Source organism: Pezoporus wallicus, unplaced genomic scaffold (genome assembly GCF_028554395.1).
Source record: "Pezoporus wallicus isolate ANWC-B61680 ecotype Strahan unplaced genomic scaffold, APGP_CSIRO_Pwel_v1 contig_642, whole genome shotgun sequence".
In the NCBI taxonomy this organism is placed as follows: domain Eukaryota; kingdom Metazoa; phylum Chordata; class Aves; order Psittaciformes; family Psittacidae; genus Pezoporus; species Pezoporus wallicus.
Genome location: NW_026637470.1, coordinates 981,398 through 1,048,201, shown reverse-complemented (window position 1 = coordinate 1,048,201; position 66,804 = coordinate 981,398). Strand labels below are relative to the sequence as shown.

General features: G+C 39.2%; 3 protein-coding genes across 6 annotated transcripts; all 3 read left to right on the top strand.

Annotated features, from left to right (window-relative positions):
• Positions 1 to 9,393: 9,393 nt before the first annotated feature.
• Positions 9,394 to 32,541, top strand: PI4K2B (phosphatidylinositol 4-kinase type 2 beta). Of its 2 annotated transcripts, XM_057405613.1 has the most exons (11): positions 9,394 to 9,696; positions 12,700 to 12,848; positions 19,182 to 19,382; positions 19,861 to 19,992; positions 22,125 to 22,278; positions 23,848 to 23,915; positions 24,416 to 24,515; positions 25,947 to 26,080; positions 27,148 to 27,207; positions 30,259 to 30,453; positions 32,424 to 32,541. In XM_057405613.1, the coding sequence occupies exons 1-10, from the start codon at positions 9,420 to 9,422 to the stop codon at positions 30,430 to 30,432; spliced, it is 1,449 nt and encodes a 482-aa protein (XP_057261596.1). In that variant the 5' UTR covers positions 9,394 to 9,419; the 3' UTR covers positions 30,433 to 30,453; positions 32,424 to 32,541. The 2 variants fall into 2 exon arrangements, with proteins under 2 accessions (XP_057261596.1, XP_057261595.1); XM_057405612.1 differs by lacking the exon at positions 32,424 to 32,541 and having other exon boundaries at positions 30,259 to 30,618.
• On the top strand, positions 32,098 to 42,632 carry ZCCHC4 (zinc finger CCHC-type containing 4). Its single transcript, XM_057405651.1, has 13 exons — positions 32,098 to 32,200; positions 32,424 to 32,542; positions 33,709 to 33,791; positions 34,450 to 34,725; positions 35,236 to 35,313; positions 35,622 to 35,694; positions 37,264 to 37,414; positions 37,933 to 38,033; positions 39,266 to 39,387; positions 39,939 to 40,014; positions 40,529 to 40,580; positions 41,299 to 41,443; positions 42,494 to 42,632. The coding sequence occupies exons 1-13, from the start codon at positions 32,098 to 32,100 to the stop codon at positions 42,630 to 42,632; spliced, it is 1,518 nt and encodes a 505-aa protein (XP_057261634.1).
• Positions 42,633 to 43,334: 702 nt separating this feature from the next.
• Positions 43,335 to 65,410, top strand: ANAPC4 (anaphase promoting complex subunit 4). Of its 3 annotated transcripts, none has more exons than XM_057405604.1 (28): positions 43,341 to 43,469; positions 44,037 to 44,142; positions 45,607 to 45,739; positions 46,897 to 46,971; positions 47,112 to 47,138; positions 47,240 to 47,284; positions 48,312 to 48,396; positions 48,778 to 48,888; positions 49,448 to 49,531; positions 49,779 to 49,865; positions 50,140 to 50,204; positions 50,298 to 50,340; positions 50,448 to 50,524; positions 53,676 to 53,776; positions 53,857 to 53,908; positions 54,207 to 54,262; positions 55,856 to 55,905; positions 56,760 to 56,816; positions 56,968 to 57,024; positions 57,582 to 57,675; positions 59,106 to 59,203; positions 60,338 to 60,399; positions 60,483 to 60,521; positions 60,609 to 60,710; positions 61,828 to 61,905; positions 62,704 to 62,874; positions 64,082 to 64,205; positions 64,653 to 65,410. In XM_057405604.1, exons 1-28 carry the CDS (start codon positions 43,362 to 43,364, stop codon positions 64,866 to 64,868), a joined length of 2,403 nt encoding a protein of 800 aa, XP_057261587.1. In that variant the 5' UTR covers positions 43,341 to 43,361; the 3' UTR covers positions 64,869 to 65,410. The 3 variants fall into 3 exon arrangements, with proteins under 3 accessions (XP_057261589.1, XP_057261587.1, XP_057261588.1); XM_057405605.1 differs by having other exon boundaries at positions 55,856 to 55,902; positions 64,653 to 65,409; XM_057405606.1 differs by lacking the exon at positions 44,037 to 44,142 and having other exon boundaries at positions 43,335 to 43,469; positions 64,653 to 65,409.
• Positions 65,411 to 66,804: the final 1,394 nt, after the last annotated feature.

The following is a 66,804-nucleotide window of genomic DNA, read 5'->3' as shown; positions in this document are numbered from 1 at the left end:
CAGCCTCGGCCGCCAGGTGGAGCGCCAGGCCGCCTCCTGCTGCAGGGGTAGGGGCTGCGCCAGCACGCGGCGGCCTTGCCAGGAGGCGCGGCTGGGTGCCTTCATTTCCAGCTTTCGGAGCTGGGCATCCACAGGCAGCACGGGCTCCTGTGTCCGTGAGGGGACAGCAGTGGGTACAGCCAGCAGAAACCGGAGTTCCTGGTTGTGAAGAGCCTGCTCGTGGGTTGGTTTTCTCTCCACTCCCCTGCAAAGTTTAGTATTAGGCTGTTGAGGACAGCCACATTTGTTCCCTGAAGGTTCCTGTCAGAGCCTTTTCTGCTCCTCACAGCGTTTCTGGCGGCAAAGGTGGTTTTGTGGGATTGTCCTCGTCAAGCAATGGCAGTCTGCACCCGAGCCTGACTGCCAGGACTGAAAACTGCATTACAGGGAGAAAAGCATGGTACTGTGGGAGAACTAATTTGCTTACTTTTTTTAGGCCCATATACCCCCCCTTAGCTTTTCTTGGGAAAAGACACGCCATCAGGACATCAGGGACAGTCATTGCACCTTTATAAGGAATCCCCAGTGAAGCCTCATCAGGTGGAGCCTTACCTGGGGCGCTGGAGTGGTTGCCTCTCGTGGGTTTTGCACTCCGGCAGCAGTGGGGGCTAGCAGGTTGCCGTTTGCCTTCCTAAAATAACCAGTAGCAAACTGTCGTGGTTTAAACCTAGTCAGGCAACTTGCTCACTCACTCCCAGTAATGTAAAAAGCTGCGTTAAGTACACAGTATGCTTGTTCCAATGATTGGTTTCAACCAGCCTGCACCTGGTCAACTGAATTTGTTTATGAAGGCTTATCTGATTCTTCTGTTTTACAGTTTCAAGCTCAGGTGGCTAATTAGCATAAGAAAAGCACATAGTGATGGTCCTGTTTTTGTAAATTTAATTAGCCTGATTAGGATCTTTCAGGCTTTCTGACAGAGTAATTTTACACACCTGTTAGAACTGTTGGTTCAGATTATAATTAACACGGTTTCTTATCCTGAATGGGGAGGAGTTTTTCAAGTTCAGTTCTCCTCGTTCTTAGTCCTCGTAGTCACGCTGCATCTGGATTGTTAGGACGTGCTGTGTTGCTGTGCCTTTAGAAATACAGAGCAGTTATTCAACTTGTTCTTTACTTTAACTATCACAAGAGGGCGCTCACCTAAAGCTGAAGGTGCGGGGTTGCGCATGGATGTGGTTTTTTTTCTTTTTTTCGCGTTTCCCCACTCCAGTTTCGACATAGTTCTCAGATATACATTATAATCAGATGGCAAAGTATGCCGTGTGGATTAGCAAAATAGAGACAGACGTGTTACCATGAAGAAAACGATTTAACTTATTTGCATGATTTAATTGTAAGTAATTTTAATCCAGGTGGCTAATTGAGAGTATTAGCTACTCAGAATTACAGTTGATAGTTTGTTAATAACTGTGATGGTGATGTGTATTGTGTTTAATTATGAGTTGTCGCAGTGTTTGAATTCGACACTGCTGAAGACTGAGGCAGCATTAAGAATTTGTTAGATCAAGACCTGTGAGCCTGTTAACAGAATTCTCATTGCAGTGGAAGGTGAAAACTAAGTTGACTGTGTTTAGACATGCACTAGCATGTGCAGATGAATCCCTGAACCAGAAGAAATAACTAATGAATTATCTCTTTCTTAGCTTTTTCAAAAGAAAGAGCTTTCAGACTTTTCAGAAACCCATGGGTGGTTTCTAAACCCATGGACAGAATGTTACTGAAACAGCCATGACTCACTGATAAGTAGCTAAAGGGAGATGCAGCCTTCCTTCATGCTCTGCTGGGAAGAACGTCAGGCTGCTCCTACCTTAGTCTGATCTTTTTGTTTGCTTCACGCAGGAATTAATATCAACATAATCTTCTGTGCAGAAAAATTATATCCAGTTGCTATAAACTTTGTACACTTCACACTAGGCATTAAATGACTATTCATCTGGACTCACAGCTGACTGAATACGTTTGCTTTTAATAGAAACGAATGGAAACTGATTCAGAGAAATCTCCAGGAACTCGCCAACAAAGTTTTAAGTTGACAAGCAGGTATTCTGTATTGCGGTGCCGGCAGACATGGGGGATAGCTCCTACAAGCATGTCTCTCCCAAGCATCAACCAGGCTGTGATTATATTGTCCTTAAACATACATATTCATTAGGTTACATACATTACATCATACTTCTTAGAGAATGCCTCCTGTATGCATACAAAAATGTAGTAGTGGGCTTTTGGACCCCTGGTGGTTATTTCTTCATCACTTTGTTTTAGGATCATGGTCATATCAGTCATATCAGTAACCACCAGGTGGTTCTGGCAAAGCTTGTTTTAGTAATTTCCTTTTCTCTGTAGCTGCTAACAAAGCCTGACGTTCTTGAGGTTACTTATTTACAACCCTATTCTTCAATCAACCCTATCCTTCAATCCCCCCTTTTCTTGTCCTATTGCAAATTGTTTTGCAACTGAGTTATTTCATTTTTATTTAAAGTTTCCTGAAGTATTTTCCTGTTTCTGCTTTATGCTTAATTTTGTTTCTCTTCCGTTCATTATAGTTCATCATGGTTTGTTTGCAACACCAAAAGGAGCATTGGACCGTTATACATGTAATCACAACCATTCCTACAATACAGTAAAAAACAACTGTCTCAACCAGGAGAGATTGGGTACCCATAATGTTAATTTTCCCCAAATTTCCTCAAATCCCCATGAGGTGTTGTCCTGCGCCACCTCATGAAATATTTTACCTTGTTTCCACATCTCCTTTAGATCAGTAGTAATTCTTCCACTTTGATCTATATAGGAACAACAGCTAGCATTGATTACAGAACAAACTCCTCCTTGGGATGCTAACAGTGTATCTAATGCCATTCAATTTTAGAGATGGAATAAGCCATCTAGCAAAGCTATAGAAAACAATGTTTCATTCTGCTATGAGATTATATCCTCTTTTGATTCTTTTAATAAAACTCCGAACCCAGGTTCCAGAGGGATGAATGTCAATTACTGTAAAGTTGGGAACCACTACTCCTAGTGTACATGTCCCTTTCCAGTTAGGAGGTAAAGACTTACAGGCATTTTCTCCACATAACCAATACCACCCTTTCCCTTCAGGAACATTCCAGTAACCAGTTAAAGGTTTTCAAAGGTGAAGTTGCATTGCCCGGCTGCAATATGGGTAATTTCCTACTGACATGTTGCCTTGATTAAGAGTTTTGTTAGTGGTTACACATTTAACTTCTGACATATTTAAGGCTTGTATCCTTAAAACCTGTACATTTGTATGGCTCTTGTCGGTATAAACAGGAGCTCTCCATAATCTATTCCAATTTGTCTTAAAGGGGATAGGGGATGCCAATTAAAGGTCTCTCTCCTGATTTAGGTAGCTGAGTACAGATCCAACAATCACTCTTGTTTAAAACACTAGTAACATTTTGTATCAGATTTTGATTCCATGTTTCTACACCTATTATTATACAAGTCCAAATTATGATCGATGTAGTCTCGTATGTGTGGGTCCTGAAGACTCAACGCACCATACTTTTTCTCAGTTCTGATGTGTTTCTGGTTCTGGCTCCTTCTTGACTATTGAGTAATGTATCCAAGCAGGCTGTTCCTTTATCTGCACTGCTGTAAAGGCAGTCAGTAATACCTGGTATAGTCTGCTCCACTTCTCCTGTAGAGGATCTCCTGAAAAATTCCTAACATAAACCCAGTCTCTGGATCTAAAAGGGTGAATCGGATAATCCAAACCTCTCACTTTTGTCCCTAATATTCTCTTATTTATTTCTTCTAATTGTTTTCCCAGATTGATCAGAAACTCTCAGAGATAGCCTTCTCCCACTTCCTGAAGACTTTCTCCTTTAAACTAGGACTGATATGGTCTTCCATATAAAATTTTGCATGGGCCAGCCTCTTCTTTCGACTGAGGTTTAGTTCGAATTCTTAATAGAGACAGTGGTAAGGCTTGGTACCAATATAACCTGACATATTTTATTAATCTGTTGTTTGATCAGATGGTTCATCTTTTCTACTTGCCCACTGGCCTGAGGCCTGTATGGAACATGTAGTTGCCAATCAATTTCTAATTTTTTTCTAATTTCTTGTAACAATTTTGCACTAAAGTGTGAGCCTTGGTCAGAAGAAATTGCCGCTAGTACTCCAAAACAAGGTATTATATCATTTAATAATGTTTTAATTACTTGTCTTGCATTATTTCTTGTACAAGGGAATGTTTCTGGCCACCCTGAAAAAGTATCCGTTAATACCAACAAATATTGATATATTACCTTTTCTCGGTAATTTAGAGAAGTCTGTTTGCCACTGCTGTCCCAGATAATTTCCTCCCCCAGTTGTACAAATTTGATTACTATTTTCAATTTTAGGATTATTCTTGAGACAGAGCTGACATTGTCACTAATTGAACTATGGTACATAGATTCCTTCCTACAATTTGTTTGTCTTAAGTATTTATACAAAGAGTTGCTACCCCAATGAGTTTTATTATGTTCTTCCTGAACTAGCTCCCAGAGTTGATTATAGGGAATTAGATTTGCCCATCAGGTATCTGAACCCAACCTTCCTTGTTTTCCTGTCCTTTGAGATCTTCAATCAATTTTGTACCCTCCTTTTAATATCTAGGTTTAGATTTCTCATTTGTTAGTTTGCTGTCAGGGATTAAGGGAATGATTTTAGATTGTTCAGCTTCTTGTTTGGCTTCAGAATCAGCCAAATTATTTCCAGTTTCCTGATCAGAGTCACCTTGTTGATGCCCTCGACAATACATAATAGCTACTTCCTCAAGTAGCTGAACAGCTTCCAGTAGTCATAGAATTTCTGTAGCATGTTTAATCTGTTTCCCCTGTGTTCAAAAGTCCTCGTTCTTTCCAGATGGCACCATGTGCATGGACCATGCCAAATGCGTATTTAGAATCAGTTCAAATATTTATCCTTTTGTCTTTAGCCGGTTCCAGGGCTCTCATTCAGCATGTTCCAGAGGTTTTTCTTTCAAGTCTGGTGGGCTCAAATACACAGTCTCAGAACACGATAATAATGCATCCAAAGTCTGCATCATCCAGTCATTCCCAGGAACGTCCGGAGCTCCTTGATGGTCGACAGTCATGGAGTTTGACAAATAGCTTCTTTTCTAGCGGTTCCAAGTTCTCTCTGTCCTCCTGTTATTTCATATCCTAGGTAGGAAACTCAGGTTTGAATTAGTTGGGCCTTTTGTTTGGATACCTGATAACCATTCAGTCCCAGAAAATTCAATAATCCCACCATTCACTGGACACATTCTTCCTTTGTTTCTGTGGCAATTAATAGGTCATCCACTTACTGTAACAGAGTCCCTGTGTGAGTGGGTGGTTCCCATGATTCTAGTTCCAGTGCTAACTGATTTCCAAAAATTGTTGGACTGTTTTTAAACCCTTGAGGTAATAGTGTCCAAGTTAATTGGGTTTTCTTTCCTGTGTCAGGATTTTCCCATTCAAAAGCAGATAAATTCTGGTTTTCACTGGCCAATGGTAAGCAAAAGAAAGAGTTCCTTTAAATCCAAGATGTCAAACCATTTCTGATTATTATTCAATTTAGTCAATAAGGTATATGGATTAGCTACTACTGGATGAATATCTTCTGCAAATTTGTTGATTGCTCTGAGATTTTGAACCAATCTGCAACTTTATTTCTTTACTGTCAAGATAGTATTATATTTCAATTCACATTCAATTAATTATATTTTAAAATATATCAATGATTTATTTGATTCCCTTTGATCTTCTAATTTTAAGGGATATTTTTTATTCTAATTGGGCAGGGCCCCCCTTTTATTTCTACTTTAACAGGCAAAGCATTTTTTACCTTACCTGGAACTTCAGATGCCCATACTCCCAGATATACCTGATTAAGGATTTCTTCTATTTCAGGGAGGTCCTCCTGTTTGCTTTTTTGTTGAATTAAAGATAAACTCAAAACTGCAATTAATTGATTTTTTTAACTCTTAATTCGATTTTGACTTCTTTAAATTTTGCTTCTCACCCTAATAAAGATTTTAGAGAATTTGGCATGTATAAAAATTTATGCATTCCTATTTGTTTTCCCAATATGTACTTTAAAAGTTTCAGAAAGAATACCTCTTCCCTCCCCCCCCTTTTTTTTTTATTGGTGACCAGTAGCTCCCACATCTGTAACAAATCCTTTTCCCTCTGATTTAACACCAAATAAGTTGCTCCTGTATCCACTAAAATTCCACTTTATTTCCTAGAGTTCCTAGCTTTAATTTAACCAGTGGATCTTCTGGGGTAGATTCCCCAGGTCTCTGCCAGTCTAGTTCCAATTCAGTCCCTGGAGCCACCCCATGGCACTCCCTCGCCAGGGCAGTCTCACTTCCAATGTCCAAACTCCCCACAGCACGCACACCAATCCGGTCCCACAGGAGAAGAACCCACTCCCCCACCTCCGCCCGACATCCCTCCACCTCTGCTTCCCCAGCACTCATCCCACACTCAAACACAGGAGCTGCCCAAGCTCCCCTCCTTTCCCCCTTGGTTTTCCTTAACTTTAAGCGTCTTTCCCTAGTATCACAGTCTGAACAACATCTCTCCAGGTTAGCTTTCAGTTTTTCCCTGTCCTTTTCCAAAGCCAAAATTAAGGGATCTGGCAGAGCTATATCAATTTTGCAATCCGTGTGTCACTCTGAGTGGTTTCTTAAAGTGAAAAATATATCTGTATACATTATTTCATTCCATTTTCCTTGCCACCTCAAAACCAACATTAATTGTAACAATGTATCATAGTTCAAAGTTCCATTTTTAGGCCATTTTTCCTGATCTTCCAAAGTATACAAAGGCCACCATTGGTTACAATATTTTATCAATGTTTTCTCATTTACCAAGCCCCCAGGAAACCCTCCCAGTTCTTTCCAGTGTGTCAAAATGCACCCTAAAGGACTCTTTTTCAAGATCTCTCCACTTTGCCAATTTCCCATTATCAATCTTGCATTCACACGCACACATGGGATCCCACAGACAGACTCCACACAGTTACAACACTTGAGACAGAGACTGAAATTGTATCGAACAAACAACAATTAACAGTTATAACAGTCTGTCACCAATACCAAAATCACAAGACCAAATCATCACTATAACAAGCCACAAAACAGACATACTCCACACAGTTACAGCACTTGAAACAGAGACAACAATTAATAATGCAGTTATAAGAGTCTTCACCAATACCAAAATCACAGGACCAAAATCGTAACTATAACAAGCCACAACATAAGTCAAATACCAGTAAAATCCAAAACCTTTTCTACAAGACGCCCCCTGTGTCTTGTAGGACCCAAACCACAAGATGCCCCCTGCTTCTTGTGGGTGTATACCAAAACCAGTAAAATCCAAACCCTTTTTTACAAGATGCCCACTGCATCTTTTAGGACCCAAACCACAAGATGCCCCCTGCTTCTTGTGGGTGTATACCAAATGAACACTAGCAGCCGGGTATACGCCTTTGCCCACGAGATTTCCTATCTCGATTTATGGAAGGCTTTCAAACCTTGCATACACTTACCAAACCAATTTACCAAACCAGGATGCCCCATGCATCTTACAGACTATATAAAAGAAAATAATACCTTTTATGAAGATGGTCCTTGTCTGCTGCCACAGTGATCCGAATGAGTTGAGAGGTCCCCCCGGAAAAAAATCCCAAGGGCCCTAGGGAGCCCTGTTCTCAGCAGGTCCTGCAGCCAAGCAGAGAGTGTCCCATTTGGGGTGCCAGATTGGTTTGGAGAAATCTCCAGAAACTCACCAACAAAGTTTTAAGTTGACAAGCAGGTATTCTGTATTGCGGCGCCGGCAGACATGGGGGATAGCTCCTCCAAGCATGTCTCTCCCAAGCATCAACAAGGCTGTGATTATATTGTCCTTAAACATACATATTCAGTAGGTTACATACATTACATCATACTTCTTAGAGAATGCTTCCTGTATGTGTACAAAAATGTGGTAGTGGGCTTTTGGACCCCTGGTGGTTATTTCTTCATCACGTTGTTTTAAGATCATTGTCGTATCAGTAACCTTCTGGCAAAGCTTATTTTAGTAATTTCCTTTTCTCTGTAGCTGCTAAAAAAGCCTGACGTTCTTGAGGTTACTTATTTACAACCCTATTCTTCAATCAACCCCATTCTTCAAACAGAAATGGGAGTGTGAACGGATTTTATCAAATGCTACAGATATTCATAGTTACATAAATAAATGACACTCAACTTAGTTCCAAAGTCCACTGGCTGACAGGTAAACCAAGACAAAACAAAATCAGTTGTCGGTAACCAAGCAAAGCAATTTTCCTCCTGTGATCCAGGTTATGTACAGAATGAATCCTTATATTATGAATAATTATGAGAATAATGAATAATAAATATGTGCAATTACTATTTTAGCTGGGAACTGATTTGTTCCTAGTATAATCCAGAATCACGATTCTACACAAGTGCGTCATGCGTGTCTCTCCCATATTTTACCAGAGTCTCTGAGTACCACACTAAGGAAACACTCTCTCTTGTAGAGAGGGGTGGGAAGAAGGCATCCCTGCGGAAGTCTGGTGCAGTGTGTTGGGGTTGTAGTTGTATTCTCTTTCTTCCCGTTAAAAACAAAAGGATGGTTATGGGAACATGGGACATAATGGAAGTATGTTTGTGTTGGTTTTACTTATGTTGGTTCATTGTGGGAATTGCCGTGATGGTGTAGAATGCCCTTTAAAGCACTGGAAGGGATTGCAGCTGGCTGGCGGAAGTGGTGGCCAGGGGATAAGCATGTTTCGGCTGCAGAAGTAACCCAAGCTTCGCGGGGACAGGGGTGTGTGTGTGGGGGGAAGAGTTCTGTTAAATGACTAGCAGTGACAACAGTGCAAGCATGGAGGCCTGTAGGTGTGATTATTCCCGGAGGACCACTGAGCAGATCTCTTAGGCTGCCCTCAGCTATCCGCGGACTGGTACAACTGGTGCAGCCGGCCGGGACCGGCAACGGGACCTCCACTGCACAAGCTCCCCGTTCCCCGAGAGGCGTGAATTCTTTGCAAAGCTGACGTACCCCGCAGCTAGCCTGGAGGAGGCTCTCAAACCCTCTGGCCCCACCGCAGGACGCTGTAGAGCGCTACCCGCACTCCCAAGCTCGTCCGAACGGCCCCCGAGCGCTGTGACGCCCCGCAGGGGCGCTCGGGACCGCGGCCCCTTTAAGGCAGGTAGCGGCGCCAGGGGCGGGCAGTCGGTGTCCGCGCATGCGCAGGGCTCCGATGGGAGCGGTGGAGCTAGTTGTGTCGGCTGGGCGCACCATGGGCTGCGGCCGAGGCGCCTGAGCCCGCCCGGGGGCACCTCCCACAGCACTCAGCCCATGGCGGAGCTGGGTGCCGGAGAGCCTGATGAGCGGCTGTTGTTCCTCGCGGATCCGGCTCCTCAGGCAGGGCCACCCTGGCGGGGGCCGCAGGTGGTAAAAGCTGCCCCCGGCGCGGCTGTGAGGCTGTGTGGGGAGCTCGGGCTCGAGGAGGAGGGTGAGGAGGACTCGGGGCCCGAGGGCGATGGAGAGGACGAGCCTCTCCTGCGGGCGCCGGGCGCTGGTCGCGGCCGCCGAGCGGGTGCCGCCTGGGATAAGGAGTCCCGTGTCGCCGCAGGTACGGCCCAGGGCCGCCGCCGCCCCGCCGGGCCGGGGTGAACGCGGGGAGAGCTACAGGGGTGCGCATGTGGGAGAGAGCCTGCGCGCTCTCCTGCTGGCCAGGCTGGGAAACTACCTGTAGGACTGAAGTACGCCTGAAGTGCCGCGCCTGGTGTCTGCTTGAGGTGTCCCTGCCTCACAAGAAGCTTGATGGCAGCTTTTGTCTGCAGCCCAGAGGCTCAGCGAGGTGCGGGGTACCTTGCTCAGCTCACGGGCTCGCAGACTAACAGCCTTCGAAGGGAAAGAGTCCTGTGAATGGCTCGAAATTCTAATGGTTTATGCGCAGGGCTGCATGAAATCATTTGCATCTTCATGAGTGTCTCCACTGTTACTCTCCTTGTTCTCTGTCTTCTGTTTCGTTGGGTTTTGCTTTGTTTCTGTCACGGTTTTTTAATCTTAACGGCTTTGCGTGTTTTACAGACTGTGTTCCGTGGTGGCTTCAGTTGTTGCTTTCTGAACGCTTGGCAAACTCTGCCAGGTTTTCTGTTTGTCTCAACTGGCCTACCAATTACTTGCTTGTGACCCGCATCTTCTTATTCTTTGAAAAAATTTTACTTTGCTTTAGTTCTTGCTCCAGCCATTTTTTTCACATATATTAACAGTTTTACATGTGGACTCTTCTGTCATATTTTTGGTGTTCATAAACAAAGATCTGCTTTCTATGTTTTGAAATCCAGACTTAGAGAAAAATATGATTTGAAAAATTAGAAATGCAAAAATTCAATTATCAATTTGAAAAGAAGTGTAAGTGTGGCAACTATCTGATTCTAAATATAAACTATATAGGATTCATTATAAGCTATTATATATATAACTGCATAACTAGATACATATATGGTAAACTATGAAATATTTATTGCTTACTTTTTTTCTTTAGACTTACAAGCTTTCTGATTCTGTGCAACTTTGTAAATAGATGTTCATCTGGGAAAGGTTCAGTAATGGAAATACATGGACTTCTATCACATAATAGTGTTTGCTGTTGCAATTATACCACAGGATTTCTTGTCAAAGACTGGTAAAAATCGTTCCTTTTGCAATAATAAGATACTAAAAAAAAACCAAAAAATCTGAACAAAACACTCATCAGTTTGAGCAACAAAAGCTATGCTAGTAACTTTTATCTATAGCCACAGGAGGCTTTTCCTCCTGTACTGTGATTACCCATAAGAAAAAACCCAGTGATTCCAAGTGTAGACCAGACTGGTAGTGCAAACATGCCGTTATAATGTTGGAGTTTTCTTGTCTTGTTCCCACAAGATGCAAGATGTGTTAATGAGACAGTGCTTCTGGCAAAACAGTAGTTAATGCTTCAGAGTGGAGACTAAAGGCCTGGGTCTGCCACACTGGGGCAGTGAGAGTGGTGAACACAGAGTTAACACTTGGGATCTGCCCCAGGAGAGTGTAAGAAAATCTCAGAACTGTGGTTGATTGCAGCATCTCATCTCGCTCTTGTTTCCTTGTCCGTACCCTTTTCTGTGTGTCGAGCACTTGAAGGATTGTTTCATGTGTCAGGTGGAACAAGCATGCAGCAGATATTATTAATGCATTTTATTGCAACGCGGAGGTTTCCTAATGGAATTATGGTCGGAGTATGAGACTGTATAGAAAGAGATGGAACTGGTTAATCATGTTAATGTTAAATAGTATAAAGCTAGTTTAGTGGTGGAAGAGTTCATACATGTTACTCTTGTAGAGTGTATTTGTTTAGCTTATGTCATGTTAACCTGACAGAAGAACAGGTTGAGGTATATACATGGATGGTAGTATTTGTATCTTCTTTGGCACAATCTCGTTGTTCCTGTATACGTGTATACATTCCTATACATCCATATATAGCAGCTTCACAACCCTTAGGCCTTGTCCACATGATTTTGAAAAAGCTTACAGAGCTTGGTAGTTAGACTATGTGTGTGTGAGCTCTAGTTTCCTGGATGGGAGTTTAAGGAGAAAAGTAGCTCGCAAGAGTGGTTGCAAGAAAACACTGGGTTAGTTCTAACTGTAAGTTTAGAGTCTCTATAGGGAGTGAGTTGTGACCATAACATGCTTTCATAGTGAAAAACTTGATTAAAGTAATTTTTGAAGAAGAAACCAACCTAGGAAACCCTGCCACATTCAGCTAATACTAGCTTCAATGAAAATGGCTTATTTTCCTCTGGCTAGTGTTGATAAACTGAAAGAAAACTTTTTAAAACTGCGAGTTTTCTTGTTTTCAGCCTGTGTGTTTTCTATGGCTACGTCACTGTAGCAACAGAAGGCTTTCTAGCAGCACAGTAGTAATACTGAAATAAGTTTCCCAAATTATTTTTCTCTTCCTTGAGCATATAGCATAATGTGGTTTGTTTGATTTGAATTTGATTTTTAGTGGAATATGTTTTTCTTGCAGTTATCTCTTACATTACAAAAGACACAGCTGAAGAATTTCCTCAAGGCAGTAAGACTTCTTACGGGTTTAGGTTATGGAATGAATGCCTAGAAATTAAAACCTGACCTCTCAGTTGTCTTCTCTGCATGGACAGCTTCAGTGATAAGAAGTTCACTTGTAGATCCTCTTCATCTGGAAGATTAATGTGCAGAGCAACTTAATATGGGTGTTGCATTTTGTTTGGTAACAATATAATGCATAACTCTGATTTGGCTTTCACTGACAAAATATGTGTAATAGTTGCAGCTCAGCTGTGTGGTGTGATGTTTCTTCTGTAGAGGTAGTTAAGGTTTTGTTATGGAATAAGAACCACTGATTCGAGAGGTAAAAGTCCATAAAAATAAGGGTTATTGTGGGTTGGGTTTTGCGTATTGACGAAGTAGTCTAACAGATTCTGATCCAGTGGGATGTGGTCTTTACAAATTACCAGTTTAGCAGGCAAAGCTGTGAGCTTTTCAGTGTGTGTACATAGGCTGTTAATTAAGAGTACAAATTACATTTAAGATTGCTTGTTTTTTTATTTTTCAGGGCATACAGGACATACTGCTGATATGAATATATTTTTAGATGATCCAGAATTTGCAGAGATTATTCTGAGAGCAGAACAAGCTATAGAGTGTGGAGTTTTTCCAGAAAGAATCTCTCAAGGATCCAGTGGGAGTTACTTTGCCAAGGATCAAAAAGGGGTGAGCATATTATTGCAAAGTCAGAGACTCTATCAGCAGTGAGATTAAAATGGAAATTTTAAAGTTCTATTTAAATGGAAATTCATTTAAATGAGTTGTTTAATAATTTATGGTATGGGAAAATCTTTGTTGTGAAAAATCCATGCAGGTAATACTTAAATTTCTAATTATGTCTTGCAGCATAAGCTAAGCCAAAAATGCGAGAATTATTTCTCTGTTGCAGTTTACCATGTTTTGAATTATCTGCTCCAAAGGAATATGGAGAAAATAAAAGGGCCTCTTTAACATCTGAAAACAATTCAGGAATTCCCTTCTGCAGAATCTGACATTTTGTACCTTCTATGTTTAATTGATTTTTCACCCAACAGAGCTTCTGATCTGGGTACTGTTTAGCTTTCTTTAGCCAAGCCTCCTGTATTTTTATCTCTCATCTTGTTTTGATAGTCTTTTATTTAGGTCATGACTTCTTCCTCTGATATAATTGGTTGACAGGCAAAAAGAGTGATATAAACAGATCTACCTTTGTACTTGTCTGCTGAATCATAACTAGAAGACTTGTTTTCCCCTTCTTTAGTGGTAAATGCTACCTTGAGTTGTGATCATCAAAGAAGTAACCCTAAGGTTACCCTGAGGCAGAGAATCACAGAATCCCAAGGGTTGGAAGGGACCTCAAAAGATCATCTAGTCCAACCCCCCCTGCAAGAGCAGGGTAACCTAGAGTACATCATACAGGAACTTGTCCAGGCGGGCCTTGGATATCTCCAACATAGGAGACTCCACAACCCCCCTGGGCAACCTGTTCCAGTGCTCTGTCACTCTCACAGTAAAGAAATTTTTCCTGATGTTCACATGGAACCTCCTATGCTCCAGTTTATACCCACTGCCCCTTGTTCTGTCACTGGACATCACTGAGAAAAAACTAGCACCATCATCCTGACACTCACCCTTTACATATTTGTAAACATTGATGAGGTCACCCCTCAGTCTCCTCCAAGCTGAAGAGTCCCAGCTCCCTCAGCCTCCCCTCATAAGGGAGATGTTCCACTCCCTTAATCATCTTTGTGGCTCTGCGCTGGACTCTTTCAAGCAATTCCGTGTCCTTCTTGAACTGAGGGTCCCAGAACTGGACACAGTAATCCAGATGCGGCCTCACCAAGGCAGAGTAGAGGGGAAGGAGAACCTCTCTTGACCTACTAACCACACTCTTTCTAATGTACCCAAGGATGCCATTGGCCTTCTTGGCCACAAGGGCACATTGCTGGCTCATGGTCATCCTCCTGTCCACCAGGACCCCCAGGTCCCTTTCCCCTTCACTACTGTCCATCAGGTCAACCCCCAACCTGTACTGGTACATGGGGTTGTTCTTCCCCAGATGCAAGACTCTACACCTGCCCTTGTTGAATTTCATCAAGTTTCTCCCCACCCAACTCTCCAGCCTGTCCAGGTCTCACTGAATGGCAGCACAGCCCTCTGGTGTGTCAGCCACTCCTCCCAGTTTATTATCATCAGTGAACTTGCTGAGGGTACATTCAGTTCCCTCATCCAAGTCGTTGATGAAAATATTAAACAGCACTGGTCCCAGCACCGACCCCTGAGGGACTCCACTAGTCACAGACCTCCAGCTAGATTCTGCCCCATTGACCACAACTCTCTGCCTTCTTCCTTCCAACCAGTTCTTGATCCACCTCACTACCTGATCATCAAGCCCATACTTCCTTAGCTTATCTGTGAGGATGCTGTGGAAGACAGTATCAAATGCCTTACTGAAGTCAAGAAAAAACGCATCTACCGCTCTAGCATCATCCAGCCACCTGAATATCTTGCTTGGAAAGTAACATTTGGTTAGCATTGTTTAGTTAAAGACATACTTGCACATTGTTTTCTTTAAATTAGAAGTACTTTGTCCGATTAGCAACCTATTCCAGAAGACTCCAAACCTCCACACCTTTGTTAACTTGTCATATCTGGTATTTAAGGTAAGTCAGCAGTCTTCTGGTTTTAGGTAGTTGTAGGTGTTTGTTAATCCTGAAGACCCCAGTTATATTTGATGTAGAAGTTGTAACACTTCAAGTGCCTATGTTTTTGGAACATATTCAAGACTGTTGTTCCTCCCAACATCCCCAAAATGGTAATTTTCCATTTGTTTAGCAAGTGTTATGGGTTTTGTTTAGCTTTTATTTGCGTTACCGATCATTACAGCATGTATTACTGTTTTGTCAGTTAATTTTCATGGGTGTTTATTTTGTTTTAATGCTGCTTTTCTGTTGATAGTTTTTATACTTTATTGAACGAGTGATTTTTAGAATAGCTGCCTGACTCAATACAAACAAATATATTAATTTATTAATTTATTTCTAAAATGGAAAGTGGCAGAACTATCCCTTCAGAATCTTCCAAGAGCTGCACATCACAGTTCATACTGTGGTGTTCCAGGAGTAGTTGTTAGTAATGACCCCCTTCATTCTAGTGGAGGAGAGCCAAAGTAGGTTGGGAAGGAAGGTGTATCTGTTTCAAACTGGTAGTAGAAAATCTTCTCTTAACTGTTTTTTGAGATTCTTGCTGTCACATCTAATGCTGTTAATGTGAAAACCTGTTCACAGTGTCTGCAGACGTTTTTAAACTTCAAGTCACTTCCCTACTCCAGTAGTTTAGTTCTCTGGGGGTTTTCAGGGTTTATGCTTATATATGGATACTCAAACTTTATAGTGTTTTTAAAGATGTACTTTAAATTAGGATGATATTTAATATGCAGTAGAAAAAAATCTGAGTAACAGAGTACTGGTTTAAATGAATACTTTCTCAAAAATCTAAGGCATGATATGTCTAAAGAGTACAATGTTACGCCCAAATGCTTTAAAACTAGGTAAGTGTTTGGTTTTTTTTTGCGGGGAGAGTTCTTCTTAATGCTGTGCAATCGGGGTCTCTTATTTTTAGAAAGTTACTACAAAAAAAACATACTTGTTCTTGATTTCAATATGTGCAAATCTATTTTGTTTGAAGCCTTTCCAGACTGATTTTGCAGGTTTTTTTGGTGACTGGCAAATGCCTGAGAGACTCATTTTACCCTGGGACTAATGAGAAATTACTTACACACCATTTTTGCAACTACAGTATTTTGGATGGAGCACCTTATTTCCTTATTTCTTATGTGGTGATTTTTCTGTTGGTTTTACTTCTGTTTTGTGTGAGGTGGTTTTGTTCCTAGTTAAGTTTGTGATAGTGACTTGCACTCCCCCTTTATGCAGATCATTGATTTGAATTTGTTTAGGAGAAAGGAAGATCTAAATTCCTTTTTTTGTGGGTTCCAGAAAATATTAATTGCAAAATACACGAAGGTGTTTGCCAATATGGGACTGAGAATAATGATACTGAGTTCTTAGCTGACTCTGAATTTTGCTTTTGTTCTGTGCACTAAATTTAGAGCTTATCTAAACTTGGTTTCCACATTAAAGGTCTGATGAAACCTATTTTGTCAGTAGTGCAGCTCCCATTTGTAGAATGGATTTCACATCCTGCTGGACAGAGTATTGCATCATTCTACTTCAGACCAGTTTTGTGACTTGCTGTCTCCTGCATTTCTTACGTAAGCTCTTTCCCGGCATAAGGAGGAGGAGATTATTAAAGACATGCTAAGCTGTCTTGCTGGTCAGCTTCTGAAGTGTTTACCCACACTAATGCCAAGTTATAGGTAAAACAGCCTGCTACTGCTAGGTCATCTTATTTGCTAATTTGGGTATATCAGAAAGATTAAAGTTGTCTAATAAAAATTAACTTTTTGTGCTTATTGCTGTAGTTGTATACTGATATAAAGCAGTTCAGTACTTAAGCAGTACTATTGCTGAAGTGTCGAATATTTCTGCATTTTCTCTTCATTGTGTAACCAGAAAAGCAAAAGACATTGTGTCTGTTACAGACTGTTCTGCAACATGTTTTTGACAGTTTAGCTGTTGGCTGATTGGTAATGCTAGTGGAGTCCTGCAAAATTAAGACTGGCCTTGTCTACAAATTGAGCTTTCTAGTTCTACTCTGGTCCTCAACAGCAGTGGCGCTGCAAAATTTGGCAAGCTTCTAGCTTCAGTGAAAACTTAAAAACCATATCTAGATTTGATACTATAGTACAGTACAGCCTGGGCAAGCAATGTAAGGAGCTAAGCTCTTTTTTAAAATGGGACAGTTTGTAGGAAGTATTATCCAAAGAAAAGAAACAGTTAATGGCTTGGCATTAATAATACAGTGATATTAAAATATAGTACTAATACACCATGACATTTCTGGGAAATGAAAAGCTGCTGGATTTGTTCCGAGCAGTCAGGTACCTGTGATTCCAATAGGAAGAAAGTAAGTAACTTTTTAACAACTCTAAACATAATGTGAGAATTTTGGTGCACAAAGTGAATTCAGCTTTCAAAGCGGTGTGATGTAAAAAAGAAAAAAAGTAGGGCAAGAGAACATCCTGGCTTTCATGTTGCATAATATATCCATTGTACTTTTTGTGTAGGTCTGAATTGAATTGTGTATGTGCAGTTGCATAGAACTTGTTCATGATTTTGAATGTAACTTTAGAATCACAGCTAACAGCATACCGAAAACAAGAGAATTTTTGTCAATTTGGTTTTGTCCTGCTGATAGGAAATTTATTTTCTAGGATGAATGAAATAGTAATGGTTTGTAACTTATTTTTCCTGGTAGTTGATGGAACAAGACAGGTGATGCTACTAATGCCTGGTGTCTTGTGTAATCTCTTTACAAACTGCATGAAGTAAGTTCTCTGTATTTGGTTTCTCTTGAACAATCTTGGAGTAGTTGGGTTGTCTTGGACACAGTGGGTTAAAGTTCTCCATAAGCTTGAAGGTCACCTACTTGTGTCCTCTCCCTAATCTGGCTGAATTGGCAGTTACTGATGCAGAATGCTGGTTTCTGACTGTCAGCAAAATCGTTCATGACTTGAGTGTAAATTAGGTATGAGTGTTGGTGAGCAGCAGGCAATTTTTACCTTATTGAGATATTCTCTTTTTTGATAAGGATTCAGGAAAGTACTGTGTGAAAGTGCTTCTTAAATAGTTTTCTTAGATATTTATTAGAATTTTATTTACTTGCTATGATTCTGTGAGAAGGAATGAAAAATACAGCACTTCACTTGAGCTAGAGAAGAGTCATTACATGGACTTCATGCAGTAGGCTGAAGTTTATCAGTGGAAGGTTGTATATTTTATTGTGGTAACAATCTGTGTTTTGAGGTTAACAAATACGGAATCACGTGTAAGAAAGGCACCTTGAGAAATCATCTATTTTAGTGCCTGTGGTGAGGAGCAGGATTGTTTTAACATGATTCCTGATGAATGTCTGTCTAACTAGTTGTTAGTGGCATCCTGTTTTGGAGACTCTTGAACCTGGCAGTCTGTTCTGGTCTTGAGCTGCTCTTAAGATTCAAAAGGATTTTTTCTTTGTAATTCATCTGCTGTGATTCAAGCCTATAGTTTCTCGGCTCATTAACAGTAACTGCTGTTCCTTTTTTCTCTATAGCAACCAATTGCGTAGTTCCTTTTGCCTCATTTTCTCTTAGGCTAAACAATCCCTGTTCATACAGTCTTTCATTATCCACTTTTTCTTGTGTTTATTCTCATTGTTTTTTTTCAGCTTTCTTCAGTTCATTAACAGATTTCTTGAAGCATAGCGCCCAAAGTTGGAACACAGTATTCTGAGTACTTTTAAGCTTTGCTACATGTCTCCAGTGTAAATGGTGGCTGACACTGTGAGCCATTGTCAGCTCTCATTTGAGGATTCTACAGCAGTGGTAAATGACACCACTTCTTGGAACTGCAAAATGCGATTTTCATTTTGATGCATTTTGATCCATTTAAACTTAAAGCAGTAAATAAAGTAGATAGAAAAAGGGTAACGTTGGATTATTAGCTTTCTGTATGTTTATCACTTTTCTGGAACCATTATATCTCTTTGTCTGAAGTATAATGGTGGGCTGAAAATGATTTTTAAAGCTACTTTTAAAACCTCCTTATTTGAAAACTTAGAATAGAAACCAAATGATTCTAAAATGCAGTCCTCATTAATTTTGAAAAGGTAGTGCATGTTAGCTGGGTTTGATTTTTCTCTTATGAATAGTTTATTTTGAATTTCTTCTAGACAAGCATTGTCCAGTAAATTTATTTGGAATATCAGTTTGTTAGTTTTAGTATTTCATCATCCAAAAAGATCAACTGTAAAGTGCAATGTATAGTATCTAACCAATACTTTCAAATAACTAATTTTCAAAATAAATTTAATCTTTTGCCACTCAAAAGTATTCATGTTTTCATTTTATATTACTTATTGTAGAAAACTATTGGAGTGTTCAAACCAAAATCTGAAGAGCCTTATGGACATCTAAATCCAAAATGGACCAAATATTTTCACAAAGTTTGTTGTCCTTGCTGCTTTGGCAGAGGCTGCCTCGTTCCAAATCAGGGATACCTCTCTGAAGCTGGTGCCTATCTTGTGGATGACAAGCTGGGGCTAGGAGTTGTACCTAAAACCAAGGTAAAAGTTAAAATACATAAATTATTAAATGAAAAATAATAGTGGCAGATTTGTCAGTCTCTGGACTGTACTTGTGGTGACATGCTTGTATATCATTATCCCCAATTCATGTATAAACTGTTACAAATCCGAAGGCACAGTTTGTTATAGTGACTGTGATTTTTGGTTTAAAGGATAAGTTTCAGATCTGAATTGAATTTCTTCTTTGGAACCACTTCAGTTTCTATCATTTCCTGACACTTTCATTTCCTTGGCTTTTGGTGAGAAGCAAAATTGCAAAAATTGGCATATAAGGATTCCCATTTTTCTTTTGAGATACATGAAAAAGTGAATATTTGCTACTTTATGTAAACTTTCTGTTGGAAATGCCTCATGCTTCCTTTTTGCTTTTTTGACAGCCAAGCATAAATTTAATTGTAAATTTATAATTGAAATAATAAGGAATTCTGAGCTGTGTTTTTGATTTTCATATTTGAAGGTTGTCTGGCTTGTCAGTGAGACCTTTAATTACAGTGCAATAGATCGCGCAAAGTCCAGAGGAAAAAAATACGCTTTAGAGAAAGTGCCAAAAGTTGCTAAAAAATTTAATCGAATTGGACTACCTCCTAAGGTAAGATGGGAAAAAGTAATTTGTGCATTTGCTGATTCTTACACAAATCTCTCAATTAAAAAAAAAAAAAATTTATAAACTTCAACAGGAGAAGAAAAACCTTGTTGCTTGCTGAAAACTATCTCTGGATAACTGAAGTTTGATAAATATGACTGTTTATATGCAAATCTGTCCACTCATTGTTTCTTCATTTGAACTGCTTTAATAATCTTGCCGCTTTTTGTTTCAGTTTGTAGTCTAGCTTTCTGCTGGAGGAGTAATATGTTAGTGTTGTGCATCTCTCACTGTTTTGGCCTTTTCCTTTTTCTTAACTGTTTAGTTCATTTCGCTCACATTTTCTTTTGTCACATTTTCTCCCCTGTAATTTATCTAGTTACATAATTTTTCCTAAACACTTGTGGGTTTTTTTCCTTTCTATTTGTTTTATTATTTTAGGTATCTTACCTTGCTTTTATCTTGTGTGCAGTACTCCAGTGACGAAAACCCCACATCCTTCTTGGCTAGCAAGCTAAGAAAGCACCAAATACCACCACAGTGGTGTTCTCCTGAACTTAAAAAAGTTACATACAGCTTGGGTAATTCACTGTGTCAGTTCTCAGCAGTTTTGATCCATGTGACATATGTTATGCAAGCTTGTATCAGCATGGCTATTCCACATGCTCTGTGTTTATCCATGTCTCTGCACATGTGCATGTATTTGCATTTTACTTCTCAAATATAAGTCTCCGTTTGGATTTTAATCTTGAGGATCTTCCCTGTTGTCCACACGTACAGAGCTGATGCCATCTGTAGTTTTCTTCCTTGGACTCTTTTGAGAAATGTATTTCAGCCATTTTCATGTGAAAAGCGTTTGTCTTGAAAAAATGGCTAATGCTGCTTTTCTCATCAAGGAAACAGGAACTTTTCATAGGATCATAGAATCGTAAAATCGCACAATAGTTAGGGTTGGAAAGGACCTTAAGATCACCTAGTTCCAACCCCCCTGCCATGGGCGGGGACACCTCACACTAAACCATGTCACCCAAGGCTCTGTCCAGCCTGGCCTTGAACGCCGCTAGGGACGGAGCATGCACAACCTCCCTGGGCAACACATTCCAGTGCCTCACCACCCTTACAGTAAAGAGCTTCTTCCTTATATCCAATCTAAACTTCCTCTATTTAAATTTTAACCCGTTACCCCTTGTTCTGTCACTACAGTCCCTAAGGAAGAGTCCCTACCCACCATCCCTATGGGCCCCCTTCAGATACTGGAAGGCTGCTATAAGGTCTCCATGCAGCCTTCTCTTCTCCAGGCTGAACAGCCCCAACTTTCTCAGCCTGTCTTCATACAGGAAGTGCTCCAGTATACGTTTTTTTTTTTGTTTTTTTTTTTTTGGTGAGTTTCCTATGGGCTGTTGAACCAATGGAAAAAAAAATAGATGAGAAGGCTGCATGGAAACCTCATAGCAGCCTTCCAATATTTGAAGGGCGCCTACAAGCATGCTGGAGAGGGGCTTTTCATCAGGCACTGTAGTGATAAGGTGGAATGGGTTTAAACTTCAACAGGGGAAGTTCAGGTTAGATACAAGGAAGAAGTTCTTTACTGTGAGGGTGGTGAGGCACTGGAATGGGTTGCCCCAAGTGGCAAATGTTCCATCCCTGGCAGTGTTCAAGGCCAGGTTGGACAGAAGAGCCTTGGACAACATGGTCTGGTGTGGGGCATCCTTGTCCATGGCAGGGGGGATGAAACTACATGATCCTAAGGTCCTTTCCAACCCAAACCATTCTGTGATTCTATGTTACTTCTTTTTCTCTGTTTCAAGTATTACTCATAATATTGAGTGTTCACTTATGCTGAGCTGCCGGGCTATGTTTTGTTTCTGGTAAACTCAGTGAATGCTTAAACAAATACTAAAAAAACCAAAACAATCACAACCAAAGATTCCCTCTCCCCCAAAACTAAACAGAAAAAGCCCTCATGATTTGACCCTTCCTTTTTTTATAATTTGGGAATGTAAGAGAAACCACTTAGTAATCTTTTTTTATGTCATATTTCCTGTGTATTTTGAAAGTACATAATAAGTTTTTCTGTTAAGATTAGTTATGTGACCAGGCCAAGTGCATTTTCCAAATACCGTTACTTAATGTTTCAGGTTGGCTCCTTCCAGCTGTTTGTTGAAGGATATAAGGAAGCTGACTACTGGCTCAGGAAGTTTGAAACTGATCCTTTACCTGAGAATACAAGGAAAGAATTTCAGTCACAGTTTGAAAGATTGGTTATTTTGGATTATGTCATCAGAAATACAGGTATTTGTTAATGTCTTGATACTTACCTACTTTAATGAGGCAGAAATGGTAAGCAGTGCTTGCTGCAAGCTGCTGCTGCTGAATGCTTTTAATGTATTTCAGATACTTTTCTCATGATTGAAGGCCAGAATGTTGCATTTAAAACTTAAAAAAAAAATTACTTCAGATTCAAGCATTAAATATTGCAAAATCCAAACAACCCTTTTTGGCTGTTACTTGATATTTTTAAGCAATGGAAGAATTCAAGAACAAATACTTCCCTTAATGCTTTAATGCTGTAAGTAGGCTATTAACTAACTGTTTCCCCTGATTAGGGTAAGGGATGGTGAGGTTTCAGGAACCGTAGGACAAGCCATGACTACCATTCCTTTTATGCTAAGCTGGAGTTGAGAACAGCACAGTTTTGCATCAGTACAAAATAGTTCATATTCATTCTGACTAGGCGTTGAAGTACAACTGTGGTGTGTGAATCTTGGTTCTCCTGCATTCTTGTTTCTTCCACTCAGAAGCTAGGATTTGTCTGTTGCCTATGTAGGTGTTCCAAAGGCAGATTTATATTTGAAATACACTCCTTTGCTGCTTTGTCTGAGGTGGGCATCTTTACTCTTCTTCAGACATATATCGGCCCTAGTTAATTTTTCTTAAATTCACTTATTATAAAGGAATCCAGCTGAAAGTAGGTCACTTAACCTGTGGCTTTTTAGAAACAAACTGAAGTTTCATAAGTACTTAATACTCTCTAGCCACAGCTGTGGTCTGTCAGCTTTATCAAATAGATACCAATGTTTCCAAACAATTAGTGTGTCCTGTGATGTTCTTAAAATTGTAAGGAAAATACTCAAAATGCAGAACATCACTATGTGAATGGTTTTATCTTCATCTACTATATTTAATGATGATAGAACATGAAAAACTTCTGATGGATGTTTAACTAAAGTTAGGGGAGCACCTCAAGATGACCTAGAAATCCATGCAGTCATTTTCTATCTGAAAGACCTTGTCAAAGCCTCCAGTGTCTCAATTTTGTGTAAATGGTGCAGACATTTTCAGCTTCTGAAAAGCTCTTCATTCCCCTCCTTCGCCTGCTCCCAATCTTTGAAGAGTCTGTTTTCTCCATGTAGTTGAACATCACACTGTATATAATTTTGCAGGGCCTCTCTTTTACCCTGTCAGCAGTAAAATAAGCTTTAAAATTAAGTCATCGTGGTACTGCTGCTGATAGTTTTTCCCCCAGGAGAAGTGCAAACTACAGCCAGTCTTTTCTGCATAAAATGGATGAAAATAATTTCTCTTAGCTTACCTGGTATTTTGCTGTATATTCAGCCAGCTGGGGAGATTAAAGCAGTAATAAATACCTAAGAACACTTGGTAGATTTTTGGTCTTTCCAGTTGCCTCATACATTTCAGTAAAGCTAAAAACATATTGTGATGGAGAAAACTCTTTGAACAGTTTTGCCTGACTCTTTTGGTAAATTCTCTGTAAATTTACAATATTAGTCATTGTCTATCACTTTAGATGATGATTTCTTTATAGATGACATGTTGTGACATGCATTTTCCTGTTTAAAGACAGAGGTAACGATAACTGGTTAGTCAGGTATGAAAAACAACATGATGGACTTGATCTGTCAGATAAGGTAAGAAAATTGTACTCTGAAAGTTATATTGCTTAAATTGTTCAGTTTTGTAGCTTGATCTTGCAGGGGGTTAAGTGCATGGCTTTAATTCTGGTGTATGGTCTCAAGAAATATAATTTCAAATTATTCTAGGGGAAGTGAATGGAAAAGGTATTTGGATTAGGTTAGTCTGGATAAAAGAGTGCTAAAAGGTATTTTTATTATTCTGTATTTTTTTCTTTACCAGCTTGAGCTATAGTAATAATGAAACTGCCCACTATTGCTCAAGCACATTTCTTCAGCTGTTTATATGCTCTTCTTGTCTTGTATTTGGGGCAAGGGCTCCTCTTTAATGATGGTAGAGTAAGAATTACACATGCTGGAGTTGATTTGGGTACTCCTTTATATTGTTTAAGTTGACTTTAAGTGTGAAGATAGTATATTATTTAGTGTTTTTAATGTATTTCACTAGTTTCGTAAGCACATAGGTATCACTTGTTTTTGAAATATTCCTTCTATAGGGTAGCCAATGGACTGTAACTAAGGAATCTACTATTAAGATTGCTGCAATTGACAATGGTTTAGCATTTCCTTTTAAGCATCCTGATGAGTGGAGGGCATGTAAGTATTACATTCTTCAGTCATCTTCCTATTGGTAAAGTAACTTCCAAATTAAGTATTTCTTTTTTGCTTAGGTTGTTGTAGTGCAAGGATGGAGTCTGGAAAGTCAGAGCTCAGCTGTATAAAGCTAGCAGAGGACATAAAGGGCAGAAGGGTTAAGTAAGTTAAAAGTGAGAGTGGGACTGAAGAAAAGTGCACCAAAGACTTAAAGGCAAAAGGCGTAAGAAAGAACAAGTTACTGCTTACTTTTTCTCAGTTCTCACCTGTAAGATTTGATCTTTTGGCTCTTGGGTCTCAGAGCTCATAAGCAGAGCCTCTGGGAAGGACAATTACGCAAAGCAAAACAGAAGTTTATAGGAGTAGATAGGGTGCATTGAAAACACAATGGGAGCTGTGTGATGTGAACCTGTTTGCTCAGCACTCAGGAAACACTGTAGTTAATGTGGGAGGTTGTTGATGAGTAGAAAAATGTATCACATGCATCTTCAAGAAGGGCAAGATGTAGAGTACAAGGAATCATAGGGTAGCCAGCCTAACCACAGTCCCCATGAAGACTGTAGAATGAATCCTTCTGGAAGCCGTGTACAAGCACATGAAGAACAAGGAGGTGATTGGGAAATCAGCAAGGACAAACTGCTTAACTGACTAGACAGCTTTTAATGCTGACTTGCTTAGTGGATGAGGCAGTGAATACTGATTTTTTTCCTTGACTTCTGTGAGGCCACCTGTGTAGTCTCTCATAGTGTTGTAGAGAAATGTTGAGAGATGAACTAGACAAACAGGCTGAGCTGAGTGGAAAACTGCCTGGGCTGTCAGGTGCGAAGGGCTGTGAGCCCTGTTAGGAAGTTTCAGTGGGCGGCCTGCTGCAGGTGTTGCTGAGTTCCTGCAACTGATACTGTTTGGTGTCTTTAGCATCTGGTAATAATCTTAACAATATCTCTTGAAAAAGCTGTTTAATAGCAATTATGGGAGAAGTTGAGAGTGTTTTGTCTCAGCATGCTTAGAAGGCATTTTAATGAAAAATAATGTTAAAAAATAGTAGCTACTTTTTTGTTAATTCTTCAATAGGTGTCAGACATCTGAAAGATTTCTATTTGATTGCAGCCATTATTTTATTCCAAAGGAAACTGCATTACTAAACTAGGAGAAGGCCGCTACTGGTGCTTACAGTATTTATATATGTAATTTACCTACTGCTTCAACTAAATATTTGTTATTTAAAATATTATTTTCACCTTTTAGATAAAACGCTCAGTAGCTGTAAAGCTGCTTTTGTAACTGTAGCCACAAGAAGTATATGGGGTAACAATGCTGAGAAAAATGGTGTGTTACTGAGAAATTAGTAGGCAGCAGAGTATTGTGTCAGTGATAAGCACTTGAGAATGTATTTTTGCCTGTTGTTAATCGTTGTGTACTGGTTTTCTGCATTAGATCCCTTTCACTGGGCTTGGCTTTCACAAGCAAAAGTTCCTTTCTCCCAGGAGACCAGAGACCTAGTTCTTCCTCGCATTTCTGATATGAACTTTGTACAGGATCTTTGTGAAGATCTTCATGAACTGTTTAAGGTGAATTGGATGCTTCTTTGAATTAAGCATTACTGCAATAGCTAATACATTTAATGGAACAGTTAGATGAGTTTAACTTCTGTATGTCATGATACTGTTCTCTTTTAGCTTTAACATTGGCAGGGTAGAAAGGGAATATATGATAAAGAGGATTCTGTCACTAATGTGGCTAATTGATAGTAGCTTATTTGAAAACAGAATTACCTTTTAAATACCTAAGTTTCACATGATCAGTTAAAGCTAGTTAACTTTCATAGCGCAGGTCTGTGTAAAAAGCTCAAGTTAACATACCTGTGTGGTATGTATAACTGAAGATAAACTGTAGCAACCTGAGGAAATCATGTATTTAACTTGAAGACCTGCATACCTTTCATAGACTTAATTTTAGATATATAGATATATATAGCATGTGAAATTGGTGCTGAAATCTTGACCCTGTTTAAGTCAAACTTACCTTAAAGATACTGAAACTGTGCTACAATATTGAGATATAAAGAAGTGTCCTTCTCTGAAACATTCTGTAAACAATTCTATTGGATGTTCAAGTGAAATAATCCAAATGATCGGGATGGAAAGAAATGGAAATTTTAAACTTGTAATGAAAATGCAGCTGTAATGTTAAAACTAGATCCTGAAACACACTTGCACTGTTTGGTCTTTGACTCAGTTGTATTCAAAGTGACTTTGGGTTGTCTGTTAAACCCGGTGGAAGTTGATTATTTAATAAATCTGAAGGAGGAAGTATTCTTTTGTCAGTAAAGGTGAGAGAGCAGTGTAACATGATGTGACGGTATTAGGCATACCTATCAGTGTTCTAAAGTAGTATCTACTGATAAAGTATATCTACTGATGTACTTTATGATGTGGAGCATCCTTCATTTCCACATATATAAATTTGCTACAGTAAACAGACCTTCGTGTGTCATACTGTGACTATTTAAAGCATCCAAAATTTATGATATCGGTAAGCATGACTATGCATGCATTAAGTTGCTGAATTTGCATACTGAATATATAGCTAGAAATTAATGGGTCATTTCTTATAATAACTATTTTCTTTATTAAAGACTGATAAAGGATTTGACAAGGCTACTTTTGAAAACCAAATGTCTGTTATGAGGGGGCAGGTAAGACTGCTTTTTTACATTTTCATTTATGTATTTAATTTGCCAGTGCTTGTCAGCTATCTCTTTTAGAGCTACAAAAACTGACTCCCATTGAACTGGAAGACACTTAAAGGTATTTTCATCTGAGAAGACTAAACTTCTTCTTGGAGTTTGTTCACATAATACTTGTATGTTCATAGAAGGTATTTAGAAAATGAAACACTGGAGAAGAGTCATAAACTCGAATAGAAGGTTTGGTGGGTAATTTCATTATGTTATTGACTTTATTTTGGAGAGTTAACTTGATTATTGAAATGCTTCTCACAAGAAACAATATTAGGTAATAAAATTTCTTCATCTTAGCAAGTATCAGAGCCATACTTGGAACCAATCCAGTCGTTTTCAGATTTGAAAGTTGATGATGATTAAACGTTGGTTTGTTGATTTAGGTTGGTTTCTTTGGGTTTTTGTTGGTTTTTTTTCCTCACAGTGAAGCAAGGGAGGAGAAGGGTTTCATCATCTTCTTTGCTGTCTTAAAATTTAAGACTGGTGTGAGATAATGGAAAGCAAGCTTTAGCTAAGAACAAGTTATTTAGCTCATTATAGGCATAAAATAGTGATTTATGAACATGCAAGGGAATTGGGCTAGATAAATTAATAGTCCCATTTGCACTGATCTTATTGAAACTGATTTCTGTGTTCATAAATTCAAGATGGATAGTTTAAACCCCAGTATTCACACTTCTTAGAGCAGCTTAATCATACCTTTTGTCTGTAGAGTTTTGTGTGTCAGTAGTACCTTGCACAAGATTGCAGCTCTGCTTAGTCAAAGCATAATCCCAGTTAACACTAGGTGTGGTGGCTAAAAGCCAACAATCCTTACTTGAATTAAATTATAGGAATTATTTCTGAAAACATTTCTGAGAAGTATGTGCAGTCACTGGAAGATCAATTCTTAAGGATTCATCCATCTTAATCTGTGTTAAATAGCTTTTTTGTGATGAGACAATTGGCTACAGGGAATCTGTTAGTTAATGAGAAGTTTAAGGAAAAACTCATCTATGTAACAGAGAGATCTAGCTAAAGTTGTCTAAATAGATTTCCTATTATAAAGGCTGCAACTGGATGTTTTCTTCACACCCTTTCCCTGAAGTGAATTTCAGCAGAAAATTTATTTTAAATGTTTCTGTAGCTGAATGAGAATGGTTTCACTGTGGGAGATGTCAGGTTTTCAGGCATGGGTTTAGGGAAGAAATAAGGATGATGAGTTATTCTTGGATGTGACTGGAAATACATCCGCAAATTGTGCGTTTTAGCACTGATTTTAGACTTGCTTTTGGTGTAAAGCCAAAGCACGTTACAAGGGCATTATAGAAGAATTAAGATGAATTTGCAGGGTAGCCAAAACATCTGTACATGCATCCTTAAAAATAAAAACTTGATTTGAAAATTAAGAACCTAGTGGATAGAGGCTGAAGAGAAATGCATCTTCCATGTTAGGGGTGAGATCTTTAAGATACCAAAAGTAGTTTGCATATTTTTGTGAAGTGTGTGTGTGTGTGTGTGTGTGTGTGTGTGTGTGTGTGAAATACTGGAAAGGGTTTCAAACCCAAGATAAGCTGTTCTCTCAAGAATATGGAGACTAAGAAGCCAGGTAATGCAGATCTACAAGGGGGATTGCCTTAGAACTTAGAAAATGTAAATGTCCAGTGGAATTGCTGGAAGAGCTGAATTGCAGTAAGCCATGCAAAAGACTATCAGGGTTCTTCAGCCATGGAAGTGCAGAATGAGCAGGGGATCAGTAAGTTCACAAGGAAGAAAGGGGCATTGTGCAGGGAAAAAATACAGTACTAAGGGTAATTGAAGTGTGTCACCAAAACTAAATTCATAGAATGGTAGAATGGTTTGGGTTGGAAGGCATTTCCAGTCTGCATCTGTATGGGCAGAGATTGCTCAAAGCCCCATCCAACCCTGGCTTGGACACTGCCAGGGATGGGGCATCCACAACTTCTCTGGGCAACCTGTTCCAGTGTCTTACCACCCTTGCAATATAGAATGTCTTTCTCATATCCAGTCTAAATCTTCCCACTTTTGGCTTAATTCCTTTGCCCTCGTCCTGTTGCTACATGCCCTTGTCAAAAGTCCCTCTCCAGATTTCCTGTAGGCCCCCTTTAGGCACTGGAGGCTGCTCTAAGGTCTCCCCAGAGGTTTCTCTTCTCCAGGCTGAACAAGCCCAGCACTCAGCTGGTCTTCATATGACTGGTGCTCCAGCCCTCTTGAGCATCTTCATGGCCCTCCTTTGGACTCACTCCAACAGGGTCCACATCCCTGTTGTGTTGGGGGCTTCAGAGCTGGACACACTAGTTAATGTGGGGGTCTCATGAGAGCAAAGCAGAGGGGGAGAATCACCTCCCCCTACCTGCTGGTCACACTTGTTTACATGCAGTCAGGTTTGAATTGTTGGAAATGTAATACTTTTGTGTAGGGAATTGCTGGAAACTGGATTGCTGCAAATTGAACACTTGCCTCAGTTTTCAGCAGGTTAACATTGAATGTGGAGTAAATGACTGGGGCAGTTCCTGAGCACTGAGGTTTTGGAAGGAGATAACATACTTCTGGGAGCTAAGGTCTTGGCACTGTATCTGGTGTGGGTTAATGATATTGCTTTGTATCTTCTGATATGAAAATAACTTGTAGCTACAACTCCTGGTAGATCCTATGTTAAATACATGTTGATTGCTTTCTTGTAGTTTGTTTGTTTTTTTTTTTTAATTAAGTTTGCAGCGCTCGTAAGAGATGTGCTAAATTGAAAATGCTCTCAGATTTTTATCTCTTAACATTTTCCAACATTTCAGAGAACATTGCATGAAATAGTCAAGAAAAGACCAGAAGGGTGGTCAGCGGTGGGATGTTATGTTACCAAATGAATAAAGTATTTCTACTTGCAATAGAGTATGCTTAAAAAATAATTTATTTGACATCACATCTGTAGGGACAGAATTTATTTCAGTGATATCTAAAATTTATAAACCCATTAACCACAGTTTTATTTGTATGCTTTTGCGCTTTTAGATATTAAATCTTACTCAGGCGTTAAAAGATGAAAAGAGTCCCATTCAGCTTGTTCAGATGCCACGTGTGATTGTGGAGCGAAGTAGCACTGGAGGTCAGGGCCGAATTGTTCAGCTGAGTAATGCATTCACGCAGACCTTTCATAGCAGGAAGCCTTTCTTTTCCTCCTGGTAGCAACAAAAGTACATGGGAAGAGTAAGTTTCTCGAGTTCAGAAAGCTACTTCTGTGTAAAAGCTCTGCAATAATATACTTCTGCTGTACAACAAGAGCTCTGACTGCCACCACCTCAAAACTTAAATTCTGAAGACTTAAGAAATGTATTTTGAATGTAATAAAAGTTTACAATTTTAGTGTCAAAATTTTGTGAATTCTTATGTCGGGGATGAGAAGAACTTGTCCATACTGTATTTTTATAGGCTAAATTAATGTATTCTGAATAAGGGAAGATACACAGTTTGCGTATGCTGAGAAACTACTTTTGAATACAACAGGAATTTTTTTTGTTTCATATAAATGTGAGAACCTGTACACTATTGACTTCTTTTATATGGTCTTTAAAAATTGCAGAATGTTATCTTTGATTGTGCAAATGCTTTTCCCTGGAATTTCTTGCTGGTATTTTAAGCTGTTAGATTTTTGTAGGCTAGTTACTTGAGAAGTCATGCACTTTAAATAAAAAAGGGAGGGAGGGAGAGGAGGGGGGGAAATGCTTCAAGTAGGTTTTTTGCACACTGGGACCAAAAATAGCTAAACAGTTGCATTACAGTGAAGTTCAAACTGAGTGAAGTACTCACAGCTCCTAGTGACAGAATAAACTGAATGTACGTTTCAGAGGTTGAAATTTCACGTGTAGCTTTTAGAACTAGTGTATTTAAGCACATTAGGGAAAACTGTGATATTTCTTTATAGATCCCTCACAGCGAAGGAATTGCAGCATGTTGTTGCAGGTTTGCTTTGCCATATGCCTATAACTGTGTTCATCAGTAGTCACCAAAGTGGTTCTGCACTATGAATGATGGGAGCACTGATGTGTTCAGCACGAAGCCAGTCTGCCTTCTAGATTTATATGTAAACACACAGTTGTTTTTGTTTTTTACTGGAAAAAAAAAAGGACAAAAACTGTGATACAGAGAGCACAGAAACTTCTTACCGTGCCCTTAGCAGTGTCATGTGCTTTTGCCATTTGCTTTTATGCATAAGTTACATGATTTAGGACTTGATTGTCATGTTTCAAGATTTGTGGCTTATGTAAAATGGAAAATATTTTTATTTTAGTAATTTTCTGGACAGTTAAGACCAGGAAAAGGAAAAAAAAAAATGCTTTTATGGAAGCTTCAGTATTTCAGTCATTGCTGTATTTTGTAATTCTAAGCAATACTGTGGACAAAAATAATAAAATGCTTGTATTTTATGTAATTTTGAGTGGATTTAAATGTTAATGTAGCTTGTCAGCACTTCGCATGCCTAACTAAAATGTTTAAGTCTTAACGGTAAAGTTCACTGTATGGTGGAGTTAAAATTGAGTTGAAATGATCACCGTTATAAACATTCCATGAATGTTTTTATCCAAACAATTTATTTAAAAAAAATTAAGATGGTGTTTATGTACCAGACATACCCACTGAAGAAAACAAATGTCACGGTCTAAACCGCACAGGGTTCGGGCTCGGCTGTCGGTGGTGGTCTATCGATAGACCCTGTTTCGGAGTTCCACGCGAAGGAGCGTGTTCTCCCTCGGCGCTGGGGCCGCCGCGCCGCTGGGGGGAGCCGCAGCTTTGGCTGCCCTGTCCTCCCTTAGCTTGTCGGGTGGCGGGGGCTGTCGGGAAGCAGGCGGTGCCATGGCGGGTGGCGGCGCAGGCGGCCGGGAGGGCGGGCGCGGGGTGGATGTCTGCGGTTTGGCCCTGCTCGGGCTGGTGCCCGGCGCGCCCCTCTGCCCGCACGGTGAGCGGCAGGGGGGGTCTCTGACAAGCCGGGATTGGGGTGGCCGCGGTTTCCGTGGAGGGGGGGGTGGGGTGGGGTGTGACACTTCCCACAGCGTCTCTGTTCGTTCCCAGCCCCTTTCCCGGCCCCCGCCAGGAGTTGTGTTAACGTGTTCTGGAAGCTTGACACTTGCACGCGTCTCTTGGTGTCCCGTGTGTCATGTATGGTGATGTTTGTCCTTCAGGTCCTGCTCTTCTATTTGTAAAGACCAACCAAGGAGGAGAGGAAGGAAGAAGGTTTTATGCTTGTTCAGCCTGTAGGGATAGAAAAGATTGTAACTTTTTCCAGTGGGAGGATGAGAAGGTAAGAGGGCGCTCTTTAGGACTATGGTAAATATTGGGGATAATCTTTCTATTTAAAAGAAAGTTAAAATAATTTGTGAGTAAATCCGGCATTTGTTACTGTATTGCCAAAACACTTGTGTATTCAAGTTACGATGTTTGTAAATGCCATGCAATGTTGAACAAAATAGGGTAGTTCTGATCTCAAGATGTCCTCATCTTCCACAATTAAGACAGGAAATCTGGTGGATACAGGCAAACAATGGGATATGTAAAACAGATGGTGGGGATTAGCATGATGCTCAGTAGAACATCTGCAGCAATTTGTCTACAAAACTTTGGGCAGATAATTGTAGGGTGACAAAACAGGGATTGATATGTATTCACGGAGAGCTTGCTGTGGTTTTTGTCCGCTGCATTTTATGTTGCTTTTTCTGTTTCGTAAATGTTTCTTGTGTTGCTGTCATTGTCCTCAGCGGCTTGTCAGGCTGGAGTTTAATTGTGTTCATTAGCAGCTCATTGCTGTGCTGATTGCTACTGAAAAGTTATATAAAGAGAAAATAAGGTAGTTAATCACTTGCTTGTGTAGATTTAAATGGTATTTTGAATGTCACTGGTATAATGGTGGTTTTTTTTCTATTGAATTTTCCTGTCCTCCCCCATTAAAGAACTCAGTTCCTTAAGTTTTGTGTAGATGTCTTGAAACACTGTGAAACTATATGTTTTGTGGGAACAAAGTAGAAGACTCAGAGAAGAGCTGTTATGCCTTTAAAATAATCACACATGAAAGACTTGGGCAACGTTTCTGCTGTCATCAGTTGTTCAGGATCAGATCATAGTTCTTCATAGAGAGTGCAACTGCTGTCACGCATTAATGAAGAGTATACCTCTTTCTGTCTTCATCATAACCAAGTTTTGAGTTTTCCCCCTGAGTATCACATGTGGTAGAAGAATGAAATGTTTCTATTTTTTTACGGTTTAAATTCACAAGGAGAGACTTGTAGTGTTTTGCAGCATTCCTCTGTTCTGCAGTCATGCTTGTTCTTTTGCAACAACCCAAACAATGTGATAATTTGCTATGCAGAGTAACTAAAGCATGAGACCTTTGATGCACCCTTTTTGTTTAATAACTGAGATTTAATACAGAACAATATCTGTTGGATTTGTAACGTTTTATAAATTTTACAGGTGTCAGAAACTAGGCTCGCAGCACGTGAAGTATACAATAGAAATCACCAGCCTTCTTTTACACACAGACAGAATGTGGAAAGGTATTGTTAATGGCTATTTTCTTCAGTAAAAATCAAGTAATACAGCTTTAAGTACTTTGAATGCAGAGATAGTATTTCAGGAATCTTTAAAATATGAAAACATGCCAGAGGGATTTTGAAAAATAAGAATTAGTTGACTTGCAAGAGGGAAATAGCATGAAATCTGTAATTAGAGCATGGTATTTTCAACCCAGGAACTGTATCTATCTTTTTTTTATATGTACTTCTTCTTACATTAGTGCTCATAATGTGCTAACAACAGGTCAGTAGCAACTTCAGTTCAAAAAATTATTCCTGACTTTAGGGTGCAAAAGTAACAGGCTTAACATTGTGAAAAGAAGCAAAGGTGATAGTGTGATAAATGACATCCTAGTTCTGTGCATAAACATACCGGACTGCTTGCTGGTAGTTGATACGGAGTCTTCACTTTCTAATCCAGTTATTTTGTGGGCACTCTCAATATGTTTGGCTCGTATATTATAAGCTTTTTAAAGTGTCCTTTGAACATCTTTTCATAAATACAACTTCATTCATATGTAGGTAGTGGAGTTTTTTGCAAGAGCGGTTTATGCTACATTGCCTCTTTAAACGTCTGAACTAAAAAAAAATGAACCCTCCTTCATAGCCCCATTCATGTTTGTTGCCTATCGTCTTAAAGGTACAAGGATTTTGTTCTGTTGCCGTTATCAAAGAGGAGGTTTTGCCAGGAATGCCAGCAATTGCTACTGCCAGCTGAATGGGAAAAACACTCGGCTCACCAGTTCCTGTGTGATATCTCCACTGCCCAGTTAAAAAGCCCCAGTCAACTTCTGTATCCTCTCGAGAATAAAAAAACAAATGCACAGTACTTATTTGCAGACAGAAGTTGTCAGTTCCTACTGGATCTTATTACTGATTTAGGATTCAGACGAGTGCTCTCTGTTGGAACACCCAGGTACGTCAGTGAGAATTGTTACACTTTCAAATAATATATTTCCCTGGAAGCCATGCAGGTTATTAAGATTTAAATCATCAAGGATTGTGCCATCGTAAGAGGTTCTCTGTGCTTAAATTGGTTGGAATTATCTAAGCATCTAGTGGGATCTTGCTTTGAGCTTATAAGATACAGAAGACTATAGCTGCTCTGCAAATAACACACACACTTTAAATGTTCTGTGTTGTTTCTTACAGAAGTGACAGTGAATTTGTTTGCTTATGTTTGGGGTTTTTGTTTGTTTGTTCATGGTGATCCTGTAGGCTTCACTGACTTTTCATCTTTTAAGACTAATTTTTCTAACTTTGAATATTAGCCACACAGAATCATCCAGATTCAGATTACTCCATTTTCTCTTATCTGTTTGGTTTTAGGTTTAGTAAAATACCAGGCATTCTTGTCTTGTCTTGCAAGATAATTTTTGAAGCCACTGATTATGTGTTAAATTTCTTTGCTCCAATTGTACTTCAGGCTTCATGAAATGATCCAGTCAAAAGCATCACGAGAAGATTTCAGGGTTAGAAGCCTTCTGCTAGATATTGATTTCAGGTAGGTTTTGACAAATGTCTGTCTGTCTGAAGAGTATGTGCGAGGCTTGTGTTCCTACTGCTTTAAAGATAAATTGGTGCTTAGTTTCCCTTTCCTGTCTCTGCATGTCTGTTCTTAACACACATACACAAGTAACATCCAGTTTATGAGAAAAGTAATAATACATAATAATTCCTAGTATTGGTATGTGTTGTCAGTAATCATAGCCCAGTTGTTTTTCTTAAGGTCTTGTTTTCAATGTAAATGTCCGTAAGTGCAGACAAGAAGTTGGTTATATTTTCCTACTGCCCTTAAAACTTATTTTACAGGTATTCACAGTTTTACACAGAGGATGAATTCTGCCACTACAACATGTTTAATCATTATTTTTTTGGTGGAGAGGTAAGGCCAAGTATTTCTTGAGTGCTTTGTAAACAAGTACATGTTGTTGATACAGAATTTTGTAATAAGGTCATGGCTAGACTAAAGGAAAACGTCTGTCGTGAGATAAAAATGGTCAACAGTACTGGAAATGAAAGAATAACAGTGCCTCTTCAGTAATTCTTTCTGACTTGATGCAAAGATAAAGTTGCCTGTTGAATTTATGCTAACTAATGTTACTTACACATTATAACTGCTGCTTTTATTAAAATGACAGTTTGGTGTGAGTTGTTGTATTCATTAGCACTGTTCTTCTGTTGCTACAACAGCCCTTATAAGCCCAGTGGGTGCCATAAGTCTTGTTCACTGGTAATTGAGGTGGGAGGAAAAAGGAGGTTTTTCTGCTTTATTCAAGGCAAGCAGTGTCAAAAGGTTAACCTTGTTGTCATAAAATGAAATTGGATTAGTATAATGGTTAAAGAAAATGCTGTGCTTCTTGATGCTTTTTGAATGTTACATTATGTGCTTAATTTTGACTTTATTAAAAAACCTGCAGTTGTAGTAGGACATTTATTGTAGCTTTGTACAGTCACAGTGTAATTCAGTTCCAAACGTTAGTTTCAAACATTTATCCCTATAGTATAGTCATTCACTCTTAGTTCTTTTTCTGCCATTATTAGTAAGCCACTACTGATTTGCATAAACTGATTTATTGCAATACTTTTCATACTACGTAGATAATTTTAAGATCTTTTCCATTCCAGAAGCTAATTTTGAATGGGATCTTGAAAAATGATCACCTAGGTTTAAATGCGAATTTGGTCTAAAAGCCTTACTTTTGAGGTTTTTAATCTGTCACTGTACTCAAGTTTTGTGCTTTTCAATTAAAGGAAAAAAATCTGTTCCTCTGCATTGTAAACACTGTGCTGTTCTTTTCAAGGTGTGAAAAAGTGACACCTCTAATGACACCTTATTGCCGTGTATTCAGGGACTGAATGCAGCACTCTTGAATGCATATTGATGTTAGAAATCTGTGTTTGGAATGCAATAGAATCTAAGTAACAGATGAGAGAAGATCTGTTTCACACTGTGAAATGGCAGGGAAGACATAGCTTTTTACATTTACTTTCATAATAGAGTCCAGGCTGGATTGCTAAAATTTGAACAGTTTTCATAAGCAGTATGGATTGAATTGGTTTTCAGTGGACTGAATTGTTCCCATTTCTTTGAAAATGCTTTACCAAATAAAACAACTTAAAAGGTACAAATAAAATGTATTTTAAGCCTGAAAGTTGCTTTTTTGCTATAACATCTTTTTTCCCAGTTAAATTTAATACCCTTAGGAGGAAGACTACCTTAAGAAGCTTGAATTGCATCTGCCCGTGGTACATTAGCTGAACAGGGCACTTGTTTTCAGATTTCCAAGTATAGTTTTTTGTTTGGGTTGTTTCTTTTTTTCATTACTACCCAAGAGGAAATAACTTTTGTCTTTAAAGTTGACCTTTCTAAAATAATCATTTTATTGCTAAAGACAGTACTGTTGCAGTTCTTGAATGTATATTTCTGGAAATTAACCTCTGTTTCTTACAGGCTGCATGTGAAACTTGTAGGAAATTCTTGTATCAAGACAATGGTGAAAGAGTCATTATGGTGACTGATCCCCCATTTGGAGGGTTAGTGGAAGCACTGGCTTCTAGTTTTAAAAAACTAATGGCAATGTGGAAGGAGACAGAAAAAGGAGGTAGGTATTGCAGCCAGATAAGTGGGTTGAGATGTAACATCACTGGAAGAAAAAGTACCTATTTAAAAGTCTCTGATTCTTGCTGCTCAGATGAATGTGAACACACTCATGTTATAGTTTCTAAAGATAAACTACTATAGATCTAACTTACTCTCCTGATACTTACAGTTTAATAATACCTAATTCTTTTAAGTCTGTCTTAAAAACCAACAGGTTTTTTATAAATCTTCTTAGCAATTAAAATGGACTTTAAAGGTAGAGAAGAAGCTGCTATCAAACCAATACTATTTCTTACCAACCTAGGGGGGTTGGAATTAGTGAAGTGGAGCTTACAGCTCCACATACATAAGACATGCCAAAACTATCTGTGGCCTGAAAGAGCTAGTTCTTATGCCCAGCATGACATAGATGTATTCAGAATGCTTTTTTCATGTATACTCAGAATATACATGAAGCATTTTTCATGCTTCGTGTACCTCGTTTTTCTTTAATGTACATCTAAGTCTTTTCGTTACTAGGTCATAACAACCAAGAGATGCCCATGTTCTGGATATTTCCATACTTCTTTGAGTCTCGTATTCTGGAGTTCTTCCCAAGCTTTAGTATGATGGATTACCAGGTATGACTGAACCCAGTGAATCTGCCAAATTTCAGACGTGTGCATTGTGAACAGGAGATGAAAGCAGATACAGTGGTAGCACTTGTCTGGAGGTGGGCCACCTTCTTGGACTTTAGTTTTGACAGCGTTGGAGGCACTGCTGCAAACCCTGTGGTTCTCATCATGTGAAGTCCAGATTCTGTATTTCTATTAGTCATACTTTTGATAATTTTTGTTTCCCTCCTACAGTTTATTAGGTACCTTCAACTTACCTGTCATCTGTGGATTAACTCATTTCTTCTGCAGTGTTTTCAGTGTGACAGAATTTGCACTAATTTTGACAGGTGCATATTTCAGAAGTGAGTGGTAGCTTGGAGAAGAGTGTGTCATTTTTCCCAGCTGTTGAAATATCAGTAGCTTAGTGGTTAATGCCCATCCCTGGTAAAAAAAGATTGAAAATTAAATAAATAATAAATAAATAAGGTCTGTCATCTCCAAAACTGCCAGGACCAAAGTAGAATCACAACAATGGAGGTTTTTGGAATTACATAATAAATCAAGCTGTCGGTGATAAAGCCGTAATCTGGCATCAGCTTCTCCAGTATTGTATCCGTTAGTTATGTCAGTGTGCACATCGGTGACTTCTGAGAGCTCAGCCATGGGTATTCGTGACGTTAGAGTTTTGTTTTCTCATATAACAACTCTATGTAAAATCTGACATGGTGTTCCGAACAACATATTTGTATCTTGTAGAATGGAAATTTGTGGAAAAAAAATGGAAACTCCTGCTAGGCTAGACTCCACATTCCTGCCTCATGTTAAGAGATGAGAATTTTTGTGCTGGAAAAAGCAGTGCTGATCGAATTTGCAACTTTATTATTATTCTGAGATCCGGTAAAATGCAGGTCAGCTGGTATTGCCAGAGTGACCAAATTGTGTAGTTCCATGTTCTTAAATGGGCTGCTCTTTTGTAGAACATCTGCAACGTTATCTTAGATACTCCATGCAAAAGAGCAAAAAGGTAGACTAGGATTATTGTAGTACTGGGAACTTAATTTCTTGAATCTAGCCTGATGCTGTGTTTGCACAAATTTAAAAGTAAATGAGACAAAATACTTGTAATCTAATTTGGGGTTAGAGTATTTTGTATAAAAATGAAAATTTCATAAGGCACATATAAAGATAATAAATATGTAAATAGTTCTGCCTGTGCTTAGTATTCACTTTAAGACTCTGTGGTTTTCTATTTCTAGGTAGACTATGATAATCATGCACTTTATAAACATGGCAAGACAGGTCGTAGACAGTCTCCTGTCCGTATCTTCACAAACCTCACCCCAAGTATGATTGTACTTCCTGTGGAAGAGGGTTATAGGTAAGATGTATTAACACTCAAGGGACGTGGTACTGTTCAGTATTTTCTTGCCTGACTTTTGGATGTCAGGCTGAAGAGCACATTTCTGTCACTCATTTTTAAGGTTCCGTGTTCTGTAAACAGCATGTAAGAGAGCTGGGAACCTAAAAGGAAGTTTATATTTTCAAGTGTGGAATGATGAGATTCCTCAGCTTGTCTGTAGGAAATTATGTGTACACCTACGAGAGGTATTAGAGCCGTGCCTGATTATCATCTTGGTTGAGACAGTAGTTAATAAAATGAGCATTTAGAGAAGCATCAAGGACAAAGGAATAGATTTGGTTTGATTTACTGCTAATAGTGTGGCTAATGTGGATTCAAACACCTGAATTTTATTATTTGGATGTACTGTGTTTAAATGGCTGAAGTGATGATTTTATGCATCAAAAACATCATCTTTAATTTAGCAGAATGATTATGCAGTCTTTATATTTATTGTTGAGCTTGTATAAAATTAATTTATATTGCTTTGTGAGCAAATAGTGGACTAGTACATTTAAATTTTTTTTCAGGTTTTGCGCTGTATGTCAGCGCTATGTTAGTTCTGGTAACCAGCACTGTGAGATATGCAATTCATGTACATCAAAGGTAGGTATTTTGACTTCTTTCTGTGTAGCAGTTTTAGCAGTAGTCATACAGTAACTTCTGTTATATTTGCTCTGGTAAAAACTTATTCTGATTCTGACTTCCTTGGGAAACCCCAAACAGTTCAGTTTCCTAGGCTTTCTGACTTCACAGGACATCATTCATAGTCCACTGGGAATTAATTTCTCTTTCCCCAGTTCCTTTGTGTTGGAAAAAGGACAGGAAAAGTTTGGGACTTACACCATACCTTATTCATCAGTGGTCTGTTGACACATACATTTCTTATGTTTCGGAAGTTGTAGAACTTGTTAATTTCAAAATGCTGCAGTTGTCACAGATTCTCAGGACTGTTGTTTCCAAGTTACAGTCCTTCCTGCGGAGGACCTGTTTCTGTAAATAATGGGGATCATATGTCAGTAGTTCAGTTTTAAGCTACAGTCGGGGCGGGGGGGGGGTGGTGGTGGTGGGGGTGTTAAACATGAAACAAAGAAATAAACACTGTATTCATCTTTTGTAGGATGGTAGACGATGGAAACATTGTGTTCTTTGCAAAAAATGTGTAAAACCCTGTAAGTATAGAAAAACACTTTTCTAAATAAAAGTACACTTCTTGTTTAAGCTATAGACCAAAGAAACTGAGATTGCAAACCAGAAAATACTCTGTAAAAGAAATCAAATGTAATTTCTCAGAAGACACAAAGTAAAGGAAAAATCTCAATTTCACACGAGTTGCCACTCAGTAACTAAGGTACACTTGTACCACGTGGGAATGTGATAAATATTTTTTGTCAAGCCGTACTAAATCCCATTCATACTTGTTATAGGAAAACTTAAATATTTTGATTTTTTTTTTTTGTTTCCTGATGTTGTTAACTTTTCCTTTAGAATTTCATAAACAAATAGGCAACTATTAAAAAGTTTGAGAGGGCATGATCAAATTACATACAGTTGTATTTATAGCTGTGTTTAAGTAGCTGAAGCAATCATTTTTGTTACTGGTACAGAAATTGCAACATATAAGTCCATTTTAACATCTGGATTTTTTTTTTTCATTTAAAATTGCATACAGGATAATAGTTCTAATGGCAAAATAATTCAGTTATATTGGAATAGTCATACAGTGTATTTGTCTACCTGGCTGCCTTACAAAATGTAATAAGGGACCAGAAACTGACTGCATCCATCTCTGTAAAACTAAAACAGAATTAAAAACCTGGCAATATAGCCTATATCTAAAGCTTAGTTTCAGAATGATCATTCTAAAAATCATGTTACTTTACTTTGCAGCTTGGTTTCACTGCAACAGTTGCAACTGCTGTGCTCTTCAAAACCACACTTGTGAGAAGACTGATGCTGGTTGTTTTGTTTGTGGCAAGGCAGGTCACAAACGCAGTACCTGTCCTAGTCTTTTCCACACCAGAAGAGCTTGTCAGTAAGTGTGGTACTGCATTAATATAATAAAAGATAGCATTCAAATGAGATTAGATCCTGTTTCATACAAATGATCTAGAAAGAGATGACTTTTGCCTTTGGGTGCTGGTGACAGCTTTCACCATTGCCCATTTGCTGTATCTCTGGGGTGTATATACTGAAAGGATGATAAAAAAGGCGAGTCACTTACTGTGTCTCCCAATTCCTTAACCGTGGCTTTTCTTCCAAAGCTGATGTATACAGATCCCAAATTTGGTGTATGGTGCATGGGATAGCTCTGTCAAGAAGATTCAAAATTACTGAAACACTTTTATCCCCTTCATTAGATTCCTCATGAAAGGGCAGAGAAAAGAGTCACTACTATGCTCTTTTCATTGCTTCCTGTTCTTTTGCTTTGTTATGGCATCTTTTGGGGGTATTTTTTGTGATATTTCAGGTGCTCTCGTTGTACAGTCTAAATCCCCACCATATAAAATCTGTATTAATGAGGGTCACATTAAATGCTTTTATTCTGCCGTGATTGTGCCTCTGTAACAAACACAAGCACACAGTTGTATGTATCAAAGGACCAAAAAAATAGTGTGTGATGGTCTTCAGATGGAACTAACTCAAAAGGGGAAAGGGAAACTCAGAAGCTGAAAACAATCCACTTGCTACTTAGATTTAGGTCCTGTATTTTTTGCAGGTGTCTTTATAAAGTTAAGCTCTCTGTACTTTTTTCTAAGCCTTTCTGTTATATATCTGTGCATTATATATTGAGTATGAAAGTCTGTATGTGCTTTTTTGTATTGGTGAGTGTCATTTCTTACTGTTTTCATATTGGCTTAAAGGTAAAACGCTGAATAAATATGTAAGTGAAAAATGGCAGTAAAATGGACAGTTTTAGGAGGATTAGATGTCATAACATTGTAAGATGTAATGTTCCTTGTACTTTCTGTGAGTCTGTGAGCTTCTCGGGTCATACACGTCCATGGACAGATTATTTAAAATGCTAGCAAATGTAGAGGTACGTTCTACATTTTAATCTATATGTTCCTTTTTTGCTTTACAGAGCTGACAAAAAAGCAAAGGCAGAGAACTCTGAAGAGGGTAAATATGCTGTGAAGCATGCCATATTCTCCAGGAAAAAAAGTAAAAAAAAAAAACAAACAACAAAACAAAAACCCCAAAAGCCTGACTTTGCTTGCTGACACAGTTACTTTTTATTATGGCCAGCCTTTGATTCCTTTTTCTAATAATGTTAATATTAACATCCAAAATAAAATAAAACCAATTAAAAGTGACAGTTCTTTCATTGTACATCATTACTGGCATAAAAAAAAAAAGTGCTAAGTAACCTGTACACTTACCATGTGTTTGTGTAATAAATGTGTATGTTCAGGGTTAGCTGCCTGATTTACTGGGAATCTGAAGTTAAGGGAGGAGTTCTGCTGAGTGGTGAGGTGTTAGGGGGTGTCACTGCTGGCAGAGGTAGGGTATGTTGTAAAAATGGACTGGGTGCCAGTGCAGGCTATTTTGGGTGTAAGCGTAAGAAAAACGAGGTTTTGTGTTGCAGTAGAAGGGGAGGAACCTCCTGTGCTGTTAGTTGAAGTAGGAGCAGCGTTGCTTTGCACTGCAGGGAGGACAGGCTGGGCTTCCCCCACACAGCCACACCTAGCTGGGCCCTGGCCCGCCTGGGACCGCACCGCCGCTCCGATGCGGGGAGCGAGGGGCCCACAGCAGGCGGGTGCCACGGCCGTGAGGGCGGGGCGGGAAGCCCCGCAGTACGCTGCTGAGGGTAACCAGGCCCAATCCGCGCCGGGGCGGGAAGCACCGCCTCCGGAAGCCGGAGACCGGCGGGTTTGCGGGGGTCAGGGGCGCCCATTGGAGGGGAAGGGGCTCGATAGCCGCTTGGAGCACGGCCGGAGCGCCCCGCCGCAATGCCCGCCTTCCGGCAGGTCGGGGAGAAACAGCTGCCGCAGGAGGTGGTCTTCATGGCCTGGTCCCCCAAAAGGGACCTCATCGCCCTGGCCAATAGGGCGGGCGAGGTGAGTGCATGGCGACCGAGTTGAGGGGAGGCACTGAGGGGGATGAGGAGGAAAGAGCTGCTTCTGCTGTGTCATAGTGCTGGGAGATAAGCTAGGTGCTGGGAATAGTAGATTTTTTTATCAAGCTTCTCGATACTTTACCTTCCGTTTTTACTTCCTTGTTTCCAAACAAATTCACTGATGCTTTGTCTGCAGCACTGGGGTTTTAAAGCACATGAAATTTCCTATTTAGATTAAATCTATTTTCAGTTATATTTCTTTTATTCCCCCTGGAACTGCTGTTCATGCATGAAGACAAGAGTGTGCTTTCAGTTGTCCTCGGCTAGGGAGGTGTGGATAAACCCCTGTTGGTTACAGGTACAGCTTGGTACATCTTGTTTCTCTCTGTTGCTGTAAACAGTATACTGCCCTCCAGAACCACATAGGAGTGACTCTACTAGAGGAGCACACAATATTTAAGCCACAGGTGTAAGAAGTGGTAAAAGAAGTGCATCTTGAACTGATTTACAGACTGATATTAGTGGAAGAATGTGGACTAGTCTTGTCTTGAATGTGTTTGCTTTGTAGGTTTTACTCCATCGGCTTGCAAACTTTCAACGAGTGTGGAGTTTGCCTCCAAATGAAAATACTGGAAAAGAAGTGACTACTCTTGCTTGGAGACCAGATGGCAAAAGTAATGTCAAGTATATGAGGTGATACGAGGCAATAAAAATCCCACTGGAAATCAGTGAAAGTTGTGGTGATGATGCCTCCTGTCTGTGAAGGAAATTTTTAAGTAAACTTGTGTTTGAAGGGAATGATGGCTTAATTTTATGTAGGTTTATTCAAAGTAACAGGTTTACACTGTTGAAATCAATTGCAAAACAGATTTGCAAGGTGGATTTACGTGGTTTCAAAGAGCAGGAAAACTTCGAGGTCCTGACTAAGCAGAATATTTTTGTATGTAGTACAAAATTCATTGTGAGAGCAAGAGGCTGGTCAGGATTGACTGGAGAGCTTAGCTTATTTAACATGGGCTGAACTGCAGAGGCTACAATTGCTCTAAAAATAAACCAGAAGAAGGAAAAAAAAAAGCCCTTTTCCTTATCAACAGAAATAATGCTAAAATTATTAGGGGGAAATCTTGGTTGTTTTTTTTTTTTTTGACACATTATTGATGGGAGATTGGGAACAATCTTCTGTGATGTGGGTGAAAACTACTCATATTGTTTTATGATGGAATATGTGGAGTTTAAGAAACTTGTTTTTAAGCTAGTTGTCTGTGATTACAAGGAAGCAAGCACAGAAACCTATGCCTGCCATATGCTTTACAGATGAATAAAGTTAAGAAGAAGGTGATGCACAAGTTGCTTAGCAAGTCTTAAAATTTTATTCTGTTGTAATAAACCCCAAACCTTCTTGGTGGACAGTCTTTATATGTAATTATGTAAATTTGCAAAAACCTGAAGCTTCTGCTGTGTCAGAACAGCTGTTAGAAGTCTTAGAAGCAGGTTCATAGAATCATAGAATAATTAGGGTTGGAAAGGACCTTAAGATCATCTAGTTCCAACCCCCCTGCCGTGGGCAGGGACACCTTACGCTAAATCGTATCACCCAAGGCCTCGTCCAACCTGGCCTTGAACACTGCCAGGGATGGAGCATTCACAACCTCCCTGGGCAACCTATTCCAGTGCCTCACCACCCTAACAGGAAAGAATTTCCTCCTTATATCCAATCTAAACTTCCCCTGTTTAAGTTTTAACCCATTGCCCCTTGTCCTATCACTACAGTCTTTAATGAAGAGTCCCTAATGAGCATCCCTATAGGCCCCCTTTCAGATACTGGAAGGCTGCTATGAGGTCTCCACGCAGCCTTCTCTTCTCCAGGCTGAACAGCCCCAACTTCCTCAGCCTGTTCAACGTGTAGATAGATAATTGTGAAATCAGGCCTTGGACTTAAATTTATCACCTAAAATATGATAAGAGTTCAAACTTCCATTCTAGTAAGTAGGTTTCAAATGAGAATTTGGAAGGACTGTACATAGACAAAGAAAATTCTGCCCATAAGTTGGCTTTGAAGACGCTTCATTTTCTAGCTCAGTATGAAGCACTAAATTTTGCACATTGGTTATTTATACATTTTACTTGTCTTTCTCTAGTTCTGGCTTTTGGCCTTACTGATACCAAGCGGATTATTCTGTGTGATGTAGAAAAACCTGAAAGCTTGCACTCTTTCTCTGTGGACTCATCTATTACATACATGCATTGGATGGAAGTAACTGAGGAAAGCAGGTGAGTCTGAAAAACCCTTGAAGTAGATTATGGGCTATGTAGTGCCACCTTGCTAATAGTTTGTGCTTGGAATGTTACAAGCAGTCATATAATACTATGTTACATAGCTCTGGCTTTTTTTTACCATTTGGCTAAAAATTTTCCTTTTTGTTAGACTAGAAATTTTCGTACACTTATTTTTAGTGTTGATATCTTAGTCTTACAGTTCATTAAGTTATACACAAAATTTGCAGTATGATCTTGAGTGTCCACCTCATTCTAGTGTTAGCTTGTACATCCATTTTGCTTCAGTACCAATTAATTTATTAAGATAATTAATAATAATAATGTTAATCTGTTTCGTTAGAATAAGTATTATACTGAAATCTTTCTTCACTTGTGTTTTCAAGATCTTTAGTTTGGTGCTGTATCTTTCACAGTGTGCCTTTGGTGTTGCATTCAACCCCACTGGCAATTCTGTTGTGGGTTTACTTGCTTCAGGAAGTCAGACTGCCATTAGTGACCATGAGCTCTGTGGCATTCATGGTCCCTGTTTCTGTGGCCTTACAAAAACCTCTGATAAGCACCTTGTTGCAGTACTAGACAATAATTAAGTAAAACATTGATTTTAAAAAGGGAGGTAATGTTAGATCCCACCATCCTCCAGAAAACACCAGTCTTAAAATGTCAGGGAAATAACTGCATCTTAAGTCATTCTCCTGATGGGACTAGACTTATCTCCTTATGCAGAATCTCATCCTTCTGGCATGTCCGAGGTTATGGTATTTAGTATTGCAGTGTAGTCTTCCTCTCACTGTAATATGCCTATAGCTTTTCTGAAGTATAGGTGGGTTATACTGCAGGGTTGTACAGGGTTTAAACAGAAAGCCTTGGTCAGTAACTGTGTTACAGGAGAGAAGGATTTGATGGCAAGCTACTGAGTCAGCAGATACAAACTTTATATTCTTCTTTGGTGGAAATAAAAAAGAGATTTTCAGACTTCTTTTATTAGTTTGATCGTTTGATAAATTACTAAAGGTTCCATAAGGAATCGTCCTCTGATATTTGTAACTAATATATACGACCTAATGACTATATACTGTAATGCTGAAGTTAGAAATTCTCTTTCCCCCCATTTTACAGCTTGGGTGATAAAGACAGTCTTACTTCTTTTTCAGTGTTCTCACTTCCTTTTACAATGCTGAGGATGAGTCAAATCTCCTTTTGCCTAAATTGCCAGCACTACCAAAAAAGTAAGCATTATACTAATAAGTCTGGGAAAATACAATTTGTTGTTCCTTGTCTTTGTTTTGGTTATTCGTCTCTAATGAGTATGAATGCTTTGGATTAGAGGTTTGCTCACTGTTACTGAAAATATTTATTTTATTTTCAGTTACAGTACTACTGCAAAAATTTTCAGGTAAGAAATTGGCATTTTATCTCCCTATTTTTTTGTTTTATTTTGTTTTCTGGTGTTGAGACAAGCTGCATAAACCCTAATCATACATTTTGTGTTTTCAGTGAAGAAAAGTCAGATGAGATTATGAAGCTTCTGGGTGATGCAAGGTAAATTCTGTATGTGGGTTGTGGGGTTGTTTTGTTGTTGGGGTTTTTTATTTAAAGCTATAAAATAATGGATACTAGTGGGGTTACTTTTATGTTATTCATAATCTGTATTTAAGGGTCCTGGAGAAAGGTTATGTAATGTCTCTTTTTTTCATGTACAAAGGTATAGTTCAAAAATATATTAAAGCCTCTATCAGTTTATACTTTCCCTCTTCAATTTAGAGGGATTATAAGGCGCTTTATCAGCAGCTGCTGTTGGTGCCATATATTCTTTTCCTTCGGAGAAGTTTCTTGGGCTGCATTTGAAGGCTATGTTGTGTTACTTAAGCTGGTCTTCGAGACATTAGTAAAATCTTGTTACAGATGGCAAATTCCTGTGAGTTTGCACGAGTGTGACAAAGTTAAAATTAGCTCTGAAATCAGCTGTATTAGGGTTACTTTAAGGTAAATGTCGCTTACTGGGAAACAGGAGAAGCTGGAGAAAGTGTAGCTTAGCAGGCCGAGACTGGTTTTGTGGCATGTTTGCGGTGCATTTTTGAGGAGTAACTTGTTTTTCCATTTGCTTTTTTCACTGTTCTTTACAGTCTCACCACTGAGAAGCATCCTCCTTATTAAAATAAAAATAAAAAAATAATGGCATCTGTCTATCGCCAGTTATTCCTTAAGACTGTATTGATAGGTGAGCTGCTGCTAGAAACTGCTACTTTTTTTCTTTTGGAAGATGTAACATTAGTGAAGAAGGACTTGTCTGCCTGTATGGTTTTTTGTTTTTTTGTTTTTTTTTCTCCCTATTGTATCAGTTAATTTAGTAGTTACTCATTCTGTAAATGTTAGAGGAGGTCTTATCAATGGCACTGAAACTTGTTTTGTTTTTAAACTTCTTGACATTAGCACAGTGTTTCTTTCTGTTCAGAGATTCTTTAGAGGATCTTTAGTAAAGGGATGGAATTTAAGTGTAAAGAATTATGTTTGTATGCATTATAATTTGTTTCACTGTGCTCATCAACACATTCTTCTATTTTTATAGGCTTAATGCTCTGGTCCTTGGTGGCAGCTGTGGATTTATTGAGATTTATGCTTATGGAATGTTCAAGATTGCTACAGTAACTGGGGTATATTACATTCCTTTCTGTATCTGTGTTTCATAATACACCAGACTATAGCTGAACTGAATGAAAAAAAATACATGTGTATGCTTACATATAAGTGAAAGCAGGTTGCTGAGTTTTAAAGGAAAGAATAGTTGTTTCTCTTGATTGGGTTGTGTGGCTATTGTTGGAAAGATCCCTGGTGGTTTTGACATCTTGTTTCAAATGAAACGAAGTTCAGTGTTAGGCCACAGTAATGAGTGTTTTTGCTCCTGAACAGTAGCTGAAAATTCTGCTTTGTTTTTGCATGTTGTTGACCACAGTTGTCTTTGTATGTGTGAGAGCAGTACACACATCTTAGAGGAAATGCAATATTTCATTAACTTTTAAACTGGAATCCTTCAGGTGGCAGGTTCTTGTCGTGGACTATGTTTGTCTAGTGATTTGAAATCACTGTCAGTTATTACAGAGATTCGAGACTCTTCAGACAGTGAAGCTGAGATAACATATTTTCAGGCAAGTAAAGTAACTTTAAAATGTTCTTTATAAGTGAAACTGCTTTTCTAATTACTTTCTGGTATCTTTATTGCTTTCTCATTATTTGTGGGGAAAAAAAAGCCCTAACTACTATTTCCAGCCTTCCTGAAATTCACAATTTAGCTTTTGGATTTATCATGTAAACCTGCAGCTTCACCAGTGAGCCTGATGCTGCTGATCTGAGGCATTCTTTTACAATATTAGTTTAAATTAGACATTCATTTATTCAATTACAGTTACTCAGATTTTCTTCATTCTGCATACAAAGGCATATCAGTAGTTCTGTTGATTATCTAGTCTACCCAGAACAGTCATCCTTGAAACTATAACTCTTACAACTCCAAAATGATGAACCTTATCAAGAGTTTTTTATAGATTGTCGCTTCGAATTAAATTTATTTCTCTCTTAAACTTTAGGAAATGAGAAATAGCAGGTTTTCTGCTGCTTCTCCCTATCTGTCTTTTAATTTCTGTGATCTAAAATTTCTTGAAAGACAAATAATCATCTGTAAACTGTTGTTTATCTCATTTGTTATAGCTGGACACTAGTCTGTTATCAAGTTACTTACCTGAGGTAACTCGAATGGCCCGGAAATTTACTCATATTTCAACTCTGTTACAGGTACAGTTGTGTTACAGTATCCTCTTAATATCACAGTTCCTACCAGCCTCAGTATTCTTAATGCAAGTAAAATAAATGTTTTCTAGTAGGAAGCTTAAGTTGATTTTAAGTAAATGTAGACTTCTAACTTGGAATTTGGTAATTAATGTTATAGTATAGCTTCACTTGGTATAATAACATCCAGTTCTTGCATGTGTATTAAGGGAGGAAAAAGGGAATAACACTGATGTCTGTATCTGTATTACAGTATATAAAGTTGTCGTTGACATGCATGTGTGAAGCATGGGAAGAAATACTGATGCAGATGGACTCACGACTAACAAAGTTCGTCCAGGTACTGTGGCTATCAAATAATAGAATCAAATAATTTCTTTATTTTCTTAAGAGCAGATTATTGGTGGTGGCAAACCTCTTAGAATTTTTACTGGGTAATACAATTGAAAATAACTTAAAATACTAGAAAATCTCCAGAGATCAGTAGTCTGATTTCGGCATTCAAGGATGTGGGCTGGGTATTCCAATATACTTTAATTCAAGTGTTTGTGAGATTATTTGGTAGCCTGGATTTAATCTCTTCACCAATCTATTTCAATCATTTTGACTGACAGGAAAAGAATACAACCACTTCTGTTCAGGATGAATTTATGCAGCTGTTGTTATGGGGCAAAGCAAGGTAGTTACTGTTGTTTTATCTGAGTATGCATTTGCATTTGATATTGAAATACAAAAGGAATGCATATTTGGTTCTGTCTCCCACCCCGTACAGTCTGGAGCTTCAGGCGTTACTAATGAACCAACTGACGGTAAAGGTATGTTAATATTTAACATATTCAGATAATTAGTTCAATATATTTTAATCACTATTCTGTTAAATTAACATAACGTTACTATGTGTTTGTGTTTCTTTTTGTAACAGGGCTTAAAAAAACTTGGTCAGTCCATAGAGTCTTCCTATTCCAGTATACAAAAGTTGGTTATAAGTCATTTGCAGAGGTAAGTCACAGATTATCCAATGAATTATAGACAAAATGGCATATTATCTGCCTTGCTGAAAAACAGTATGCATATTGGTGGTTCTTTGTAAGTAGGTGTGCTGGTGCAGAGACCATGATTGTGACAAAATGTGCTGTTTTACTTTTGGGTAATCACAGTATCACAGTATGCTAGAGATTGGAAGGGACCTCGAAAGATCATCTAGTCCAATCCCCCTGCCGGAGCAGGAACACCTAAATAATGTTACACAGGAATGTGTCCAGGCGGGTTTTGAATGTCTCCAGGGAAGGAGACTCCACAACCTCCCTGGGCAGCCTGTTCCAGTGTTCCATCACCCTCACTGAGAAGAAGTTTCTTCTCAAGTTTAAGTGGAACCTCTTGTGTTCTAGTTTGTACCCATTACCCCTTGTCCTATCATTGTTTGCCACTGAGTAGAGCCTGGCTCCATCCTCGTGACACTCCCCCTTTATAGATTTATAGACACTTATAAGGTCACCCCTCAGTCTCCTCTTCTCCAAACTATAGAGACCCAGCTCCCTCAGTCTTTCCTCATAAGGGAGATGCTCCACTCCCTTAATCATCTTAGTTGCCCTGCGCTGGACTCTCTCCAGCAGCTCCCTGTCGTTCTTGACCTGAGGGGCCCAGAACTGGACACAATATTCCAGATGCGGTCTCACCAGGGCAGAGTAGAGGGGAAGGAGGACCTCTCTCGACCTACTAACCACCGCCCTTCTAATACACCCCAGGATGCCATTGGCCTTCTTAGCCACAAGGGCACAGTGTTGGCTCATGGTCATCCTGTCGTCCACTAGGACCCCCAGGTCCCTCTCCCCTACACTGCTCTCTAACAGGTCGTTCCCCAACCTATACTGGAACCTGGGGTTGTTCCTGCCCAGATGCAGGACTCTACACTTTCCCTTGTTATATTTCATCAAGTTACTCCCTGCCCAACTCTCCAGCCTGTCCAGGTCTCGCTGGATGGCAGCACAGCCTTCTGGCGTGTCAGCCACTCCTCCCAGCTTAGTGTCATCAGCAAACTTGCTGATAGTACACTCAATTCCCTCATCTAAATCATTGATGAATATATTAAATAATACTGGTCCCAGTACTGACCCTTGAGGCACTCCACTAGTTACAGGCCTCCAACTAGACTCCGCCCCATAGACTACAACTCTCTGGCTTCTCTCCTTCAGCCAGTTCGCAGTCCACCTCACTACCTGATCATCCAGTCCACACTTCCTCATTTTAGCCGTGAGGATGCTGTGGGAGACTGTGTCAAATGCTTTGCTGAAGTCAAGGTAGACCACATCCACCGCTCTGCCATCATCCATCCACCGTGTTATTTCCTCATAAAAGGCTAAGAGATTGGTCAAACATGATTTCCCCCTGGTGAAGCCATGTTGACTGCCCCTCATAACCTTCTTATCCTTGATATGCCTTAAGATGGCACCAAGGATAAGGTATTCCATCACTTTCCCATGGATGGAGGTGAGGCTGACCGGTCTGTAGTTACCCGGGTCCTCCTTGCCCTTTTTGAAGACTGGAGTGACATTTGCTTTCCTCCAGTCCTCAGGCACCTCTCCCGTTTCCCAAGACTTGGTAAAGATGATGGAGAGTGGTCTAGCAATGACTTCCACCAGTTCCCTCAGCACCCGCGGGTGCATCCCATCTGGACCCATGGATTTATGGATGTCCAGATTGCTCAACTGGTCTCTAACCCATTCCTCATCGACTAAGGCAAACCGCTCCGTCGACCTGACTTCATCTAAGGTCTCAGGGGTACAGGGCTCTTCAGGACTGCCTGCAGCAGAGTAGACAGAGACAAAGAAGGCATTCAGTAACTCTGCCATCTCTGTATCTTCTGTCACCAGGGCACCCATCCCGTTCATCAGTGGGCCTACATTGCCTCTGGTGTTAGTTTTGTCTGCCATGTATTTGAAAAAGCTCTTTTTGCTGTCCTTGACCCTTCTTGCCAGGTTTAATTCTAAGGATGTCTTAGTCCTCCTAGCTGCCTTCCTACATCCTCTAGCAGCAGCCTTATATTCCTCCCAAGTGGCCAGCCCCTCCTTCCATGACCTGTAAACTCTCCTCTTCCACTTGAGCATACCCAGCAATTCCCTATTTAGCCACGCAGGTCTCTTGGCCCTCTTCCTTGACTTCCTACGTGTCGGGATGCTCCGATCTTGAGCACGGAAAAAGCAGTCCTTGAATGTCAACCAACTATCTTGGGCCCCTTTACCTTCAAGCAGCCTTGCCCATGGGATTTCCCCTAGCAATTGCTTGAAAAGGCCAAAGTTTGCCCTGCTAAAGTCCAGGGTTGCAATTCTACTTGGTATTCTACTAGTCCTACCACACAAGATCCTGAACTCCACCATCTCGTGGTCGCTGCAACCAAGGCAGCCCTCAACCCTTACTGCTTCAACCAGATCCTCCTTGTTAGTGAGGATGAGATCCAGCAGCGCTCCTCTCCTGGTTGGCTCATCCACCATTTGCAGGAGGAAGTTATCATCCATACACTGGAGGAGCCTCCTGGACCGCGGCTGGGTTGCCGAGTGGTCCTTCCAGCAAACATCAGGGAAGTTAAAATCCCCCACGATGACCACAGCCTGTGACTGTGAGGCCGCTCTCAGCTGCCTGTAGAAGGCCTTGTCAACTTCCTCACCCTGATCCGGTAGTCTGTAACAGACACCTACAACAGTATCCCCCCTGCCAGCCTGCCCCTTAATTCTCACCCACAGACTCTCAACTCGCTCGTCATCTGTCCCTGGACAGAACTCGGTGCATTGTAGTTCCTCCCGCACATAAAGAGCAACCCCACCACCCTTCCTGGCTGGCCTGTCTTTCCTGAAAAGGACATAGCCATGGAGAACTATTGAAGTATTTTGAACAATCTTCATGCCATGTCTCCTGTATGTCACTGCCTGGTGTGCTTACAGGACATGTGCAAAATATTCACACCAACTTTGTGTGGTAGCTAAAATCATTAGGACAGTATTCGCTTTTCTGTGAAGTGGTAATTTTACGTGCCCGACCACCACTCTCTGCAAAGCTCTCCTCTTTGCACAATAAATGATGAAAACATAGCATGTAGTGAAGCAGTGAATTTCCAAAGGGTGCTAAAAGATGATTATTCTTTCTTCTGCATTCCTAGTGGCTCTGAGGCACTGTTATACCACTTGAGTGAATTGAAAGGAATGGCTTTATGGAAACAAAAATATGAGTCTCTGGGATTGGATGCGTCTGGAATTGAAGGTACAGTAATGTGTGTGCTACTTAACCAACCCTGATTTCACTTTTGAAAGCTTAATAATAATGGTTAGCTCTTCTTGCAGAGGCTATCACTGCTGTTGGTTCTTTCATCCTGAAAGCAAATGAGCTGCTACAGTAAGTATAATGTCTGGAGAGTTTATAAAATATGCTTATTGAGTCTTGTATCTAAGGAAAAGCATGTGGCTGGGAGTACAGGAGGTTGAGAGACCAAGGCTTCTCTGTTGGTGGTGAGCTTATATCTTGTCTCACTGCAACTCAATGATTCACACCCCAAGAGCAGTCTTACTTGGAAGGTTGCACTGGGCACTTAAAAACCCTGCTAGTGCTTGCAGACCTTTCTGTAGTAAAGATGGGGCTTAAGCCTGGAGCAGCTTATGACATTTGGTAATTTCTTTTCTCGCTTCTTATTCAGGGTTATCGACAGTAGTATGAAAAACTTCAAAGCATTTTTTCGATGGCTGTATGTTGGTAAGCTTGATGACACAGTAAGCATCCAGTATCTGTTTTGTACTGTAAGCATTGAAATGTTGGCAAGTAATTAAACCAGCCTTAGATATGATCATCTGTTTATTTCTATCATACAAAATTTCTGAATGTCTAAAAGGTTACAGTCAAATAATTATAATATTGCATAATACGTATGTCATGGTTTAAACCCAGCCAGCCAGTTCATTCACTCACTCCCCCCCTTCTTGCCCTCCCCCTACTCCTGAAGGGTCATAGAGGAGAATCGAAAATGCAACTCCCACGGGTTGAGATAAGAACAGTTTAGTAATTAAGGTATAACACAGATCACTACTGCTACCACCAATGATAATAATGATAAAGGAAATAAGGGCTTGAAGGGTTGAGCGGGGCCGGAGACTGCCTGGGAATCCCGGGTGGCCTGGCTAGCTCAGTCGGTAGACCATGGGCTGGGGGGGTGAGTTATCAGAAGGGCTGGGACTGGGCAGGGTGGGATGAGGTATCGGTTGGTACTTGGTTGGGCTGGTGGGGCGAGTTATTGGTCAGCTGGTGCTAAGGTGTTGTATTCTCTTCCCTTGTTATTTCCTTTATCATTATTATTATTGGAATTTGATAATTCTCAATTAAACTTACTGTGTGAACAGTGGGTATTAAATATATACTTATGCTGTAATGATGCTCCAGACTGTTGTCTGTTTCGTGAGCGATTTGCTGGTCTTGACTTGGAGAAATTAAACTAATATATAGATTACACCATATTTGAAGTATAGTCTAACTCTCCTGACTCTGTCACTTGCTGTTTTCTCCTGGGGAGACCTAGTTAACCATATGGTTATGCATACGTGTAAACAGTCTCTGAATGTTGGGATACACTTAATAGTCACTTCCAGTTGTAGCTGAGTAGCTGTAGGTAAGATGTCAGCAGAAATTGCTATATATTAGCCAGCCTATTCTTGTTAAGTGGTTATGAATAGGTTTATAATGTTTAATTGATCTTTTTAGAGCTACTTTACAAAAAACTTAAGCAGTCTTAGCAGATACTGTAAAAGCACCAGGAATGCCATGTTAGCACTTAATAGCAAGAATGAAATAATTAATTTTTAAAATTGCAGAAAGTAGAACTATCAGAGTTCTCTGTCATAATGTTAGAACTTTCATTATTTAAATGTTCACTGTGTTTGTTTGTGTTGAAACTAAACAGAGAACTGTTTATCTAAGCCTCACTGATTTAAAATTTTAAAACACATTATTCTGGGTGTGACACTGTTCATGTGTTTTATGTCTGTTTTACTACTCTATGTACATGAATACATTCTTATGAACCCCTTTTCTAATATTTTCAGTCTTGTACAGGCTACAGTGCAGTTGGAAAACATTAAAGATAAATATTTGCCAAGACTTGTATTGTAAGCTAGTGGAGCAAGTGAGGCTTAATTTCAGTCTCAGTTTTACAAATTCTTCCTTCCAGACTTTTGCTTCTGATGTATTAATCTTTCCTATTTTATTAACAGTGATTTATTACATAGCCATGGAAAATTAAGAATATTAAGAAAACATATTAATATTAATGCAGTAAAAATATAATTTTTCCCTCAGCCATGTTGAGGATGTCAGAAGATCATGTGCTTCCAGAGCTGAACAAGGTAGTAGTAATTTTTTCTAATAAATGGTGGCATATTCTGTATTCTGCTTGCCTTGAGTGCAAGGTTAAAGGTTTATTTTTGTTCCTAAACTTAAAGGATAGTGTCTGTCATTTCTTTGAGAAAGTTGATGCCTGTAGATTCACACTAATATGCTGTCTCACATGAATTACTTTTTCTGTTTTTATTGCAAATACTACTCTTTTTTTTAGTACGCTGCATGAATTTGAGACCTCTGTACAGCAGCTCTTTATATGCTCTGAATGACTAACATAATCGGAATACAATTTTAACATCTTTACCAGTGCCCTTTTAGGGGAGGTGGAATACAGGTACATCAGGTTTGCAGACACCATCACAGTAGGCGAACCAGTTAATACACTCGAAGGCAGAGGTGCCTTCCAGAGGGAAAACAGATAAATAGGCTGGAGGAATGCACAGGTGGGGACAAGCAAGGACAAATGCAAGGTTTTGTCCTGGGTCAGAGTGACCACCTGCAATTGCACAGCAGAGCCCCAATTGGCTGAGGAGCAGCTCTGCTGGGATGGACCTAGGGCATGAGCCAGCAGTGTGCCCTGGCAGCAAAGGTGGCCAAGTAAACAGGGCTGTACTAACAGGAGCATGGACAGGACCCTCCTTACTTAGCACGCATCAGATTGCATCTGGAATACTTTCTCTGGCTTGAGGCCCTCCTATGTAAGACAGACATGAATAAACTAGAGTGAGTTCAGCAGAGGGCTCCCAAGCAGGTTGGAGCCTGAAGCATGTGTTCTTTGAGGACAGGCGGGGGAACCTTGTGTGTTCTTGTGTATTTCTTATCCTATGCTTTTCTCACTGTTTTTTTTTTTTTTTCCTTTTAGATGACTCAGAAAGATATCACGTTTGTTGCTGATTTTCTTACTGAACACTTTAATGAGGTAAGTTACTGGTTTGCCAGGTACAGCATTTGACTGTATTTTTTTTTCCAGCTGAAAAATCTTGTAATAAAATTACACAATCACCTTTTTGTACATTACTTCTCAGTAACTTTGAGTTTAAATAATGGGTTTGTTTGTATTATTTTTTCAGGCACCAGAACTTTACAGTCGTAAGGGAAAATATTTCAATGTGGAGAGAGTTGGCCAGGTAAAGAACTAGGGAATAAATGGCAAAAGAATAAATGAGAAAATCCTTAGATTAAGAAGATTTAAAGCTGTGTCCAGTTTTCATCTTTGTCCCTTTTGCTCTGTGTTGCATATTCCAGTAATGGTAATGGAGAGTATTTTAATTGTTTTCACCTATTATTAGGAAAAGTAGTGTTTAAAACCATATCCTATATTTTTACCTTACACATACTGTATTTTTAGGGAAAGTGAAGCTTCTTTACAGCCAGCAATAGTAACATAAAACTGAAATGTGTTTGTCTTTATGCCGTTAATCGCTGTATTTCAAAACACTTGATTCAAAAATCAGTTTCCTATGGAACTATCACTCTGTGATCTCAGACAATAGTTGATTTTTCTCACTGTTTCTAAAAGGGGTTGAGTTTAAGTAGTTTAAAGACTACACTTAAGACTAAGTAAAGACTTAATATTAAATTAAGATGAAATGTTTACCAGACTTGTGAGGGGTGATGTTGGAGTTGAATTCTAATGTCCCTTATTCTTAAAATGCAATCAAATAAATGTCTGCTTCTTTTCTAGTACTTGAAAGATGAAGATGATGACCTTGTATCACCACCTAATACAGAGGGAAACCAGTGGTTTAACTTTCTTAAAAACACTACTCATCTTAAAGGTAACCTGTGCTTTAGTAAAAAGTTTAACAAAGATTCATGTAGAATGTAACCAATGAGGAAGAATAATCTGTTTTTTCATGCTTATGAGTTATTTCTATTTCTATAGTGTTAGTCATCGGTCTTCATCTGAGCAGAATAAAATAAATGGTCCTTGTTATTTTACAGTTTTTATGTAGTGGCTTACCCAGTCAATTAGCCATTTTCTGGGTATGAGGAGTTTCCTACCTTCTTATGTACCAGTCTCAGAAATGTTGCTTGGAAGGTATCCCAGGAGAAGCCTCGTTTAGGAGATCTTAATTCCAGTTCAAGGAAGTAATAATTATGCTTAGGTCATACATGGGGGAATTGTCCTTATGTGTTCTCTCTCACTGGAGTCTGAGGCTTTTTTGTTAATAGTTGTGAAAAAGAAGTAAGAGACTAACAAGCTGATGGCAAAATATTTCTTGTTTAACTTTAGAAACCATAGACTGTGAAACTTATACAGCATAAGCTGTCTTGTAATAAAATTTGCTAGAGCTGCCTTTTTCTGCCTATTTAATTCAAAGTGGTTTTCTTGGTATTAATTTGGCAAGTATTTAGATGATTATAGGACAAGTAATGCTTCTGTTGTTGACACCTTCTACCTTTCTTTGATGTAATTTATGTCATTTTTCCAGCTAAACATTGGAAAAAAAACAAGTTATGTACCTAAAATAAATTGTGAGATTATCTCCAAAGCTAAATGTCTTCTTACGAAATTATTCATTTTGTAAGAATGAATCATCCCTATAAAAGCCAAATCAGGGCTACTGTGAAAAGTATGGAAATAGTTTTGCTTAAACAAGATACTTTATGAAAACTCAGTTTCTAGATCTCAAGTAAATGCAGTTCCTTCTTTTTGCAAATTTGTTTTCTAATCCAGTTGGTTACTTGAGTTAGAATTTATAATCAGGGAATAGTTTAGACAGTCACCTAATCCAACCAAAGAAGGGCTAATTTTGAAGCTAAAGTGGGTTGCTCAAGGCTTTATGCAATCAGGTCCTCTGCATCTGCAGGGGTAGACTCTGTAACCTCTCTGGGCACGCTGCCCTTTCATGAGCACTAACCAGTCATTGTGAAAACTCTTCTCCTTATATCTGACCGGAATATCCTATGCTGGAGCTTATGGCTGTTGTATGTTCTCCTCTCCCTAAGTTTGAAGATGATGTCTTTTGTAATGCCTCCTTTAGGCAGCTGAAGAGACCAGTGGGTTCCTCCTTGATAGCCCTTGCTTTTCTAGGCTGAATGAACCCAGCTTCCTCAACTTCTTATAAAGCATGTGCTCTCTAGCCCTGTGACCATCTTCTTTGACCCTCCACTGGGGTCATTCCAATTTGTCACTTTAATAGTAGTGTATTACAGTTTTTACAGAGATACAGGCATTTTTCACATGAGCTTTATCTGTTTACAGAAAGTCCACTTCTGTTTCCCCACTATCCTGAGAAATCACTGCATTTTGTCAAAAGGCAAATGGAAGGGATCATTGATCAGTGTTTACTAAAGCCAGCGGTAAGTTCAATTTATATGAATTAGAACTTTATTCTAGGGTTAGCAGTCAACTGAAGGTAGTAGTCGTGCTTAGTAAGGCCTAAAGTTTTAATCTTTGCCTTTGAGTGCCTGCGATTTAGGTGGTAGTATGCAGCTCAGCTTCATTGCTGCCAGGATGTCTCAAGCCTTTGGCCGGGGAGACCATAATTGGGGATTTTTTGTTTCATGTCTTACGTTCCCACATTGTTGGGGTCTATTTTGAATGTTAATCAACTTGGTGTATGTGCTGTGTACTAGATAAATGTATTAGTTGGCAATACATTAATTTGTACATTATGAAGAATCATAGGGTCATAGAATGTGTTGGGTTGGAAGGGACCTTAAAGATCATCTAGTTTCAATCCCCCTGTCATGGGTGGGGGCACCTTCCACTAGGTCAAGTTGCTCAGAGGCCCCTCCAACATGTCCACGTCCTTCTTATGTTGAGGACACCAGAACTGCATACAGTACTTCAAGTGAGGTCTCACAAGAGTAGAGTAGAGGGGCAGGATTGCCTCCTTTGACCTTCTTGTCACGCTTTTTTTGATGCAGGCCAGGATACAATTGGTTTTCTGGGCTGCGAGCGGGTGTTGGTGTTGTTGAGGTCAGTGTTGAGCTTGTCATTAACCAACACCCCCAAGTCCTTCTCCTCAGGGCTGCTCTTAATCTGTTCTCTGCCCAGACTTGTGTTTGGGATTGCCCCAACCATTATGCAGAAACCTTGCACTTGGCCTTGTTGAACTTCATAAGGTTTGCATTGGCCCCCCTCTCAAGTGTATCAAGGTCCCTCTGGATGGCATCCCTTCCGTCTAGAGTATCCACTGAACCACACAGCTTAGTGTGGTTGGCAAACTTGCTGAGGGCACACTCAATCCTGCTGTTTGTGTCACCAGCAAAGATGTTAATCAACGCCTAGTGTATCAAGGGACAGTAGTGTTTACAATAGGGATGTTTATTCCAGCATAAATATTGGTGGATTTTTTCAGATGTACTCAGGTGGTTTTGGTTGGTTGGTTTTTGGTTGGTTGGGTTTGTTTTTTTTCCTTTTCTTTAAAATTGTATACAATTATGAATAACTGGCTGCATTTTTTGGCCTATTTTCATTGGTTTTGTTAGGATGTAATTGGAAAGTCAGTGCATCAAGCATTCTGCATGTCTCTTTACAAAACTTCTCAAAGGTATTTATTTACATTATTTCTAATGCTCAATTGCACAAAATTACAGCAAGTTTTAATAAACTAGTTTGTTTTTTTCTTTTCAGTGAAGATTCCACACCTCAGTTATTTAAATTACCATTTCTGTAAGTATGCTGCTATTCCTTGTCCTATGTTATTTACCAGTTATTAAAACTTAATCTGCATTTTCATTTCCTTCCCTCACATTACAGGTGGAATGATAAAACATCCAATATACATTATGTTCTCTTCACCATGTTAGAAGATTCTATTTCTAAAATATACATTTTGAGAAGACATACTGATACTTCTAGGTAAGAGGGTAAAATTGGTTTGTGAGGTTTGGTACCTATGTACACAGGCAATCACAACTCAAATTTATTTGTAAAAAGAAGGAATAAGCAGCATGAATACAATTTTTCGTGGTTACTAGAGAAAATGAGGAAGACATTGGGAAGTACAGTAGGAATCCGCAGCAGGAGTTTGTATTGTGTTAGACACAGAAAATCTTATCGTAAGACCGAAGATGGTTTTAGGCTTAGGAAAAGAAATCAGACTCCCTTAGTTTTGCTCCTCACAGAATTACCTATGCAAACTTGTGGAAAATTACAGGGAATCGTGCTTTCAGGGTTGCTTTGTCTTACTGTCAATGTTGGGTTTTTTTTTATTAACCACTTGCAACCTTTAACACCTTTCAGTACTCTAGGGAAAATGGGAGGTAGTGCAGCAAATAAAATACGTCTTTGGGGTGTAGTTCTGTGGACCTTCTAGAGCTTCCGTGTCCAAGATGCAGTTTGTCACTGCTTAGTTGTACTGATACACCTCTTTAAGATGCATTCTGCCAGTGGGATCACTGAAATGATCTGGGTTTAGAAAACAGCAGAAATTCCTCCTTCATAAAATACTGATTATTATAATCCATGTCATTTAATTTGAGGAGATAATGAACTGTGGTAGGGGTGGGAATTTTAAAAGCAAATTTACTGCTGAAGAAAATGCATGGTGAAGTTATCTTCTGTGTTTTCAGTTGAGAGATGATGATGACAAAATTACAGCTTTGTAGTGTAGTTCCTATCCTGTTTCCTCCCTCCCTACCTAAAACAGTCTAAACTCGTTTTCTGTAGATTTGAATATCAAGTAACTCAACAGACCTGAGACTAGGACAATTGAAACGAGTTCAGCAGAGAAGAACTGTATCCCACAAGCCAGACTCAAGTTTCCTGTTTGACTCCATTAATCGTATTTTGGTGAAGGCAGAGGAAATCAAAAGGTTCTTATCCACCAGTTGCATCATTTTGGGTTGTAGACTGGTATTGTGCTAACCTTAGCTAGGCTTACACCATCTCTTATGACAGTTGCCTTTAGAGATTTTGGATTCTCTATGAATGGAAAAGAAATTATCAACTGAGATAATGAACACTATTATTTTAGGTCTGTCAGTAATGGAATTCTTGCAGTAGAGTTTGGAAACTTCTTGAGCAACAGTATACATGAGAGCTCAGACTCCAGGTCAGTATATCGATTTTTCTTGCAGAACCATGTTTTCTTATGTTCCTTCACATTAAGTTAACTTCTGAGACATTATAGTTTGGTTTTTATCCTGCAATTACTACTTTAGTTGCTGGACCACCTTGTAATCCTTGGGTGAGTTGGGCTGTAGGAGATGGCACAGGTGCATGAAGGTGCAGGATTTTGAGAGTCATTTGTGAAATTGCATTTCATCACAAGATCAAGTATATTTTAGTTTTCTATCTGAAAACTAGAGTTTTTAGCACACATACAAGAAAGCGAGCTAGCTGGAAACATATTTTGCTTCTATCTGTGGTATTCTTTAAGTAAGATGGAGAGACACTTGATATGCCCAAATGAAAGCATCCTAAAAGGCATGGTAGACTAAGCTCATCCTTTTCATGTAGAAAGGTCAGATGTGATTGCCCTCAGTGTCTTCAGATGTGTTTCTAAATTTTCTTTGGTGTTTGTGTTTACTGTTCCTTACACTTCACCTGAACAGAGACAAAATAAGATTACTAGTAATTCTTCTATTTTTGGGGGAGGAGGTTATGTGTTGGTTTGGGGTGTTTTTTTTGTTCGTTTGTTTTTTTTTTCCCTTCAGAATATTTTTTCCTGCATCACATAGGAGTCTGACATGTTTATAACTGTCTTTCAGTGTCTTAGCTGCATGACTGACCTTTTTACCATTTACAGTAAAGGGCACTGTTAGCTACTGAATAATTTTTAACATGAATGCTGTGTAACTTAAAATATTTTAGTTCTGACTTTATTCCTTTCTAAATTATTTTCCTATAGATGCTACAGTTGTTTAGATGCACACTTCTATGATGATGAAACTGTAACTGTAGTTCTGAAGGAGAGCATGGAACAAGAAGGGAAGGAGAGAGTGTTGGCTCAGTTGCCTTTATCTTCAGTATACACTGATGAGGACCAAGATAGGGAATTAATCTGGGATTCTGCTAGAAGGTACTGAAAAACTTTGAGCAAGTCTGAAAATGTAGAACTGAAAAGCAGATTAAAGAACTATTCTAATCGTGTACAATTGCTCATGCCTTGTGTGTAAGTATTTTAAAGACAAAAGTTGTGTGCCAGGGGAGTGGGATGCAGAGATGGAAGCTTCCTAAAAATTTGGTTTGTGGTTTTTGGGGGTTGGGATTGGTTTTGCTTTTTTTGAGACTGAATACTACATGTGCATATGGCTTTTGTGAAATGGGAGAACCAAATGAAGACATCCTGTAGATTCAGAGGTAATCTTTTCTTTAGAGGATGCTAACTTTGCTAGTTAGAATACTTGAATTTAGGGTGTTTTCAGCCTATTTGCTCATATATTTCTGCCTTGTAATAAGGATATGCAAATATTTCTTCATCCTTTCCCTGGTAGTCACACATACAACTATTGTCGTCTTAGCCCCGAAAGATAAAAACTGATGCCTGTGTTGGCTTAGGGAGAGAAGAGCATCTGGGGGAAGTGAACTGACACACACCTAAAAAAAGACCAGTGTTGTTCAAGTGGTGAATCCGATCTTTTAGTTGTTGAGCCTCACTTGCTTTTTCTTTTTTCTCGCTATGCGTATCTGGTGGATTGCTTAAAAGACATTTTTACTTCAAAACAAAGAGACATACTGAACTGTAAATATTTCTTTTTATGCCACAAAGAAGTTGTGTATTGAAGAATTAACAGAAAATACTAAAAGTAAGTTCAGACTAATCCTGGCCACTGTAGTAGGCAGGAGGCCCTTCACACAGGCTCTCTGAATGGGAAGAAACTGGAATAAAACATCTTCGAAAGGTCATGGAGGCTAAACTTTTGTGTAAGTGAAGGCATTGCCTACAGGACTTTGTTCAGAAACGCCTTCTCTTGCAGAAGAAACTTTTGAAGGATGCCATCCTCATCCTCCTGCGGTAGCTGTTACTTGTGGGAAGATCAGGCTTTACAGCTCCCTTCTCACCTGCTGTAGTCTTTTACTTCAGATGAAATACATTGTGTCTTTGCAGTTGGATCCCCCTCTTTAGAATATCCATAGCAGCATTAGAGTGGTTTCAAATGATAATCTGCTTGTTGCATATGATATAATAAAACTTAGACATAAAAAAAACCCTGGACTGAGATTTGTCTTAGTACTGGAATGGTTTCTTATGTACTAGCTTTGTGTTTCCTTCTTCGTGTGTGCAGGCTGGATGAGCAAAGTGGTGAGATACCCACATGTACTGTCATCTTGGAGAATCAGTGGAGAGTACTTGAGAATATGAAAGCTCAGTATGTTTCTGTAAATGGCATTAGGAAAGTTTCCTGTGTGGTAAGTACAGTATCTGAGAAACAGCTTGTAAACTGTTAAACAAAAGATGTTATGACTGGAGAGAGTGATAACCTGTGTCTGCTAATTTAGTAAGAATTAGCAAAGAAAAAGAAAACATTTCTTTATAATAAATAACCAATAATATTTTATAATTAATAAAATAGTAAATGAATACTAAAATATTTATAAATAGGTTATTCTCTTATGTTCTGTTATAAGTGTATTGGGATACAGTCATACCTCTCTTGTAACACAGCATGGAAGACTAACAGAAGTTGATGTATCTGTTTGCTTTACTTTTCACCCTGCAGAGCAATTAAAAAGTTGCTAATTTCCTCGGTACTTCTGTTTCAAAGAAAGGACATTTTCATGGCTGACATTTAAGATGATATTGGTGCTTTTTCAAAGAAAATATTTATTAATGGAAACTTCTTAATGTCTCCATAGCTAAGTTCAAATCTCCGTCATGTGAGGGTGTTTGAGATGGATGTGGAAGATGATGGAGAAGCTGAGGAAGAAGAGGAAGAAGAAACAACTCAGACTGCAGCTGGGGAACCTGATGAGCTAAATCAGTCTGCAGATAACCAGGACAACGTGTGTGGTGCATCTGCTGAAGAACTACCTGATGAAACTGAAGAACGTGAATCAAGTCTGGATCCTTGACATAGGCTTTTATTCTGGGAAAGGGACAAGACTGTAACCTAACTTCAAGCTGTTCAGATGATGTACCCTGTACCTACTCAAGCAGCTGTAGTAGGATGTTGTGCGTCAGAGTTCTGTGTTGATTCTCAGCTAAGACTGTGTTCTAGAGTGCACTTATCTGACCTTTTTTTTTTGTCTGGCACATGGTTTGGTATGAACTGAATTTCCTTGAGAGGCTTTTCCATTTACAGTTTTTTATAGATGAGGAGAAAAAGAAATACCAAATTATGTTTTTTGTAGTTAACTTATTCAGTCCTGAATACTGTTAAGATAAAATGAACTTGTATGTTAAAAACAACAAAATTCAGAACTGAATTCTTTTCTTTCAGACTTCATGTTCTAGTAATGGGTACAGAAGCTTCCTGTAGAGCTGAAATTTAAGAGTATGACTAACAAGCTTTCAGATCAGCATAAGACTAGTTAGACAACAAAATTTAAAGTTACAACAGAGTATATTTTTTTTTATTCTGATGTAGCTTTGTTTGTCATGCATAGACTTCAGCATGATCGTGTTGCTTGCTAATTTCTGTAGGAATGATGGAGTGTTAAGTAGTAGCAGCTAGAAACAGCATTTAGTAATTTAAAATGTTCTCTTCCCTACTAGCTGTCAGTCTTCACTTACTCAAAACTCATCTCTTTAAGTTAATAATTGCTGCTAAATGTGTGATCTTCCCTCAAAACAGTGAGTGTACTTTCTATCTGTGAAGAGGACCAGGTCTTATGCATATGCTCCATTCTGTATTTCATGAATAAAGAAATCTGAAATTGCTGTTTGGCATTGCAGAGGTCATATACCAGGCTTGCCATCTTTGTCCTGTTTTGAAATATGCCATTTTAAAGTTACTGTTTTTTAAAGTGGACTTGTGAAGGTTTTGGACTGTTTGAGGAAGATCCTTGTAAACAAAGCTGTTCAGTTCTGAGACTTCTTATTTTTTCATTTTTCATCTGCTTGCTGTTCAGTGTTCTCATCTAACAGATGCTGAAGGTTGAAGGCACAATGAAAAGCTGTAGGACAGAAGGAGCAGAAATGCCCATTCAAAAGTGCTGTGGGCTTTCTGCATAGAGCAGTTACTCTTGATGAGAAATTGCAGCTAGAACAAAACCCACTCAGCTTAAGCCTGGCCTTGTGTCCTTCCAGGAAACTATTTCTTCTGACCTAACTTTAAAAATTGTCACACTACAGTGCTTGGAAACGATTGTTCTGGTGTGCTTTCTGCTGAGCAGTTTTAGCCCATGGGCATATAGAAATCAGATCTCTCCTGCCCACTATTGTTTCTGAATTTGTGTTGATAGCAGGTGTGTCCATGCCACAGGGGCATGCCCTTCAGAAATCTTGTTAAGGTGGTTATGCATCTTTCTAGTCCAGTCTTGTATATACTTGAATCAATGGAACTTTTGTTTCTGGCTGCGATAAGTGCATGTGCACTTTGTGCATTTCACAGTGACATTATACGATTGCACTAGTTTAGGTCAGTGCTTCTGATCACATTGTTGATCCTTCTGTCAAAATTATTTGTATTTTCTTCCAGATTTCTGTAATAATAAATGTGTCTGTAGTGTGCTTATGGATCTGTTTTCAAAAGGGTGATGGGAAATACTTGATCTAGAAGTTTTTCAGGATTTTGGTGGTGTCTGGATGCAATGATTTCACTTGCTGCTTTGATCTCTTCATCGTCTTTTTTTTTTAATGCTGACTTTTTTTTAATGCTTAAGTAAGCCTTTTTCTGCTGGGAGTACTCATTCTTCCTTGGCAGTTTTGTACGCAAAAGAACTTGTATGTTCTCATCAAGTATGTACACAATATAGTGTTTGTCATACTAATCTTTAGGTCTTCTAAGAGTCATTTACTGATGCCTCTTTTTTAATGTCTACCTGTTTTGTATGTGGCATTTCTAGT

Bases quoted from the DNA above. Each gene is read 5' to 3' on its own strand.
- ZCCHC4 (XM_057405651.1), top strand. From the start codon at position 32,098: ATGGCGGGTGGCGGCGCAGGCGGCCGGGAGGGCGGGCGCGGGGTGGAT. The intron at 34,726-35,235 runs GTACGTCAGTGA...ATTGTACTTCAG, and splicing joins CTCTCTGTTGGAACACCCAG to GCTTCATGAAATGATCCAGT. The intron at 41,444-42,493 runs GTAAGTGTGGTA...TTTGCTTTACAG, and splicing joins CACACCAGAAGAGCTTGTCA to AGCTGACAAAAAAGCAAAGG.
- ANAPC4 (XM_057405604.1), top strand. From the start codon at position 43,362: ATGCCCGCCTTCCGGCAGGTCGGGGAGAAACAGCTGCCGCAGGAGGTG. The intron at 56,817-56,967 runs GTAAGTTACTGG...TTATTTTTTCAG, and splicing joins TTACTGAACACTTTAATGAG to GCACCAGAACTTTACAGTCG. The intron at 62,875-64,081 runs GTACTGAAAAAC...TCGTGTGTGCAG, and splicing joins ATCTGGGATTCTGCTAGAAG to GCTGGATGAGCAAAGTGGTG.
- PI4K2B (XM_057405613.1), top strand. From the start codon at position 9,420: ATGGCGGAGCTGGGTGCCGGAGAGCCTGATGAGCGGCTGTTGTTCCTC. The intron at 22,279-23,847 runs GTATTTGTTAAT...TCCTGTTTAAAG, and splicing joins TTATGTCATCAGAAATACAG to ACAGAGGTAACGATAACTGG. The intron at 23,916-24,415 runs GTAAGAAAATTG...TTCCTTCTATAG, and splicing joins GACTTGATCTGTCAGATAAG to GGTAGCCAATGGACTGTAAC.